This window comes from Meriones unguiculatus, chromosome 1 (genome assembly GCF_030254825.1).
Source record: "Meriones unguiculatus strain TT.TT164.6M chromosome 1, Bangor_MerUng_6.1, whole genome shotgun sequence".
Lineage (NCBI taxonomy): Eukaryota > Metazoa > Chordata > Mammalia > Rodentia > Muridae > Meriones > Meriones unguiculatus.
This window is the reverse complement of record NC_083349.1, coordinates 184,603,759-184,675,847: the sequence shown is the minus strand read 5'-3', so window position 1 is coordinate 184,675,847 and position 72,089 is coordinate 184,603,759. Positions and strand designations below refer to the sequence as shown.

At 45.3% G+C, this 72,089-nt stretch overlaps 1 protein-coding gene across 3 annotated transcripts; it reads right to left on the bottom strand.

Annotated features, from left to right (window-relative positions):
• Nucleotides 1–48,821: 48,821 nt before the first annotated feature.
• Nucleotides 48,822–63,444, bottom strand: Tmprss5 (transmembrane serine protease 5). 3 transcript variants are annotated; one of them, XM_060373393.1, is made up of 14 exons: nt 63,291–63,444; nt 60,427–60,529; nt 60,021–60,119; nt 59,448–59,570; nt 58,675–58,722; nt 57,428–57,563; nt 57,116–57,229; nt 54,801–54,844; nt 53,967–54,129; nt 53,075–53,253; nt 51,807–51,909; nt 51,240–51,382; nt 50,799–50,951; nt 48,834–49,412 (listed from the first exon to the last, which is right to left on the bottom strand). In XM_060373393.1, the coding sequence occupies exons 1-13, from the start codon at nt 63,291–63,293 to the stop codon at nt 50,809–50,811; spliced, it is 1,401 nt and encodes a 466-aa protein (XP_060229376.1). In that variant the 5' UTR covers nt 63,294–63,444; the 3' UTR covers nt 48,834–49,412; nt 50,799–50,808. The 3 variants fall into 3 exon arrangements, with proteins under 3 accessions (XP_021489004.2, XP_060229376.1, XP_060229373.1); XM_060373390.1 differs by having other exon boundaries at nt 51,811–51,909; nt 63,291–63,443; XM_021633329.2 differs by lacking the exon at nt 58,675–58,722 and having other exon boundaries at nt 48,822–49,412; nt 51,811–51,909; nt 63,291–63,443.
• Nucleotides 63,445–72,089: the final 8,645 nt, after the last annotated feature.

Sequence of the window (72,089 nt, the reverse complement as noted above, 5' to 3'; positions counted from 1 at the left end):
TGACCAGTCCAGAGCCTAAAGAGGAGACATCAACTGAACACTTGCCTTTTGCACACCGGAAGCTCTCTTGGCTCTTGCCACAAAGGAAAAGGCCAGCAGGAAGGCAGAAGCAGTCTGTTTTTCTTTCTGCTAGCCCAGAAGTGGGGGCAGACTTAAAAACAACAGGTGGGGGTGAACAGGTGTCTCAGAAGGTAAGAGCACCTGCTGCTCTGGCAGAAGACTTGGGTTTGGTTCCTAGCACCTACATGATGGCTCACAACCATCCATAACTCCATTTTCAGTGGAAATGATGCCTTCTGCTGACCTCCTCTGGCATCAAGCTACATGTGGTACACACACATACATGCAAGAAAAACACTCATATACATACATTTCTTTTAAAATATATATATTTTATTGCTCTTAGTCCTAGGCTGGGAAATCCATGATAAAAGTGCTGGCAGATTCACTGTCTAGTGAGATATTGGAGGACCTTGCTGTTTAAGGTCACAGTCCACCATGTCCAGATCACCATCTAAGCTCAGCTCAAAATGGAGGACCCCTTCACCAAGCAGGGCCTCCTACTTTCTGCCTGACCTTGTCTGGAGAGCGTCTCTAGGCACAGATGCCCAACCACATGTGGAGTGTAACCTTGACACAGTTCTCTGCAAACACTCTTCCCCTCTCACCCATAGGATAATCAGGTATTGTGTTCCCATTCATATGATAGGACCATGCTGCCAAAATGCAAATAAAGCACACTGTGGACACCTCTTGGGTGATGCCCCAACTCCTGCCCCTGTCCTGTATACTCGCCTCTTTTCCCTTGAATAAAGTTGATCTGCCTCACTAAAGCTGTTCCAAGAAGTCATTCATCATACTCATGGGCTGTCCGAACCCTGCTTGCCTCTTCTGCCCCCTTTGTCCTCACACCCAGTTGCCAGTGACCCCCAGGGAAGGGAAGGCCACAATGAGGTTCCATTACCTGGATCATAGAGGATCTTCTCCTAGTCATAACTTATAGAAGGTGCTACAGGGCTGGAGAGATGGCTAGGTGGGTAGGAGCACTTGCTATGTAAGAGAATCTGAGTTCAGATCCCTGAATCTATGTGAAAATCAGATCATGGTAGTATATGAGCGTGCTCCTGACATTCTCTTCTAGTTCCGCATGCACACTTACACACAAAACACACACACACATGCACACATGCATGCACATACACACTACATGCATGCACATGCACACACACATACACACACCAGGCACACACTCACATGTACACACAGACACACCACACACACATATACACACACCCATACACACCACTATTAATTAAATTTGATTTTTAAAGAAGGCGTTAGAGGTTCCACAGAAAGGAGCTGACCTTTTGAGTCAGCTTTTGCAAGAGCTTTATTATGAGAGCTACATTACCCTGGCTACCTCCAGCAATGATAGGCCTTGAATGGGAAAAACAAGCCTTAAGTCTGAAAAAGAGCCTCATTAGAAAAGACAGCTATCACAGATAAAAGGAAGACAGGGGTCTTTTAGGGAGAGAGAAAGACCCTTCATTTCCCATAACAGAAGAGTCAGCACCACATCATACCACGGGAAGTATGATGGGCCCCTGAAGAGGGAAAACAAGCCTTCAGGTCCAAAAGACAAAATAATAATAATAATAATAATAATAATAATAATAATAATAATGTTCTGATATTTTGTGTTTCAAAGGAAGGTGAGAAATTCCACAGCATGTGACACAGCCCACATTTTAGGAGTCACAAGGCAGGAGGATGTTAAGTTCTTTTTTTGCCGTGGGTAATAGTTAATACAGAGACTCAAGCTGGTCAAAGAGCTAGTGGGGTGCTCAGCTCTAGACGGACACTGCTATCACCACAGCTATCCCAACAATGTTCAGGGAACATCACAAAAAGAGGTGACAAAGAGCCAGAGGTTCCCTTCCAGGCTAGTCTCACAGTTGCATCTGTCCTGTCCAGCCAGGGGTCCTCCGTTACTGCTGTGACGCCTCTACCCAGTCTTCACGCCCCTGCTTGGGCAACATTCCTCCTTTTCCTTCTCTCAGCACTTGTGAGTGGCTCCGTTCTTATGCCTCCAAAATGCCCATCTACGACTGATCTCATGCATCCTTTAACCCAGGTCTTCCTCTCCCCTTGACATTCTGTGTCTCCAGGCAACACTGCTCAGGTCCTATTCCCAGGCTCAGAGCTCATTGTCCCATCCTGAGACAACACAATCCATACCTTACTCAATTCTGATTCTTCACCACTAATTGACCTTAATATCATTAGTGAAAAAAGCATAGAGGATATGCTTATCAAAGTACAATAAACACTTGGCCACAAATAGCATTTGGCATCCATCTCATCCTATTACCAGCCAAAAAAGTAATATGAGTAGAAAATAACTTGCTGTAGGGTGCCTCTGCTTTCCTTCCTCGTTAGAGGTAACAAATAGCTCCCAACCATAACACAAAAATAAACAGGAACACCTGGTAGAAAATGCGCACAGCAAACAGGATGACAGCTTGTGGCAAGACCTCCTAGTTCTGCAGCAGACACTACCTAACCATCTCTGCTCAGCCTTTCAGCTACAATCAAGTGAAGATATTAGATGCGTATGCATTTATATAAAACCCTTTACTTAGAAAGAAAAACCACACATTTTTATATGTCCAGTTTCCCCCACTGGACACTGAGCTCAAAGACCAATCAGTTCAAAGCCAAGCACTCAGTGATGCTGTCACCTGCCAGTGCCTGGCATCAAGTTTGGCCATTTGACATCCAGAGGAGCAAGAGCAGTAGTGTGACTAGTGCTGTGAGATGGTCTGTGGTCTCTAACTACTTCCCCTCCCTGCTTCATAGACCAGCTTTGAAGATGCAATAGCCTCTGGGGATGGAGAAAGAAAGTACTGGGAGAGATGGCAGGAATCGCGGGGGAAGGCATTTAGGGTGTGAGGCAGAAACCTAGTGTAATGGGGACTCCCTGGAATCTATGAGGGCGACCCTAGAGAAGACAGCAACCAATGAGTGAGCTAGCCTGAGCTAAGCTGGCCATCGCCCCTAACCAGTGGCTTCCAGTGGAGGGACTGGGACACCAAATCAGCCATAAAGCCTTCAACCTCCAATTTGTCCTGCCTACAAGATGTGCTGGGGTAAGGGTGGTGCAGAACTTGTGGGAATGACCAACCAATGAGTGGTCCAACTTAAGACCCACACAAGAAGAGAGAGCCCATATGTGACAATGCCTGGAGGGCCAGGAACCAGAGGCTGGATAGCCCAGAGGTCTAGAATAGAACCAAACATAAATGGCAAAAAAAACAGTCAATGAAATAATTCCTAATGATATTCTACTATACTCATCCTGTAGACTGGAGCTTAGCATAATCATCATCAGAGAAGCTTCATCCAGCAACTGATAGGAGCAGATGTACATCGGGCGGAGAGAAGAGAGGGGAAACTGTAGCTGGGATGTAATGCCTGAGAGAAGAATAAATTTAAAAAAAGAAAAAAAAAAAAGAAAATGCAATAGGTTTCTGCTAGGATATCATCAGTGTTTATTTCTGGAATTTTCTCATAAAGGCAGCTGCTTCTCCCCCAGGCTGCTACCATGCCCAACATACGCAGAGCAGAGCTGTGATGTGGAGCCATCCCTGAGCGATATCCCAGCCCTCCTCCTCCCATCTCAGAAGCTAGACTTGTGAGAAGCCTCAGGGAGTAGCAGGGCCAGGCCATTCCCCACTAAGCTTTTGCATCTGCTAGGACCTAGGAAAATGCCAAGCCAGAAAAAAATTAAGTGAGTTGTTTTGCTTCAAGCCTACCCAAGGGACTCTAAGCAAACCATTATTCTGAAGCCCAGAAGCAAGGCCCTCCCCAGGGCATCTTACTTTTATAAATACTCAGAAACTAAATAAAACACTCAATTCCCAAGCTTCCAAGAACCCCTAAGGGTGCTGAAATTTCTTCAGGAAGCATAATGGTCTGTGAGCAAAACAAGAAGTCAAATGTCAGAGGGAAGAGGGTGATGTCTGAGAATTACCTGACTGTAGAGCAGAGATGTTAGTGCTTACCACATATGATTTCCCCAAATTCCCAACAGCTCCAAAGTAGAAAGCTGGCATTCATTTGTTCCTGCAGCATTTAATATGCCAATATGTGAGTGTTAGCTGCAATATAGAACTGTATTTGTGGAGAAATAAACAAATTTGTGATCTTGAAACATCTAGTAAGAATTTTTCAGAAGCACACCAGACAGTTGAGGTATTAAAACTACAAGAAGGGGGGGGGGGTAATCAAAGGAAACAGTGTTGGCTGAGGAAGACCACAGGTCAAGAGAAGAAGAAAGAATGGATGCACTAGAAATCTTGCCTTACAGCCTGTAATGAGAACCATGGTCTCTAAATCATTGGAAATTTGGTTGTGTTAGAGCAGATAATGGGAACAAGGCTGACTGAGTGAAGAATGGAAGGGCAGGAGTGGTTAAATGGCAGATTGCAGATGCCATAGGGAGTTTGAGCATGTCTGAAAAGTATAGAATGGGGAGCAAGTGAGAAGACTCCACCTGTAATTTCAGATGATACACCTTAGAATAAATACCTTAGCTTTGGACATATGTCATGACAATTATTTCTTTAAAGATGTATTTATTTATACAGCATTATGCCTGCATGTGTGCCTGCAGGCCAGAAGAGGGCACCAGATCTTACTATAGATGGTTGTGAGCCACCATGTGGTTGCTGGGAATTGAACTCAGGACCTCTGGAAGAAGCAGCCAGTGCTCTTAACCTCTGAGCCATCTCTCCAGCCTGGCAATTATTAAAAAATGAAATATATAAAAATTGAAAGTAGGAGGTGGAAGATGGGGAGACTCCTTTAAAAATCTTTGAGTGTAGGGCGGGGTGGAAAGATGGATATGCGGTTAACATTTGTTGCTCTTATGGAGGACCCATTCCAAACACCCATATGGTGGTTCACAGCCATCTGTAACTCCAGTTCTAGGGGATACGATGTTCTCTCCTGACAGCCACAGGTACCAAGCATGCACGGGGGAGGGGGGGTGCATACACACACACACACACACACACACACACACAAACACATGTATGTGTGTGCAGGCAAAACAGTCATATACTCTGACAAGTAGAATAGTAAAGGCTCCGCCTCTGAGCCTCATTGGTTTTCTAGCTTGGAGCCTAGAGTGAGAATAACAATTAGGAAGCAGGTACCGAGGTTAGACTCTAATACGGGCCTTCTCGTCAACTTCCAGTAGTCTCAACCCCCATAGAGCTTCCCATTTTCACAAAATGGGAATTCAGGACCATCTTACCTAAAAGATGGATAAGAGCATTCTCGTATGTTCAGTGGTAAGAGAATGATAGAGAGACCAATGTTCTTGAACTAGAGGCAGCTTCAAATGTTCCACTTGATTATAAATGGCCCATGGCTTGTGTGCCGTTGTGTGGCTCTTCCTGGGAAGACTTGAATGCATGCGTATTCATTCGCCCCATATACAATACCAGTTGTAGACGAAAAGAAACAATTCTACATATGTCCAGCTTTGGTGAAACAATTTTTATTTTTTTTTTAATTACTCACAGAAGCATGGGTGTGGGATTACTCACACAGGAGTAAGGAGATGACTCAAAGGCATGTGCATCACTAGAAAGATCACACAGCATGGGTGACAGCTCGCGAAAGCTGGATCACTGAAAACCCCTTCCCAATTAGCAGACATCTCCACTGAAGACGACTGCGCACCTCTGCACGTGTAGGAGAATGTTCAGTCCCCTCATAGTACCTGTAATCAGCCACCTGGAGGCTGACTCCTTTACACTCCTCTCAGAACTCACGTTCCTATCCTCTGCTCTAGCTCAACCAAGCTTCTGACAACTTAGGATCGCATGGAGTTCATGCCCAGGCCTTAGAGAAAACTATCTGGAACCTTCAGAAAGGGATTTGGGAATTGAGTAACTTTCTGAATTTTCTGACTCATGAAAGTTTGTCTAACTTCCTGGGGCTCATGAGTCTCACCCTTACTCTAAAAGGAGACATTTCACCTCAAATGCAGTACAGTTACATTACAGGTGCTAAGATAAGTCTACAAGAACCGAAGGCTCTTGACTTCATGTGGGCAGCACTTAGACAGTGAGTGGCTTTAAGAGATATTTATTTCAGGCAAAATCGATGTTAAACATGACTCCTAAGACATGTGAACAGAGGAAGCAACAATTCACATCTGCAACACCAACAAGACTTTTATAAAGGAAGCTGTTCCTATCATTGCTACTTGACAGATGAGAAAGCTGAGACAGGTGTGGACTAGAATAAAGGACACATGATTTGGAGGTTAAAGGTGTGGATTCAAGCTCTGCTGTCTCTCATCAACTAGACTTGCAACGATCATTGTGTTTATTAGTGTTTAATCTCGATATATGTGTCTGTATTTTTTTCTATTTCCAAGTTCTTGGGAAGGAAATTGGCCCGTTTGTGACCAAATATAGATCATGTCTCTTCCCTGGCTCCCCTAGGTGTTGCCTTCTAAATTAATGCATGCAAAGAGCTTTGAGCAGTGTCTGCTGTGTAGCAAGGAGTATATGAGTGTTAATTAGTGCTCTTATCTCTCTGCTCCAGCACCCACACTCTGTCTGGCACATTCTGAATATTCAATAAATAAATACTGATGGAATTGCTGTAAGTTATTTGTCATCCTGCCCTGAAAGAGATTTATAAACAAATAATGGAAGTTCAATAAGGTATTCAATAAGGTAATAAGCATGCTTGGTGAATAATGCAAGCAAAGCTGCTTGTAGTGAGGTGAAGAATGCAGGAGGTTTCCGTGATATAAACCATGCAGGAGAACTTAAAGGAAAAGGAGCATAAAATTAGCTAATGAGAATGGATCAGAGACATCATGGACAGGGAGTTACATGTACAGAAAAGCCCCTAATTATGATGGGACAATATGGGCCCAGAGCTGAACAAATAACAGTGTGGCTAGAGTTAGAGTAGAGAGGAGGAAAATGTGGTGGAATAGGCTAGTGTAAGTGTCCAGGACCAGATATAAAGAGCTTTGAATGTCAGGCTAAAGACATCAGATCTTATTTCAAGATGGTAACGTGGAGCCAATGAAGAGATATCAAGCCAAAGGGTGAGTGTCTGGGTTGAATGAAGGCTAATCTATGGCTCCAAGCAGGACGGATTTCAGACCTTGAGATTGGAAGCAGAGAGACTAGGTAAAGTGTAAAAACTTCAGATGAGGGAGTGACCACTGAGAGAGTGCTGAGAAGCTGAACTACAAATCCATTCACAAACTGTCATTCAAGAACGTGGTACCCCACTGGGTATGCTGGAGAAGGAAAGGAAAGACGCAAAGATGGTATTCGCATTTCAAGCTTGGGTGACTAGGTAAATACTGGCACTGCTGACCCAGTTAGATGGCACTGACTCTGTGTTTTGAAGTCTTGTTTGGTGTGCTCAGATTGCTGTCCAGCGGGCCAGTGAAACCAAGTCTGAAAAGAAAATCTGCACTGGGGTTGTATTGAGGGACCACCCGGGAATGAGAAAAACAACTGTGATTATTTGAATTGAAGCCAGGTGCAGTAGGGCAGGGTGAACTGTTCTGAGAAACAACCAGTTGCAAACTATCTACAACCAGCTGTAAACTATAGAGCAAAAGTGACCTGATTTTCAGGTCTAAAAACCCTGTGCTTTGCATGTTCGGGTCGTCTCCTGTCTTTGGAGGGGGACCCTATCGTGATAGCAATAACCTCCTGCTTTTGTATTGAGTTGTGGTCTGTGAGAATTCCTGGGAAGGGCGCAGTCCTGAGCTCCTGAGCAGTGAGACTCCAGGTCTTACAGTGTGTTTGTCCATGGACATGGAACCACTGGACAACTGATGTTTCCAACTGTGGAAGAGAATAAAATCAGTCGGGGTGAGAATCTAGCATGTGCTAGTAATACATGAGAGAAAGTGAGAAGCCATTCTGCCTAAGACCTTGGAAATAGGGAAAGGCAACCATTCGCCTAAGAATTAAATAGTATTATAAAGAGTTAACTGTGGGTGGAAACTAAAATGCTGAAGGCCTGTCCCACAATTTGAGAATCCCTAAGGTATCAACCAGAGTGGTCTGTGTTAGTTACTCTTCTCATTGCTGTGAAAAAAACACAAAAGCAACTCAAAGGAGGCAGGATTCATTTGTCTCACAGTTTGAGGGATTGCAACCCATCATGGAGGGAAGGCATGACAGCAGGCAGCCACACAGTGTCAGGAGTGTGCCACTAGAACTCCTCACATGTTAGAGGACAAGTGAACGCGGCTGTAAAACCTTGAAGCCCCATCCAATAACAACCCACTTCCTCCAGTGAGGCCCCACCTTCTAAAGGTTCAAAAAAAAGCACTGCCAGTTGGGGAATCACATGACCCTGGGAAGGATGGTGCAATTCACATTCAGACCATAGTACTCTGCCTCTGTCCCTCATAGGCTGATGGCCATTTATAACATCAACAACAACAACAACAAAATGCACTCAGTCTAACATCAGAAGTATCCATCTTTCAAATTCCCATTATTCAAAAGTCTGAAGCCTCTTCTGAGATGCAAGGTAATTTCTTAACTGTGAGCATCTATAAATAAAAATATAGATTTGAAGACATAGTTCCGACATGAAATGTCACAAAACAAACATTCCAGTTCCCAAATGGAGGGAAAGGAGCACAGTAAGGAAATACTCAACAAGAACCAAGACCCCAACTCCGTGTCTGACACATAGGGCTCATGATGAAACAATCTGAGCTCCAACAGCTCCACCCTTCCAGTTTGTCTCCTGCAGAACACGTAACTTGTCTTTGGTGGATTCTCCTCTTAGCATGGCACCTTCCTTGGGGATTGGTTCTTGGTTCTGGCTTCTCTAATACCCTGAAATTTCTATTGCAATTTAGATGTAACTTCCACAGCTTTATGCAATGGCCTCTCAGAACCACTTGATAGATCCAACCCTGATACACAGAAGCTATTTCAGAGGCCAGGCTTAATTCTGATTCCTTTTTTTTTCCATACCCAGCTTATGGATTAAGAAACAAAGCTGTCAACAAGCACATTAAATCTGCAAAAACTGACCCAAAGATTTTTCTTTCTTTCTTCTTTCTTTCTTTCTTTCTTTCTTTCTTTCTTTCTTTCTCTTTTTCTTAAGACAAGGTATCTCTGTGTGACAGTCCTAGCTGTCCTGGAACTTACTAAGTAGACCAGGCTGGCCTCAGATTTACAGAGATCCAACTACCTCTGACTCCCAAGTACTGGGATTAAAGGTATGCACCACCACACTTGGTTCCCCATGCAGAATTTTTAAAGCCCAGATGGTAATAAGCTCTCAAAAAAATCAGAACAGCTTGCATCTCCATGAAGTAATGTCCTATGCCCTCCTGGACAAACCCCCTTGATCACTCTCTCTGTCTTTGACCATGCTGGACCAAACTGGGCTGTACTTGTACTTAAAGTAGAAAAAGAAAAGAGAGTGAATACTAGAAACATTTTATGCAAGGGGTGGGGGGTAGGAGAAAAGGAGAAGTGTTTCAAAGGCTTTTCTAAATTTAATTATATGTCATTTTGTAATTGTATTTCATAATTGTGTAATTATCCCTGACTATTTTTCTTTAAGTAATAGAACTAGTAATTACATACTAATTGAAATGTGTAATCTCGTCATTAGGATATGTAAATATGTAATAGTGTGAAGATAAGGCAATTACAATTCTAAGGATGAATCGGCTAGCAAAGCCTGTGACACATCCTGCCTCTGTCCCTGGGTTCTTTGCTCAACCTGGTCAGGGAAGAGAAACCTCAAAGTCTGGGAAAATGTGACAAGCACCTTTGCCAGCAAACCTGAGCAGCTGACAGCAAAATGCCCTGCCTCCTTGTTCACAGTCCTACCCACAATGCCTCTTGGGATATCTTACACACTCTCTCCTTCCACACAGAAGGAGCCCTAGAGCTACAGTGGAGTTGGATAGGGGCTTTCTGATAACTCTTTCTATGCCATATGAATTAAAGGGACAGACTGGCTATGACTCTTGTCCCTACCGATTCACAAAGGGAAAAATTAATATGACCCCCTAACCTTAAAGTAGCTGCCATACCCTTGATCAACCATAGATCCTTGCCCATGCTTCCTTAGCATATTGAATTTACTACATAAAAACATTTGTCTCCCTAGAGATGAGGCCAATTGTGCTCATGGGTCATGTTGTGCTTTGAATTTTTGTTGCCTCCAAACTTTTGTGTCGAAATTCAGATATAATTCTAACAATATCAACAAAGGTGATCTTTTCAAACGTAGTAGGTATGGTGTTTATTTTAAATATCAACTTGCCATGCCCAGAAATACCTAGAAAGTGAGTTTCAATTGAGAAATTATTTGCATCAAGATGGCCTGTGGGCATATCCATGGGGGGTTGTCTTGTTTGCCCGTTGTGGGCAATACCATTCCCCAGGCAGGAAAAAGCCAGATGGAAACAGCAAGCAAGTAGGTATCATAAGAACATTTGTTTCTCTGCAGATGTGAAATAGGTAATTGGGAGAATGTATGAAAAGGCTGTAAGGCGAAAGTGATGTGTCAACTCAAGCCACCAAAGATAGGTAGAAGACAAGCATGGTGGAGAAGTCAAGATACAAGACAGTGGAGATGACAGACTATAGGAAGGGGCCCACTGCCACCACCAACCCCAGGGGGTGAGAACATACTCCATACACTATGGCACTACGGTACAGACCATAAGCAGAAGGTTAATAAAGACTGGAAAGGAGACAGCCTGGGCTGAGGTAATTAGCAACCTTTAAAAATGCTCAGACTTAGAGCTGGGAATGTAGATCATTTAGTACAGTGTTTGCCTAGAATCCATAAAGCCCCAGGTGATCCCCAACAGCACGTAACCCAAGTGTGGTGGTACATAATTGTAAACCCAGCACTAATGAGATAGAAGCAGAGAGATCCAGACTTTAAAAACAAGAGAATCCAAGACCAGCCTGAACCCACATGAAATCCAGCTTCTAAAAAGAAAGAGACTGTGGAAATGGCTCAGTAGGTAAGAGTGCTTGTTGTGAAAATTTGAGGAACTGGGTTCAAATCCCCATGACCCAAATAAAATGTTGGGAGTGACAATGTGTGTTTTTAACACCAGTGCTGACTAGAGGGTAGTTAAGATGGAAAGATCATTGGGGATTGTTAACCACCAGCCTAGGTTCAGGTTCAAAGAGGAACCCTGTCCCAAAGCTGTAAGATAAAAAGTGATACAGCAGAAAACCCAACATTCGCATATGGCCTCCACGACACAATTGCAGATGAGCTGCCATATACACATATATACGACACGTGCATACACAGAAAGAGGGAGATGGGGAGAGGGGGGGCTCGGACTCTCCTGAGAATGATGTGTTTCATAGTCACTAATACATCATTGAAAAGGTTTAAGTCCAAATGGATAGAAGCAAAGGTAGACTGATAAGATCTTTCAGGAAGATCTTAAACATCTTAGCCAGACATAAGCCAAAACTATAGCTTGGGGTCCAACAGGTTCTTTCATCTCAGAATAACAAAGTGAGCAACTCAGAGATAGGTCCCAAGGCCTAGCCTGGAGTCAGAGAGGTTTCTCTTATCCATCCAACCTTTTGATTTGCTCGAGTTACCTCTCACTGATACACACTCACACCACACATCAGCATGAAAGGCCTTGATCCCTACATCCCAGAGAAAAGCCCTCTCAAAGACAAATTCCAAGAGGGAACTTCTTAACGGTAGAGATACTGTGGCACACACTAATTGTATCAAAAGGAAAAGTTTTCAAGTGAGCTTGGAGACTGCTTGTGGTCCTCCTAAATCTCAGAGGTTCCTGCAGCTACAGCCCAGATGCGACAGCAGAGCTGGGTCGCATACGTCTCTCTGGAACAGGAACGTTGAAGTGTGGATTGAGTGACAGAAAGGGGGAGGGAGGCTGGCTTCCCTGAAGCCAGTGGAACCCCTCAGTGACAGCTTCAGTGTGGGAGTGAGAAGAAGAGATTACTGTCGGAAATTGGGAGGGGGTAGGTGAAGGCCCGACCAGCCCGCACATATTTTAAGCACCTTTTCTCTGAGTTCCATTGAGATGAGACTCAAGCTGTGACGTGACCCTAGTGCCACCCATCAGCTGTAAGACCAGCTCTGATTCTAAAAGCTGAAGAATGGGTGTTACAAATCTTTGTTTCTATTTCTTTCTTCTGAATAGCATGTGGCCTTTAAAAAAATCATTAAGATTAAAAAACGCAGCCAATACCCATGGAGATTCCTAGGCAGATACTTGCAATTTTGTTTCACCTTAATGGAGGGCACAGGGAAACAGAAGGGTTTTTAGCACAAAAGATCTTACTTGGCACTCCCAAGGGTCAACAGATGTTTTTCTTGGAAGCCTGGAGTCTCAGCCACAGTCATAGATGCCATGAATGCCAGTCCAATTGGTTAAAACCTGGTGGAATTTATTCAGAAAAGTAACTGTTGCCTTGGTTCAGACATTCCTTTTTGAGAGTGTCTGTTCTCAGCTGGCTCAGGACACACACAACAAGCCCTACATTGGTGACAGCACAGTAGTGCACTAAGTCACGGCACTTCTGAAAGCCGTTATCTAAACTCAGAAATCTCTCCCCCTACGTCTGAAAGGTAGCACTGGGCAGCTCCCAGCTCTCACTTTGGAAAAACCAGCAGTCAGGAGGGAGGAGAGGAGAAAGGATCGCTGGGAGTCCACCACGTGCAGCCCAGGACACATACAGGGTGGGTTCTGAGACCTGCTCTCCTGCTTCAGGCCTTCTGCTCAGACTTTTCCGTCTTAGCACTTCATGGGAAGGGGATGGGTAGAAAGAGCAGAGATACTAATTCAAGTCCTATAAAAATCAGGAACTCGGGGACCAGAGATATTTCCTTCCTTTCTTTGAACTTTATAAATTTCTTTCTTCCATTCTTTGTTTTTTCAGCTTTTTGTTTGAGCATGCATGTGTGTGTGTGTGTGTGTGTGTGTGTGTGTGTGTGTGTGTGTGTACATGAGCCACTATGCACTTGGAGAGGTCAGAAGGCAATCTCAGGTGTTAATCTTCTCATCTGTCTTGGTTGAGCGAGGCCTTTTACTGTTCTCTGCTGGATGCCCCAAGCTGGCTACCACAAGCTTCTAGGGGATTCTCCTGTCTCTGCCTCCCATCTCACCACAGGAGTGTTAGGATTACAGACAAATACCAGCTACCACACCCAGCTTTCCATGGGTTCCGGAGATTCAAATTCAAGTTCTCATGCATGTTGCCCATGGAGCCCTTTTCCCAGCCCTGACGTCACAATGTCTTTCAGTCATAAAGATAAAAATGTAGCTCCATAGTGTTTCGGATTCAATTAGAGAGCATCATTTAGCTCCTGGCACATGCTGAATATGAAGCAATGATCTTGCCAGGTTTCCCTTTGACAATGAAGATAATAAACCTTTGTCTGCAGGATTCTCTCCTCCTTCCTCGGAGTTATCTGCAACTCCTTGGCTGGCCTACCTTCCTCCTGCCCAAACTACTAAGAAAGAGAGCTAGTAGTTACTGAGCAATTAGTAGCATTCTCTGCATTGTCTCATTTAATTCTCCCAACAACTCTGTGAAGTAAGTACTGTTATTATCTCATTTCCAGATGTGGAAATCGCAGCTTGATGAGGTTGTAGCACGTGCTTGAGGTTACATAACTAGTCACCAGGGAATACATTTACATCTATGTGACTGCAGGATCTGTTCATCTGCCTGCCTCATAATATACCTTCCATAGCAAACCTCCAAAATCAAGCAGACCTTTACAGACACCTTACTCTGCACTGGGCACTGTACATGGTACATACATTCAAGGGTCCAAAAGTAAGTATGAGCCACACTTAATAAAGTACAGTTAAAGGCAAAGGACGTCATGGAGAGGCTGTCTTGGGAACTGGAGCTTCATCAGCTATGCTGTGGAGCTGAATACTTATAAGGCAAGCCTGTGGTGGGCCATTGGGGGTCAGAGGGAGAAAAGGATATCATAAAGAACCATGCTCAAAGGAAAAAGTTCAGGGTATTCTAAGAACTTCCTGGGACAAAGTTTGCATAAGGATCATGAGGTGCATGCTGAGAGATGTGTGAATTAGCTGTCAAATGGTAGGAATTGCTGATGGGGTCTAAGTTGAGAGATGACATTCCACTTCCTGACAGACTGGCCCCACTGCTAATACAGAATGGACAAAACAGGAGGGAAGCTAGAGCCAGGGGGAGTCTCTGTTGGACAATAATGAAGTAAACCAAGAAAGAGATGATGAGAACCTAACCTAGAGCATCTGCAGGGGATGAAGGCAAGAGAAAGGAGCCACCCCGTGTTATGAAAGATGCAAGGTCTGGCTGCCTGGGCTACCAGGATGGCATGGATGATATGAGAAATGCTAGGTGCCATGACCATTTCCAAAGAGTAGAGAATCAAGAGGAAGGGGATAAGGGTGGAGAGGCACCTGTGGAACAGCAAGACAAAGACACATGTTAGGAAGTTGAATAGATAACTAATAATCAGGAGCAGGATCTAGGTCAAAGGTAAAAATATGTCAGCCATGAAGAAGGACAGTAATCATTGCAGTGGACACTGGTACAATCCACCAAATGGAAAACATGGAGAAAAGCCAAAAACAGGAACCTAGGGAGGCCCAGAACTTTAGTATAAGATGCTGTAAACATTTTTACAAAGGAGACTGAAAAGGGAATGAGCAGAAAAGCAAAGGAACAAAGGAAAGCTGCTGGAACCTGAGAAAGAAAAAGCAGGCAAGAAATCAGCCGGAGAATAAGATAAACAATCATTTTTTTTCAAGCATTTAAAGAGTGTTTGTGCTCCTGTGTGTATGTGTGTGTTCATGTGCACATGGTGTATGAGTATGTGTCAGTGTGTGTGTGTGTGTGTGTGTGTGTGTGTGTGTGTGGACTTTGTATGGGTATTTAGATTGTATGTGTGTGTTTGTGTGTGTGTGTGTGTGCATGTGTGCATGTGTGAGTGTGCGTGCATGACTGTGTGTGTGAGTGCATATGTGTGTGTGTGGAGTTTGTGTTTATATGAGAGTGTGTGTGTGTGTGTGTGTTGAATCCCCTGGAGCTGGGATTACAAGCAGTTGTGAGCTGTCCAACATGAGTGCTGGGAACTGAACACAGTCCTCTGGAAGAGGCAGTAAGTGGTCTTAACCACTGAGCTACCTCTCTAGCCTGAGAAACAGTCTTATTGAGGAGCTAGAGTGTGGGTGAAGGAAGACAGCTGAGGTATTAGCAAAGTCTTGGCTCTCAGGGAGACAGGAGGGCATAGCACTAAAGATAGAGATGGGATGGTATTTCTTGAGAAGGAGTGTTTTCCTCTGAGAGCCTGGTAGCTGTGGAATGAGTACCTTGGGTCTTAGAGTAGAAAGCTTGGAAAGCAAAGCAGACTATTTTACTGAGTTTATAACCATGTATTGTAGTAACTTAAAAATTGGGTGTTGGGCTATATAGTGTTAATGATTAGCCTTATGATTATCACAGAGTATTATCTAACCCACTATCACAGATAATAAGACACAGACACCTGTTAGATTTTATAATTGCCTTATTTACCTTGGGATGGGCAGATAGTCCCACCTACCCTGTCTAAGCCACCTCACCATCCATCTCCCAACTCCCATCCAATGCCATCCTTCTTAACCATCCTGTCTTCCATCCATAATCTTTTAAATACTTGCTTTTATTCTCCATCTGGGCCTTTTCATGCCATTATTGGAGTCCTTTCTTCTGGCCCCATAAGGTTTCTTGTCCAGGCTAACCCATTGTGGCATCCTCCTTCTTCCTCTCTTTCCATCTGTCTGTCTCTTATGATTCTTCTATCCTCAAAAGCCCGGGAACCTAGCCATGCCTACCCAATTCTGGCCTGCCCAGGTATAGGCCATTTAATGAACCAATCAGGTATAATGTTTTAGGCAGGTTTACAGAAACAAGGATGGATGTATCTGGCGGGCAGTAACCAGATCTTGAGGGCCAGTAATTAGCAATAGACCAACCTTCAACTTCACGGGCTAACCTCAGCCTCCTATCTCTACTCGACTGAGGACCGACCATCCAGTCGGACCATCCAGGATCTCTGACTTGCATGGCTCTGCACTTATTTCCATCTAGATGAGGAATTATGAAGTCACTGGTCTGTGGAACAATGGGTCCAAGAAACCATTCAAGATGTTGGCAAGAGAAAGGCATAGAAAGAACGTATTGGCTAACAATTGTCCCAGCTACAGAGAACGCCCTACAGGGAATGCAGAGAAGACATGGAGGGGTTGACAGGTTGTGACTAAAGAAACAGGAGAATGGGAGATGAAAAAGAAGAGGGAATCTGAAAATAGTGAATGATAACCTGGAATAGGAAGAACCAGAGGTTACTGTCCTAGAACATCACAGGAGAGCTATTCCAGCGGATCACAAAGTGTATGGTTTGACTGAAGACATGACTGAGGTTACTGAATCAGGAGGTCACATATTTCAGCAACCATACACTAAACGCTGTCCACACCACCTTTTTGAAAATGTTCAGAGACATTTAGAAAAGAAGGCATGAATAACCCAACGCAGATAAAGCCTGGTGTTATGATTATCTGGGGAACCATGAAGGACTATGTGGGGCAGATGCTAATTAAAATATGCACAACTTTTGGCAATGCAAAGATTAGAGGAAGCAAACTCAAGAAAATAGCACAATGACCCAATCACTATAAAGTACTCTAATTAGTGTCCTTGACACCTGCCTTCCCCAAGGATTCAACATCAAATCAGAAATGTGGATTTTTATCGCATCTATTCTGCTTCAAAATTAGAGGCATGGGTCACATCACAACGCTTTTGAGCTTTGGTTTTTCTATGGATAAGAATGTTGTTCTCAATTACAGGATGGAATGAGAAAGTGATTTGTAAACAGTATACATCTATGATTCCCAGATATATATAGATATAGATGATATAGATGTAGTTATAGATATGAACAGTAGAATCTTCTGGAATAAAGGCTTTTAAGTATAGGCTAGAAGGATACAGTCAAAAACATAAGGCAGAAGTAAGGAAGATGGCTCCTGAACTCACTCTTCCTCTCAGGTTCCAAGCTACTCCCACTGTTCTCCCTGGCAAACCTCCAGGAGCTATCCAGTGAGGACATCAGGCGAGGCTCTTTGTGGTCCTTCTCCTAACCCTTTTATGCAAAGACACAGAGTACCCAGCACTCTCCTCACTAGTGACCCTCTGCTGCCTTAGTGACAAAGCACAATCTCCTCAGGAAAATGCTGAAGTCCCTCCATAACCCAGCCATCCTCCTGAACTCTTCTGGCACTAACTACTCACAGGCCTGAGACTAAAACAGGATCACTCAGAACCATGTGTTTTCTAGACCATGGCTTTTTCTTCTTGTGCCTTTCTCCAAGTCTGTCTTAATTTGTGTCGCCTCTGTGAATACATTACTAATAACTTTCAAATGGGAAGAGCCTTCCTCACTCTCTGCTACGCTCTACAGATTGCACCTATAGTTCATGGATGCTTCCCCTCAGACTATCTCCCATCAGCCTAGACCTGGGCATATATATTAAAGTGCAGAATTGGTGTTGGCTTCTAAAATTTTTATTTGTCTCTAGGTTTCTTGAAGGCAGGTCTAGAGTCCTGACTTTTTGTTTGTTTGTTTGTTTGTTTGTTTCCCTTATGCCTACACAATGTCTGTTTCATAGTATCTGCTCTATGTAGCTGATATTATGAATGAATATACATGTAGTATTCAGCACATATTTGAGTGGGTGGGTAGGTGGGTGGGCCAGTGTGTAGATCGATAGATGGATAGGTACTCCATAAAGCGCTAACTAGCTGTGTGAGTAAGTGAATCAGTAGTCAATATATATCGTCTGATTAGTTCATTACTTAAAGCAAATTAGTGAACAAGAAAATGAATGACTAATAGGCATTTAATAAGGAGGTTGAATGGTTGCATGGCTGAATTAACAAACAGATTTTCCACAAATAGCAGATGTTCTATAAATGTTGGCTGGTTGCATGAATGAGCAAATACCCCTAAGATGTACCAGTAGCCTGGTTTTCATGCTAAATGGCTATGTAGCTTGAGCATGAAACAGAGGGAAGGGTTAATAACAGCTGCTCCACCCCTCCCCTCATAACTGCCCCTAAAACTGTTCCCTTGTCCTTGGCACTCTGAAGCCCACCCCCAACATGTGCACTAGACATCTGCTTCTGGGTGCCCGTCTGGAACTTCACAGTGAGACAGCAACATGGGGATGGGGAAAGAGCTGGGCACGGGCTAACCTCAGCCTCCGATCTCCACTCGACTGAGGACCGACCATCCAGGATCTCTGTGATCCCAAGACCGGGACCTGTGCCCTTTCTTTGGTGGGAGAAGACGTTCACCTTAAAGCGCATTGATAGCAAATTCTTCACTGTTGCAGCCTGCAGGGCAGGAGTGCCCACTGATGCTCTAGCAGATCCTTCGCCCCTTTCCCTGGCCCTGTCTCTCCCTTGACACAGCCCCAGAAACTCCCATCTTTAATTAATGATTTATTTCATAACATGTCTGGATATGCATGAACTAGAAACCTCACACATGTTGGAGGATTTGCCATTTCCATTAAACATGCCACTCATTTGATGGGTAATTAAATGTGCAATAATGGGCTCTAATTTCCATCTTAAATGACTTCCCAGGAGCAGCAGAAAAGGAGATTCAGAGTGTAATTTTTCTGAGAGAGCATTTTTCTCCCCCTGAAAGCTTTTTAGCGTATGGAATAAGAGGGATTGAGTAAAACAAGTTGGTTTTGATCCTGCGGCACTTGAGGGCCTTCTGCAGCTGTCCCTCTATGAAGAAAGACATAGCAGCCTCACCACCACCACCCCTGAGAGGCCTCTGAAAGGGCATCCTAAGAGCCTGAAGTCAGGAAAGAAAGGAACATGGACAAGAACAGGAAATGGTCACACTGTGGAAAGGAGGCATCTCTGCCGACCCTACCACCAACCTGAGGGCCATAAGCCTTCTTCCTCTGCTCCATACTCGTGATGTTAACATATGCTACGTGTGAAAGCATACACATACATGTATATATGGCCATGAATAGGGAGCAAAATAGGGAACGAATCCACATTCCCACTGACACACAAAGAGCCAGGTGTGAAATATTCATTCTTGTGAAAACAGCACAACTTCCAATTCGAGTTTCATCGGTAGCCATGAGAATAAGTTTAAGTTACTCTTGGCCTCAGTTTCCTCACTGGTAAGATGGACACCATCAGACCCAACTCAGAAGACAGCTGTCACAATGAAAGGATAAACCATGTGTAATTGGCCAGTCACAGGTACAGCCCTGTCACACAATAGCAGGCCCTCAATAAATCGGCCTCCCTTTTCCCCTTCTCTCCCTCAGCAGTTACAGAGGGTCAGCTCGGTTAAGTCAGTAAGCCATGTGATGGCCTCACATTTCTACTGTGGCCTGCTCTTTCTTGAGCTGGGCTGGGAACTGCGTGGAGGCTGAAGAGATCCGGAGGTGACCTGAGTGCGCAATGCGAGCACAAAGGTAGCACCATGGAGAGAGAGTGTGGTGGAAGAAAAGCTGGACACCTCACTGCTGCTGCCTGGCCTGAGACATCCCACAGCCTCCCAGTCCACACTCAGAAGCATCTGCCCCTTTGTAGTCTCTTCAGAGACTGACACCAAGGGGCATCCAGCTGGGCTCCCCTCCTGTGGTCGTGCATTCAGAGGACTCAATAGAAGCATATCACTTTGGGCGCCTCCCAGGCCTGGGTCTCTTCTGAGGGTTTCTCTGGATCAGCTCGGCTTGGCACACCTCTGCAGATGGATGAGGATGCCAAGAGCAGGCTCACCAGCAATAAATAAATTGAGCTGCCTCCCTGCTCCTCTGGCTAGTCCCCACACTGGGCCATCTGGAAGGGAGATAACTAAGTAATCCTGAGGGTACATCTCAGGGTATCTGAAGCCAGGAAATGGACTGTGTAATAGCTAAGCTGAAAGCAGGCCAGGGGTGGAGGTGGGTGTGAAGGCAAAAGGAAATGAAATTATCCAGTTGACTCAGAGCTGAGGTTCAGCTCAGACAAAGGCTGTATCTGTAGATGAAGGTGTAATACAAGTAAGTGGTGGTCTAAGGTATTTTTAATGAAGTGAAGTAACACCAAAACTGAAAAGACATAGCTCTAGGTCCTGTGCAATGGGTGTGCGAGAGAAGTCTGTGGCTCCCAGGATTCACTAGGAGCCTCTCCAAAGTTTTTCCATCTGCTTATTCTTTTCTGGTTTGTTTTTTGTTTGCCTTTATATTGTTTCTTTGTGAATTTCCCATCATCATGCACTCGAATCCCACTCATCTCCCCATCCTTCCATATCTGCGCTCCACTCTTGTAACCTCCCCCTCAAAAATAAAAAATAAAATTTGAATTTAATTTGATTTTAAAAAATTTCATTGTGGAAGCTGTAGTGTGTCACAGTGTATCACACATATACCCTTTTGTCCATACTTCTTTACTTGTAAATGTTCGTTGCAATGATCTGGTTTGAGGTCTCTGGCTTCTGCTACTCTGTCAATACAGAATCCTCACTGGGACTCCTCTCAGATATCTCACTGTTGCGCTGTGCCATGGAGATCCTGCAGCTTTGGATCTGCAGGACTGACCACATCACATTCTCCAATCCAAGCAGTTCATGCATGAGGTAGGTGTTAGGGTGGGCCAACTCAAAGTCCTGGATCTGGGCTTAGGGTGGTAGGTGAGTTGGTCAGCCCACCAGCTCTCCTGCACCCATGCCACCATGGTGAGCTCTCCAGCACTGCCAGGGCCAGCTTATCCAATGCTGCAACCAGCAAGGGGCAGGGCCAGCCCTCCTGCTCTCTTATCCTCAGAACAGGCTCACAGATGTCTCCTGCCACCAGGGCTAGCTCCACTGTGCTGCCCAGGCAAGGTGCAGGGCCATCTCTCTGGAGTACCACAGCTAGTGATGGGAAGGGCAAGTTCTGCACAGCTCTTAGACATCAACATGGTCTCAGGCAGCAACCCAGACCAGAGATGTCTCCATTGCCTTTGGTGGTAATATGAGCCATGGACATCTACATAAGCCCTTGCTGCCATATGGTCACAAACCTAGACATGGCCATTAGTGGCAGCATGGTCTAGGTCATCACCATGACTTCAGGTGGCATGGCATCACATAGCCTGACTCCCATCAGGCGATACCCTCCACCCTCACATCTCCAGTTCTACCTCTCTTTATAGTCCTTGAACTATTCTGCTTCTCTTTCTCTCCCATCTCTCCACCACATACTTTTACATTGTAGTGCCTCCCACTGCAGGCAGCCACACATGGTGGTGGGTGGGGCTCTGGGTCCCTTGTTCTTTCTTTAAGATTTGTTTTAATTGTGTTTAATTCTGTGTATGGGTATGGGTGTGAGTATGTGTGCATGAGTGCACATACCTATGGAGGCCAGAGGTAGAGGCCTCCAAGAGGTAGAGATAGGGTGCTGAGAACTGAACTCAAGTCTTAAGCAAGAGCAATAAACACTCTTAGCCACTGATCCATATCTCCAGCCCCTATTTGTTTATTCTTTCAAGCACATTTTCTTCACTGACTGAATTTATGAGTTGTCAGCTTTACATGAAACAGACAACTTGTAACATGGATTTGGAAGGCAATTAGACTTATCTTGTGTCTCTGTTGTGTCATTTTTCCCTTGCCATGTTCTTGGGGTTTCTGAGCCTCAGTTTCTACATCTCTAAAATGGCATTGTTATGGAGACTGAAGGAGAAAACATTGAGAAAGTGCTGAGAACAATAGCTAGAGCTTTTTGTTGTTGTTGTTGTTGTTAACTAAAAAGTTCATCCTCACTCTTCTCATGATGGAAGTGTGCTTAACCCCACTGGGCAATAATTACCTAAAACCCATTTTATATAAAACTATGCCCCCTAGGATAGGGCTCATAAGGTCCCACCTCTTGGCAGAGCATTAATGGCTGTTGGGGAAGGAAGAGTCATTTTCTTCAGTGGTATAGCCACTGTCAAGTCTCATATGCTCCAGTAAGCAGCTCTACACCCATGTTCATGTTGGCAACCCTTATAACACTAGTGGGTATGGTGGTTTGAATAGGAGACTTGTGTGCTTGAATGCTTGGCCCATAGGGAGCGGCACTATTAGGAAGTGCGGCTTTGTTAAAGTAGGTGTGGCCTTGTTGGAGGAAGTGTGTCACTCACTGTCGGGGAGGTCTTTGAGATCTCATATGCTCAAGCCAGGCCAAGTATGGCTCACAGTCTCCTTCTGCTGCATGGGGATACAGATGTAGAACTCTCAGCTTCTTCTCCAGAACTGTGTCTGCCTGAATGCTGCCATACGTCCTTCCATGATGATAGCAGAGTAAACCTCTGAACTGTCAGCCAGCCCTATTAGACCCTTTCTTTTCCAAGAGTTGCCATGGTCATGGTGTCTCTTACAGCAATAGAACAGTGACTCAGACAGTGGGTCACAAGCAAGACATGAAGTAGGAGTTTTGTTGGGAGTCTAGTAGGAGTGAAAAGTGATGAGAGGGTAATGGGGAATGAGAAGAATAAATAATTTTTAAAGATATACAAATGACCAGCAAATACATGGAAAAGTAGTGCCCTCCAGGGTGAGAGCACTTTGTCCTTTTCATTGCCTCAGCTTTCTGCCACTAGGTTTTGCATACAGTAGGAGCTACAGCTATTTGATAAATTAGATTAAAATCCTCATTGAACAAGAATAAACCATGCCAGCAAAAACTAATATTGGTAATGATCACTTTGTACAGGGACACTGGGCTGAAGAGATGGATTTAAAAAAGAAGAAGAAGAAGAAGAAGAAGAAGAAGCCTGTGTTTAGATGGGCTCTGGAGGTTACCTTCTAAATGCTTTGTTTTTACAAAAGCCTTAGAATCCAAACAATTGCATATAGAACGCTAGACATTCCTATTATATTGTTGGTCTATTTTCTTTTGTGCAATCAATACCGAATCCCATCTGTCTGGAAGAATGTTGGTATACAAAGGAATTCCAGCCTGTGATGAGGAAAGAGAGCGGCACTGGAGAGTAGCTGTGCAGAATCCGATCCCAGGTAGGCAAGGAGTTAGACACAGGGGAGTCAAGGAAATCTACAGCTGCTTCTCAGTAGCAGTGTCTCCTGGTAAACAGAAAGCTCCTTTATGGAAGGTATGCTTTGCTTTAGTAAATAAACTTCTGGAAAAAAAAACAAACAAACAAGTGGCTCCTAACTAAATTCTTTCTTTCAAGAAGACAACTGGGAGGTCCCTGCCACCTAACAAACCCACAGAGCTTCGGGGCATAGAACAAATGTGAAGGCTCCTTCTATAGTCCCACACCATAATGGAGGGAGAAAGCTGAGGAATCATTTGCACTATCCATCTGACAAGCGAAGACACAACATACAGAAGTCTCTGAGGCTTAGCCAAAGCCATCAGCATTGTTAGTGACAGGCCTGGGACAAATACGATCTCCTAACTCCACTTCACTGATCTTCGCACCACAGCAGCTGTCTCCTTTTCCAAACATGAATCCATCTGAGGCAGGCAGATGACTGAATGTCTTTCTCCACGAGCAGACTCCAGCATCACTTAGCAAATGTGGTTGGGTACAACCCTTGCTGGAAGGCAGCCATGAGGGATAGCTGCCCTCAAACAGATCCTACCAAGAAGCTCACCTTTGCAGCCCCATCCACCACTCTCTGACTAAGGTTTGATAGCTCTAACAAAGTGAGGTGGTTATGTGTGTTTACATATCCAACCAAGACATTGGTACAGGGAAATTATCTCTGGAGCTAATGAGAGATATTGAGAGCTGACACCTACTTTTGATGATGAAAATAATCAAAAAAAGGAGGAGAAAAAAAGAGGAAGGTAGGAAAAGAAAGGACTTATAGAAAGTTGCTAGGGTAAGGCTCTCCAAATTCAAGAAACTCTCCATAGAGTCCTAGCTCCCTGTCTCATCCTGCCTCAATCCCTTTTCTGGGAAGACCCAAGTCAGCAATGTGACCCTGGCCCTTGGTAGAGTGAGGAAATAAAGTTGAGGGTTTAGGGTCCTACGCCACTGGTGAACATCATTTTGATGCAGGCCCGCCCTTCACCTCTCCCTGCTTCCATATACTATCTCCACCCCCTTCTTCAAAGGCACTCTGTATAGGTCCACCTGTTTTTTCTGATAACCATTTCAAAGTTGTAAGTAGTAGAGTTAGGGACCACCTCCAGCCTTTTCTATCCAAGGCCTGATTCTGGTCTAACGTAATTGCTTGCCCCTTTTGCATTAGTATTGTCTCCAGGGTCATTTTATTGGTGGATTTTATCCTACACTTTCATGTTCATTTGTTGGGTGGGGGTTTGGCCTCACTATTAGCTCAGGCGGGGCTTTACTTTCTCATGATCCTCCTTCTCAGCCTCCCCAAGTGCTGAGATTAGAAGTGTGAGCCACCACACTCAGCTCTATCACAGCCATTCTTTACATCGAGGATATGACCCTTCCATTGTGACAGCACTCTGCACCAGCTTACAAATGAGAAGACTGGAATTTGAGTCAGTTAAAAAGGATTGTGCAACTGGATATGATCCACGTCTTATGACCTGACATTTCACTGTCTTTTAACCATGAGGTGCCTGCCCTGAGCTGTGTTCTGCAGGGATCAGAATGTACACCAGTACTCTGTCCTACTAGTTCAAAATATGTTTTGGAGCCATATACAACTGTCATAAGCTAAAACAAACCAATGTGAAGGAATTTAACACTGGAGATTGCTTTCTCCCAGCTACTGGGTGGTGATTTAAATATATAGGTGGAGATGGGGCACAAACAGTGATAAGAAAATGGGAAGAGACAAGAAAACATCATCAGAGATCAAACTGATTACCAAGGCAATTTCACATTGTGTTGTAAGCTGCAAAGATCATCCTAAGCAAAAGAATCAGGAGGAAAAAACAAAAGGCAAAAATGCATCCGTGAAATGGAGAGTTTGGATTAGTCTACAGACTGTCAGTGTCCAGAGCATTAGGGAAGGGAGACATCAAGACAGATGAAGGATCTAAGATGCCTCTGGGAACAGAGGCCCTGAGTCAGGCAGGCCCTGTAGAAAGGTTCTAATTTGTTTAGAAAAAGGAAACAAAGGATTATTGTCTGAGCAACTACCCTGTGTCAGTCCCATGTTGAACACTGCACACCCATTAGCAGCTTACTCTGCAGCAGGAGTGAGCACAATGGGAGCTGACAGTAACATGAAAGAGGGCAGGCTACAACAGAGTGCCTGCCCAAGAGAGGAATGAAAAAGAGGGAGCCAGAGAAATGTTCATTACCTTCTCCCCACATGGTGAAACAGCATGGTTCCATGATGCTTGGTCATTTATGACAGGCCAGGAGTAATTTGAAGGTGGGACTGTTTCATGCATCACTACATTGATTCTCAAACTGTGGAATCCGTTGGAAGTGCCTGCAGGGTTTATGCTGCTACCATTGTAAAGCATCTCCCTCAGGGTTTCTTCTCCTTCCCTAGATCTTGAGTCAGGCCTGAGAAACTACATGTGAAACATGTTTTTCAGACTCACTATTGGGCTGGTAATTCTTTTTCTTGCTTCCTGGTATTCAAAGCCTTGCAGGGTGTGCATAACTTTTCCTCCACACTGAATACAGTTGACAGGTATGGCTACTCTTTGTGTGGAATTGATGACTATCTAAGATTGGGTTATAAAAGAAACTGAAGCTTGTTCTCTGAGATCATTCCTTTTGCAGGAGAGGAGACATGTTTCGACGATACTCAAACAGCCTTGTGGGGAGGCCCTGGGGAGGAAACTGAATCCTCCTACCAGCAACCAGCAACCCATACCAACTAGCTAGCCATAGGAAGGAGTTACATCAGAGGCAGAGCCACAGGCCCAGCCAACCTTTCAAATGGCTGAAGCCCCTGCCAATGTTGCCACTGCCTTTTCATGGTAGGTCCTAAATCAGATTCTGCAGAAGCCTTGAATTATGGTAACAGCCATTGTGGTATTTGTAGATGACGTTCATTAAGACCGCAAGATGGCCAGCAGACCAATGATGTCGATGCAGTTGGTCCAAGAACCACACTTCAGCAGTGAATGTGTCTCTGCTGAGTGATCATGTTGGCAAAGTTGCCAGCTCAAGGCACAATCTCTCCTGTAATTACCGATGTGCCCAAGCAAGGGTATAGCAGGTAGAGGAGTCGAGAACTACCCCCTGTATTTCTCTTTAGGACCTGCAGAATGCCTGTCAGGACAGCCATCTGATCCCTATGGGATCTTCCATCCACCTCTATGCTATTCTTTGACATCCCCTGGTCCTCATATTCTGTTCAAGATCCTTCCTCTCTTCTCCTTTCCTTCCTCTAAAGCCCCCATGGAGACTTCTAAGCCTCCTTATACACCTTTTCTCCTCCTAGGTAGGGCATTGTATCCCCTCTACATTTTTCTCACTAATCAGTTTGCAGTAAAGTGCCACAAATATTTACCAATCACTAGCTGCCTACACCAGCCAACTTTAGGCAGAGTCTATAGATACAAATAAGATCCATTCACATGCAAAAGCCTTCCACTGAAAATACCACAGGACCCTGAACCAGTATCCATGGCCCTTCTGTATACACAGGCAGCACTAACTGGATTCAGTAGGACCTGAAGTTGGGAGGGAGTGAGAGGTGAGCAGTGGACCCAGGAGGAATTGGAAAGAGGAGTCGAGGGTGATTATGATCCAAATATACTGTATGCAGGTATGAAATGCCCAAAGCATTAATACAAATATTATCTAGGAAAAAAAATGATCACAATAATCATGTTTTTTTTTTTTTTTATTCTAAACATTCTCACAAGTAAAATGACATTTATGGGGAAAGTGTCATCTTGCAGCTCAGCTGCACGAGTGCCCTTCCTGGAGCCTGGCACTTGACTCCAGAGTGCAGCAGAAGTGCCCTGAATGCACTTTGTAAGGACGTGCTCAGGTGTCAGAGTTTAATAAGATAAATCATCTTTACCACTCCATCAAGGACTTCATTTTTTGACTGCAGGTGCCTGGTAATTATATATAAAATTATATATATATGACAACTACTAATTGTTGCTTCCACCTTAACCTGTGCCAACTCACCAACGGTTTCATGCAATGTTCTTTTTGTCAGCACAGCAGGAAAAAAAGGTAAATGATGCTTTAGAATAATTTTGAACATAGTTTAAATAATACAGACTCCAAAAATGTGTTGAGGGAGTCTAGGAGTCCACAGACAAAGCTAATTAAACCAATAAATTCTGTAACAATAAGGTAGCGCTGTCCTCTGTGTCAAATGATGCCCACCACTACTGTGTTTGCACACCTGGTCTCTGGCTGACGGCACTGTCTGAAGAGGTCGAGGAACCTTTGAGAAGTGGAGCTCAGCTAGAGGAAGTAGGAGGTGGGATTCTAGATGTGCAGCAGAGCCTGCTTCCTGTTTCCTGGGCTGTGGAGATGTGATGTGAACAAGCAGCCTTCTCCTTCCAACCTCAACCTTGAGCTGCCCCTGACACCTATCTCCCCTACTGTGATGGACTGTAACAAAAGAAATCCTTCCTTACTTAATTTGCTTCTCTTCAGATATTTGGTCAAGGTGATGAAAAAGCTAATACAGGTAGTGGTGAGAAGTGAGCAAACATAGTACTTCCCTTACATCAGGGCAAAAGGGCCCCTGGGTCAGGTTCCACGCATCCCTAGGGAAACCCATACATCTTCTCGGGTGTCTGAGGCCAGCTAGCACTAACAGGATCATCCAAGCAGGGCCCCAGAAGCCTGGCAATGATCCTTGTTTATCCTACAAGATATTCCTCTGTCTCCCACTGACCAGGTGCCCCAGTGATTTATACAAAGGAGGATGTCCCAGGTCTCATAGGTGGACCCTGGTTCTAGGGAGTCAACCTGTCAGGTAGATTGCTTCTTCTAATAGGTACAGTATCTTTCAAGAGATTGCACATGATTGGACTGCTAGCATGGTGTTTCATGATTACTTAGTGACACGTATGTGAGACCAAAAAAAATGAGTTTAGAACTCTAGCCTACCAAAATCCCACTACCACTCTTTTGGTTTAAATGTTATGTGTGGACCTATGCATCAGCTACTCTCTGTGCTCAACCTTCACTCTAGAGTACCCAAGAGTGGTGTGGATACTCAAGCACTCCCACCCAGACATTCCCTCCCCTCTGCAGTGAGGAGCAGATGGATCATACCCTCTGTGCCAACAGCTCTGATGAATGTCTTCTCTTGATTCTATGGAAATTATAGTATCCTGCTCTTCCTGGTTAGCATTCATTTACTGCTGCAGTTCTAGGGATCAAACTCACCGCCTAGGGCATGGCAGGCAAAAATTCTACCTCTGAATGGTACCTCCAGCCTCCTCTTCATTAATCTTAAGCCATCTCCAACAAAAACTGCCCTTTTCTCCATCTGTGTGCCTTTCATCTACCTCCCCTGTGGTGGCAACGTATGGCAAGATGTTGTTGAAAAATGCCTTGTTCAATGTTCATGCTATAAAATTCAAAAGCATCAATATATTGTGGACATGATATAAGGGAGTGTTCATATTTTTGTATACTGTAGTTAGGACCTGCATCTATGGGAGAGTCATTAAGAGTCAGTGCTCCTGGTTGGTGTGATGACTCACAGTGTAAGGATACATCAGTCCTCCCTGCATATCACAGAACTACAGAAGTGAGATTATATTGTTTCTAAATGAATGCATTCCTAAGACTCACGGCATTATATGTAACAGGACCATTGTGGACTTTTTCTCAGTGAGATGAGCTAGCAACTGTACCACTACCAATAAAGAATATTAAGGGTTCCTAGAGCTGAACAGGAACCTTGTCAACATACTGTGAAGAGACTGGACGTAGTGGTGTATGCCTTTAATTCCAGTCCTCGAGGCAGAGACAGATGAATTTTCACAAGTTTGAGGCCAGCCTATACTACATAGCAAATTCCAGACCAGCCAGGGCTACATAGTGAAACCTTATCAAACAAACAAAAAATAATATGAAGAATTGTGCCTGCCAAGTTTAGACAACAAATATTCTGCTCATTTTTATAAATCTTCATCGATAAATTACTGCATCTCACATGAACCCATAAATTTTATAATGCTATAAATTTTGGAAACAAGCTCTTTCTTGTAGCCTTGAGTGACTTCAAAATCATAAGCCTCCTGCCTCTGCCTCTTAAATGCTGGACCTACGGGTATTGCTAACATGTTGACTAATGATGCATGTTTATAATAGCTTTATTGGAAGTAATTCATACGACACAGCATTCACCTATAAAACGTGCATTTCAGTGGTTCTTAAAGTATATTGAAGATATATGTAACCGTTATCACTACCTATAGAATTTTCACTATATTAAAAAATAAAAAAAAATTAAAAAGAGGAAAAAATCTTAGGTAATAAATATATCTTATTTATATTAAAATATGTATATATGCAAATATAATGTAAACAAATATATATTACATAATAAAAAAATAAAACTGTGTATCTACCAGAAGTCACTCCCATGCCCTTTCCTTATCCACTAACAAATACTGACCTACTGTCTCCTTCCATGATTCACCTCTTCTTCACATTTCTTATAAAAAGTGTACAGGAAATGCTTTTTCTGGTTGCTTTCACTTAATGTCTGTCAAGGTCCATCCATCTTATAGCGTATACCAGGACTTCCTGTTTCTGCCAGATCATGCTCCAATGCGTAGCTGCTCATCGTGGTTCATTGGCTACTAAACACAAGGGTTTCTCCTACTTTGAGGCCAGCAATGAGGGACGCTGAAGTGGTGATCATGTGAAGAGGCTCCTGTGGACACCTAACTTTCACTCTCCTGAGTACATGCCGGAAAGTGGCATTTCTGCATCATTTGGTAAATCTGTTTAGCTTTTTGAGGGCGTTCAAACTATTTTCCAAAATCGTTGTACATCCTTACAAATAGTGTATAAGAATTCCAGTTTCCCCATATTCTTACCAATTTTTTTTTATTGTCTGAGCTTTTTACATGGATGTGATCTATCCTGGAAAATATTCTACTTGTTCTTAAAGTACAACTAGGAGCCAGTGAGATGGCTTAGAAGGTAAAGGATGCTTGTTACCAAGTCTGATGACCTGAATTCAGTCCCTGGGCCCCCAATAAGGAGAAAACTGACTCCCAGGAGTTGATATCTGACTTATATACACACACACACAGTGAGAAAGAGAGAGAATATATAAAAATGTAAAATGTAAAAAGAAAAAAGTACAACTTGTTGCATTCTTTCTTTTCCTGTTTTGTTTTGGTTGGTTGGTTTTGGTTTGGGTTTGGGGTTTTGCTGTTGTTGTTGGGAGAGACAGGGTCTCACTGTGTGGCCTTGGCCTTGGCTGTCCTGGAACTTGCTCTGTAGTCCAAGCTGGCCTAGAATTCACAGAGACTCACCTGTCTCTGGCTCCCAAGTGCTAAGATTAAACACATGAGCCGCCACCACCCAGAATCGGGCTAGACTTCCTGCCCTCAAGAGGAGGAGGAGTTAGAAAAAGTAGGGAATTTAGCCGTGGGCCTGGAAACATCAGGAGACAGCAGCTGAGCAGGAAAGCCTCAAGGTGCACTCATCTCTGAGATTTACACTGGGAAACCAGACTAGTTTAGACAGTTGAGAATAGATTAAAACTGCTCAGGATTGTGTTGTAAAGCTTGATAAACAATTTTTTTAAAGAATTACAAATGTGTCATGTGACTTGGGGTTTATTTTTCTTCTCTATATTTTCAAAATTTTTGCAATGAATGTTTGATTTCTTTAAGTGAGAAAACATATTTTTAGGTTTGTGCACAGAAAAGACATTGTCTTCAGGTTTGGGCTGGAATTCTTAAACTGTAAAAATAATACCTATACCTGAGAAACCATGGTACCTGAGAACAGAGACCTGGACAGAAAACTGTGGAAGAACTGTTCAAATTAAATACTGAAGAGGGGAAATTTAAAAAAAAAAGTGCAACTTGTTTTTATTGATTATTAAAACCATCAAACAGAGTCCTATACTTACTATTTTATGATGTTTCCTTTAAAATGGACAATCAGAAAAACAGAGACATGATATGTATTTTACTGCCTTTTTACATATTAATGTAGCTGCCTTTCCCAGTGCTGTTTAGTTGTTTTGTGGGTTAGTGTACGCTGTTCTTTGAGCCTGAAAGACCCCTTCCAGTATTTCTTAAAGGATTCATCTGCTAGCAAGAAATTATCCCACTGTATTGCTTTGGGGATTTCTTTGCTTTTGTTTTTAAAGGATGGTTGGGGGGATATAGAATTCTTGGTTGATAGTCTCATGCTTTGAGGACTTTGGTGGCATCATCTCTTGCCTTCTGGCCTGTGAGTTCTGACAAGATGTTGATTCTCCCCTGTGGGAGCATTGGGAGATGATGAACTACCTCTCTTGCTACTTTCCAGATTTTCTCATTCTCTTGTCATCTGACAGTTTCCCTGTACTTTAACTAGGACAAATTTATTTTAGTGTGTCCTGCTTGGGGTTTTCTGAGCTTTTTGTATGTATAAATTAATGGTTTTCTTCCTCAAAATTAAAGGAGTTTTAGTTATTATTTCTTCAAATATTGTTTCTGCCACTTCCTCCTGCTGCTGCTCCTCCTCCTGCTGCTCCTCCTCCTGCTGCTCCTCCTCCTGCTGCTCCTCTTTCTCCTTCTCCTTTTCTGGGACTGCCATTGTGCATAGACTGGTAACTTGATGGTAACCCAAAGATTGGAGCACTAAGTGGATAAAATAATGACAAGTTTGGAAAAATGAATCTTCCCAAGAAAAGATCATTTGGGTCAAACAGTGGAGCCACTCCAGGGAAAGAACTTTGAGAAGAGTACTAAACTCAGCCTGCCCTCTTCTGTGAACTCTGTAGCATAGTTACAAGGCTGCTGTTTTCCAAACTTACTATTTAATTAGGAGGAAAGATTGAGCTAAAATGCAAGAAAAACATGCTGTTTTCACCGATCTTTAACTATTTCTTGAATAAATGACTCTCAAATTATTGCGAGCCTAGGGTTAATTCTAAGAACTGAAACAGTTGGTTTTGATGGTTTTCTTAAGAAGATTTTTTTCCAAGCTCCTTAGGCTGTAATTCCAGAAGTTCTTTGAACTGCCTTATAAATAGGGGACCTTAAATACTCCAATGAAAGTTCTGTCTCAAAGAATGCTGATGATGTATTATAGACATCACACCATGGCAAGCCGAGGTGATAAAAAAAGAGACACTTGAGTCAGAGGACAAAAAGCAATCAGAAACTCTCTCATGAAAAACAACTGGAGAAATGCCGGGCTGCAGCATCCCATTGGGTAAGGGTGAGGTGGAATAAAGAGTGGATCCAGAGTTTATGAATCTCTTAGTGGCCAGACAAACACTGCTCATGGTATCCATTTTGTCACCCTGAAACCATAGCCATGTGCTTTTTCTGATTGTTGCTGCAGTCTCCTGGGCTTCTTTTGGGAACATTAAAAGGCAGTTAAGTTAAGCGATTATCTGCCTCTTCTGACTGAAGAGAGCAAATAAAAAGGCCAGACAGAAAAACAAGAAGGGCCTTCAAGACTCAGAATTTATATTGTCATATCCAAGTAAAAAACTAGTCTAGAGTGCTTGAAATTATTAATAACAAGAGCCAGACAAGGACCTCAGAAATGGGAGAGAGAGAGAGAAAAGGCCATGGAACAGGTATTTTAAAATCTTTTTACTTATTCTTTGAGAAATTCATATTTATACAATGTATTTTGAATATATCTAACCCTTCACTGTCTCCCTCCAACAACCCCTTGGACCTCTCCCTCAATATTTTCCCTTCCAAACCTCATCTCCCCCACCTCCCTCCTCTTCCTCATCTCTAAATAGCCCACTGAAGCCATAGGACTGTCGGTCCATACCTTAGTGCCTGGAAAGATATATGAGATCTAATTTTCCCCAAGCTTTTCCAAGGTAAAAGTGTCTTTGGTCTATTTCTTGTTACTATAACAAAATATTAGAGATAGGCTACTCTATAACCAAAAGAAGATGATTTTGTATGACAGTTCTGGAATGCAAGAATGAGGAACCACATTTACAGGTGGCCGTCTTACCGCCATAGGCCTAAGGTGGTACAGGCTATCAAATTGACAAGAGACAAGAAAGAGGAGGGAGGGGAAGAGAGATGGGGTTGGAAGGGATGAATGTTCTTTAAAAGCCACCAGAATTCAATCATGAGGCTTCACTTTAATGACCTTATCTGGCCCCAAGAATCACCTCCCCAAACTCTGCCCTCTAAAGTCAGATTACAATAATTCACTGTGGGGATCAAAGTTCAATACATGGAGCCTTGGGGAGATATTCAGGCTATTACCAATCCATAGTAGACGATAATTTAACAGTATTTTTTCAAATCAATCATTCAGTAAATAGTTGTGGCATGTTCCTTAGCCTTTAGGTTTTAAATTGCTCTACTGAGAACAGTGTCTGCAGGGGCCTTGAGTGTCAAAACACCAGAAAATACAGTTGTCCCTCAGTCTCCATGGGGCATTAGTTGCAGTACCTGCATAGAGCCTAAATGCACAGATGCTTAATTCTCTTACGTAAAATGGCCTTGTATTACCATAGAAGCTGGGCACATTCTCCTGAATATTTTCTATCATTTGCACATTAATTAGAATGTCCAATGCAATGTAAATGATGTATGAATGTTAGTTTTATAACATCATTTAGGGAATAATAACAAGAAAAGATATCCTATACAAGTTCAATACAGAGAGAATTTTTTTCTCCCAGTATTTCCAATGTCTGTTTTATTTACTTCATGCTCATGGATATGACAGGTAAGGGTCAAGTGTATCAAAAACTGAAGGAATGGTTTAATTCAAATGGCAGTTCTTTGGTCTCTTCCTTCCTGGATTCAGAGCAGATGTCCAACGGCTGCTTATAGAAAAAAATCCAGGAGGGGCCATGGAATGATGGCTCAGAAGGTGATGGTGCCTGCTCTCAAGCCTGATGACCTGAGCTCAACTCCTAGACCCATATGGTGGAAGGCAAGAGTTGACCCCACAAGTTGTCCTCTGAACTCCACATGTATGCCATAGCATGTGCGCACACTCACAATAAATTAAATGTAATTTAAGAAATTCCATGCATGGCTCACATACATAGACACACACAAGCACACATGTGTCCAAACACATGATAAATAAACATAATTTTTTTATTCTGGCTATTATGAATAAAGCTGCTCTGAGCATAGTTGAGAAAGTGTCCTTGTTGTATGGTGGAGCATCTTTTGGGTACATGCCCAGGAGTAGTAAACCTGAGTCTTGAGGTAGAGCTATTCCCAGTTTTCTGAGAAAACACCAGATTGATTTCCAAATTGATTTTACAAATTTGCACTCCCACCAGCAATGGAGGAGGGTTCCCCTTTCTCCACATCCTCTCCAGCATGTGTTGTCACTTGAGGTTTTTTTTTTTTATCTTAGCCATTCTGATGGGTATAAGATGGAATCTCAGAGTCATTTTGATTTGCATTTCCCTGATGACTAAGGATGTTGAACATTTCTTTAAGTGTTTCTCTACCATTTGATATTCCTCTTTTGAGAATTCTCTGTTTAGCTCTGTAACCCATTTTTAATTGGATTAGATCATCCTGAGTGAGGTAAAAAAAAAGTTAAAAAAAAAAAAAACAAGCATGCTATATGTACACTCACTTATAAGTGGATATTAGGCATATAATATAAGATAATCATACTAAAATCTACAGATCTAAAGAAGCTAAACAACAAGGAGGACCCTAGCAAGGATGCTTAAATCTCATTCAGAACGGCAAACAGGATAGACACCAGAATCAGTGGAAGAGAGGGAACAGAATAGGAGCCTACCACAGATGTCCTCTGAAAGACTCCACCCAGCAGGGCATCGAAGCAGATGCAGAGACACACAGCCAAACTTTGGGAAGAGTGTAAGGAGTCTTATGAAAGAAGGGAGAAATAGAAGGACCTGGAGGGGACAGGAGCACCACAAGGAGACCAACAGAGCCAAAAAAATCTGGGCCCCAGGAGGCCTGCAGAAACTGATGCATCAACCAAGGACCATACATGGAGGGAATCTAGGCCCCCTGCTCAGATGTAGCCCATTGGCAGCTCAGTCTCCAAGTGGGGAGCAGAGCTGTCTCTGAAATGGGCTCTCTTGCCTGCTCTTTAATCACTTCCCCCTAACAGGATGGCCTTACCAGGCCTCAGAGGAAGAGGATCCAGGCAGTCCTGATGAGACTTGATAGGCTAGGGCTAGATACTAGGGAAGGAGGACTCCCCCTTTTCAGTGGACTAGTGGTATGGAGAGGAAGAAGGAGAGAAGGTGGGACTGGGAGGAGATGAGGGAGGGGGCTACAACAGGGATACAAAGTGAATAAATTTTAAAGAATAATAAAACTTTAAAAATAAAAACATTTGCCATTATAAAAATGATAATAAATACAATTTTTAAATATTTTTAAAAGAAAAAAAGACAATGAGGAGCAACAGAGACAAAAGGCAATTTTGTCTCCAGCGAGACCCAAAGGTGGGAGTGGGAGACATTAGTCAGCTGCTCTCCATTCCTGAAGGCAGTGGACAACAGGCCTGAGGGACAGACAGAAGGAAAACAGCGTTCTGATGACAGGTCGCAGATCTTCAGAAGGCGAGGAGGTGCTTCAGGAGCAGAAGTTTCAGTGGGAGCACAGCACAAGGAGGAAGGTGATACAGTTAGGCAAGAGGAGGGCTCAAGAGCCATGCAGCTTTTTTTTTTTTTTTTCTTGCAGGTTTGAACTGAAGCCGCAGATGATCCACAAAGATCCAGTCACCAGCACTTCTCTAGCCTCTCCCCACTTCACCTCTCAGAAGCCTTGAAATGCCTGGAGTTCTGGCTGCCAGGCTCACCCCCGTAAGTGACTCAGCCCTGCCTTCCCCTCCATCCCTAGCAGCTTCCATTATTCCTGGAGCTTGGCTGGAAGCCCAGGCCCTGAATCTAAAATATGACTTCCTTTCTTGAGTCGGCACTGAAGAAAGTTGTGCATTCTCTATCAATGACCAGACTCAAAGGAATTGCCAGGGACAAACTTTTAGCTATGCAGTAAGATCTCCATCAGTCCAGGCCCAGTGTGCTTAGACCCACAGTCACCCAGGAAGACCGAGTAGCCCACAATGGAGAAAGAATGGAGTGATCCCATGATGCAGCTTAACACTGATTGTTCTGCCATCAAGAATATCCCTGACCATGGTAAGGGCTTGTGTGTTGTCCTGTCTTACAGTTGTGACCCTGATAGAAGAGTTGGCATTCTTCCCATTTTGTCCACTTTGAAAACCAAGACTTAGACCAAATAATTCCCCCCAGGTCAGGGTGAGAACTCAGGGCCCCTGAAAGTCATGGGTGGAATGCTTGGCTCCTGTTGTGTGACACTCTCCCTGGGGAGGTGAGGACAAATATGTACTCACACCAAATAGGAGCCAGCAACAGGCCAATGTAAGACACTTGTGGACCAATGAATTTTGGGGGGTCACTTATGGGAATATGAGGGAGGGGTGACTTCCAGGAGCAGAAATGACTCACCAAATGCCAGCCCCAGCATGGGCGACAGCTCACAAAAGCTGAAAGCCTGGAGCACACTAGACAGCCTGTAGGCAGCTCAGAAGGCTAGAGAGGGTCTCTTGCAGTCAGCTCAGCTGGCTGATCTCTGTCTCTTCTGGGCATTTCATCTGCTCTCTGCTTCCTCTGGGTGGCCTGTCTTATCTGTCTTATCTGAGAGGGTCTCATAGCAGTCCTTACCGAGTATACATGCTTGCTGAATCTAGTCAGTTTCAGTAACTCCCTGAAGCTATTGAGTTGTTGATTTCTGAGTTTTACCAAGCTTCCCTGCAGCATGGAATGTTAGAATATATCACATCCTACAGAGCTTCCCTCCAAGACAGAAGGCTAATCTCTTAAGAGACGGCTACACAGCAGCCTCTCCCTTGCTAAGAAACAATGTCCCAGAGTGTGCGTTAGAAGAGGGAAACTTTGTATGTTCTTTTAGGAAAGAGAAAGAATGGAAGAATACAGATTAAGCAGTCAGAAAATGCCGCCCTCCCCACTTACTATCTATGAGCATATCACTAAACTCAGCTGAGCCTCACCCTCCTGAACTGCCCAATGCAAAACAGTGCTGGTTCCCTCTCTGCTCTTCTGTGTGTTGTTGAGTTTGACCACACTGAATGCAAGCCAAATACGCATCCCCAGAGCCACACTGCAGCTAGACCCATGCAACCAGACTATTAGTTACAGAGAGGCTGAGCTGGGCAGGATCACACAAAACAGGGACCATGAGATTCATGGGCTGTGAATGAAGCGTGCAATATTTGGGGATATGGCACTCAAACGAAACCCCAAATGTGAGAATGGGAAGGGCCACAGTATGTTGGTGCCAAAAGGAAGTTCCTGAAGGTCACTTGGAAACCATGGCTTATGAACACGGGAATGCAGTAGCAACTGGGGTTGGGGAGACTACTGGACTTCATGCAGTCTCACAATGTGGGGAAATGTCCCCGCGCCTCTCTGACTTCTTCTAATAACGCTGTCTGCCTTAATTCTCCAAGAACTCATTAAATTCGTTCTTGGTACACTGTTCTCATTCCATGGCTTCAACACAGAGAAACAAGCTTCATAAATTGCTCCCGGCAGGAGGTTCCTTCTCTTAATTTTGAAAATAAACTCTTTCCAACTTCAAAGGCTTGGTAGCCATTCTGAGACCAGGAAAGCATGTAACCCTCCACCCCAGCCATGACCTAATTCTAGAATGGGTTGCTCCTGCCAATCAGAACATTCCTGGTGGGCACGTCTCCATTTGCTCCATCTGATCTCCTTAAGGATATCTGCCTGGCCTCTTAGAACTTTATGCTAACTGTGCAGGGGCTACCTGACTGGACTGTCAGTTGTCAGCTTCAGCTGTTGAGTGTCACACAACAGAAACCTGACTTTCAGGAGCCCTAAGTTCTCACTCTGACCAAATACTCACTTACTCACTTTCTCTCTCTCTCTCTCTCTCTCTCTCTCTCTCTCTCTCTCCAACTATTTATTGTTTGTTTGTTTGTTTGTTTGTTTATTACAAAATTCTGCCTGCATGTGTGCCTGTGCATTGGAAGAGGGCACCAGCTCTCACTATAGATGGTTATGAGCCACCATGTGGTTGCAGGACCTTTGGAAGAACAGCCAGTGTTCTTAACCTCTGAGCCATCTCTCCAGCCCCCAAGTACTCACTTTCATCCCTGTTCCCTATGCTTTCCTGCCTCCTGCAGTGGATGCTTCAGTGAGGTGTGTCTCTAGCTTAGAAAAGCCAATGGCAGATAAGATTAAACCTAAGGAGGATCTGGGAGCCAAGGCCACGCCCTCACCCAGAGCATCCCATTACTCCCTGTGCCAGACTTTTCTCATAGTACCTTGGATCCTATAGCTAGAAGAGAAAACTGAGACTGCCTGGCTCATAACCCCCTACATGTTATTGACTTCAGGATACCAGGGAACATCACCCAGGCTTCAGGTTGCTCAAGTCCAGCTCCAAGGAGGTCATTTTTCCATGTATATGTATGTATACCTTTTTAAATGTATATGTATGTATGTATCATTTGCATTTGAGTGCATATAGGCTGTACCATTTTTTTATGTATGTATACAGACTACTATTTCTAGTGAGTCCCCTTCTGGATATTATCATAAAAATTCACAAATTGATAACTAGCCCTGGGGGAATTGTAGGACAAAATTTTGGAAAGATACTCCGGTGGGAGTTTAATGTGAGCCGTGACAGGTAATAATTGGGCATAGAAATTAAGGATGCAGTTAGGTTGCTGGAATCAAACTTCAGCCTGGCCATTCCTCAGCTATGTGACTTCAGCGACTGCTCAACCTGTCTTTGTGACTCGATTTTCTCACTCTAAGATAAAAATAAGACTGTCAATCACCCCCAGGACCGTGCCTTAGTGGTTAAGAGCCCTCGAAAACCTTCATGCATCTGCCACCATGGACAGAGCTGCGCCACCTTTCTTTCCCAATCACGATGAATTAATGTCCCTCTGAAACCTGAAGCTGAAATAAATCTTCCTCTCTTAGACCTGTGTTAGCCATTCTGTCACAAATATAGCAAAGAGATACAGGTCTTGCTTATCTTCAGCTTCCATATATGGCTTGGGGCTTCTCAAAGGTTTGACATAAATTGTGTCACGTGTTTTAATCATCTAAACCATGATACACAGAAATCACCAATTCAGTAGCCTAAGATGAGAAATTAACCATTCTTATGCATAGTTTTTTGAGCACATATTTTCCTTTTAATTACAGGGTACCCTGAGACAAAAAAGTCACACTGAAAAACCCATTGCTTTTACTGAAGCTACCTAGATTGTAAATCAGAAGTTCTTAGTACTTGACAACCAAAGCCAAACTGTGGAAACAGACCAAGGCTTCTGCAACTGTAAAATTCATTTCATAGCCCTGTCACCCTAATTTCAACTTCCTGTGTTCTCCATATAACCCTCATTGTTCACACTGGTACAAAGGAATCATCAATAATTAAGTTTTTTTTTTCTTTTTCTTGCTTGTTTGGTTGATCGGCTGGTTGTTTTCAATTGGAGTCTCCCTGTATCGCCTAGGTTGGCCCCAGACTCACATCTTCCCACCTCTACTTCCCAAATTCTGGTATTGCAAGCATGCAACAGCATACCAGTCCCTCTGCTAGGAATTACAAAATAAAAGCACAGGGATAGATATTATATTTACCTCTCACATATTAAAAAAACCAAACAAACATTTTGTTTTTGAGAGGTGTTTAAAACCCTCTGTAGCTATGATCATGGCAAGTTTGTGTCCCTCTCTGGATCCTTCACACCTCTCCTCAAGCAAACTCTCCATTTTATGCCCATGACTGTAGCTCTCTTCTTCCTGAAGGCTTCCAGTGCCACGTCCCACTCCCCATGAAAGAAAGAGACAGAGCTTCGGCATAGCAGATGAGGGCAAAGCAGTTTTGCCTCCACACACTGTTGTCCCTGGCCTTCGGTCCCATGCCATCCATACCTGTTATTTCCTAGGAAATGTCAGGAGTTTTCAAGCTGTTCCCAAATGCCTTTGTTCTCTCTTTCCCTCCCTACCATATGTCCCAACTCAGCTCAGATCTGACCTTTATCTGTCAAAGCCCACACCAAATGGAGTGTCCAAAAACAGCCTCGCAGCTTATTTAAGCCACTGTGGTATCTTTCACTTGCTCCTGCACTGAAATTATTGGTGTGTGTCTCTGTGTTCCTCAGCGGGTTCCAGTGCCTGTTGAGGTGGCGAGATGTTTATCTGTACATTCTGACACAGGCTGGAGAAATGGCAGGGGAAGATTGAAGAAGGGTGAGAGGAAGGGGGGAGGGGAGGGAGGGAGGAGAAGGGAGGGTATGAGGGAGGATGACTGAGTGGTCCTACCACCCACCTCCCAGATACACAGAGGCTGCCCTTCCATATGAAATTGTGTTTCTAAATTGTCTGTTTCTTGAGCTTTTAAAGTAACACCTTTGGTATCTTTTTAATTTTGCAGCAATAACACTTACTGTTCAATATTACCTAGATTGTACAAATGAGGATCCAAAGACCCAGAGGCATGCAGGGAAGAACCAGGACCAGCAGTAGAATCTAGGGAGCAACTGAAGGTCTGCGGTTCTGAAAGCCAAACTTACCTACCTCTGCCCCTCCTCTTTCTCTCTCTCTTCCTCCCTCTCCCTCCTTTTCTCCCTCTCCTCCCCCTGCTTGTGTGTGTACAGAAACACCTTCAGGGGGATACCGGAGGGAACTCTTAGTCTACTCTATTAAAAATAGTCCCACCAAGACCAGCCACCATGGGATAGACATGCCAGTCTGCCTTAGTCTTCTTATTCTGTGCAGATATGCCAGGTGTGGAAACACTCCTCTGAGGTTACAATCGAAACACTATTTACCTCTATTGGCTTTCTGAAAGTGTTGCATGCTGATAATAAGTGGGCAATTTCCACATTTACTGTGTCGGGCCTTTCTTGTCAACAAGCATTTCTCTGTAAATGACTGCGAAGTAGTTTTGGTGATGCAGTGAGTAAGCAATGCGCAGTTGTGTCTGCTCCAGCTAGACAGCCAGTCCTCTGAGGCCAGGCTGGTTTTCTATCCTCCTCCCAACCCCTATGTAACCCTCCTCAAGACGCCGTCCAACTTTGTATCTTTTTTCCATAACCCGCCAATTCCAGTCAGTGCTGCCCATATGTACATGACGCCATCCACTGGGGCATGGAGAGCCCGCTAGTGCCATATCCTCAGAGGAGAGTGCTTCTCCCCACACCACCACCCACTGCTAATAGCTCCTAGCAAGAGCTGGACCCTGAAGGTCATTCACCCCGTCTATGCTGAACTTTTGGCTTGCTTCAGCCTAGGCTAGTCATCACAGCTGTTGTGAGTGACGGCGACAGCCACATCTAGGCTGTCCAGAAGACAGCACTGTACAGCACTTCTCCCCGTTCTACGGCTTTTCCACGCTCTCCACCTCCTCTTCTACCATGCTCCTTGAGCCTGGAGAGGGAGTTGGTATGGATGTTCTGTGTAGGGCGGGCACTCAGTCTCTTATTCCCAGCATTTGATGGTTGTGTGTCTCTCTGTTGAGTGATGACTAGGCTCTTTTCTTTTTTTTATTATTATTTTTTAAGTTAACATACAAAGTAATAGGTTTTATTATGGCGCTTTTTTAAACATAAATGTTGTCATACTTTATTCATTTCATCTCTACTCAACCCCCACTGCCCTCCCTAAGTCAGAGCTACTTTACTATTTCTGGTGCTCAAGGCTTAAGTTTGGTATGGCACTCAGGATATACGCATTCAATAAATGGAGTTTTCCAGGATAAAGATGACACTGACAGTATTTCTGATAGAGACTGGACACAGCCACATTTTACATTTGCCCAGCTTTACTCTACTTCCAGACCTTTCTTCTTTCTTTGGTTTCACTCTTCATGTGGTTCGAATGCCCACCCACCCCCAAAAAAAAGTATTTGTTCCAAACTTAATCTTCTGTGAACAATGTTAAGGAGGTGTTTAACCCAGAAGGTTCCTTCCTCACAAATGGATTAATGCCATCCAGAAAAGGATTTGTGTGTGTATGTTCCCTCTCAGACTCTCACGTTCTCTTGCCTTCCCAAGATTCTGCCACAGGTTCACACAGCAAGAACAGTCTCTCCACAATATCCCCCTCGAAATGTCTCCTGGCATACAGGAGGCCTCAGGATTGAACCTCAGTATCACATAAGCCAGGCATGGTAGAGTATGCTTGTAACCCCAGCATTCAAAAGGTGAAGAGACAGGAGGCACTTGAGTTCAAGGTCACCCTTGACTGCATAGATAACAAATTTGAGACCCGCCTAGGCTACATGAGACCCTCTCGTTAGGGGAAAGGAGAGGAAAAAAAAAAAAAAAAAGAATTAGCCCCTTGGTTTTGGACTTCCCAATGACATGACCATAGTCAAAGAAATTATACGATTCAGCCATGCTATTACAATAGCCCTAAATGGGCCTGTTCTCCTGCCTGCTCTGTAAGCGAGGCAGGGTGTGTGCTTTTAGTCCCATCACATAAGGAAGAACTAAGAAGCACAGCAAAGTCTCAGGACTTCGCTGGGCTGGCTAACAAGCTGTGGAGTTCATGTCAGAACACACACTTTTAGGCTTCTGCACCAGCATCCCTGTCTCCCTCTCACCCAGCATCCCCTACCCTCTATACCCATGGAGCAACTCCACATCCCATCTGACCCTGGCTGGCTCTCATATTTTCTCTGCTTTTATGAGCACCCCTTTGGAGACTTGGCTTAACCCAGACTTCTTCTAAATGCATGTGGCTTCACATCAGAACCCCCTTCCTTGACCCTAACACATCCGTCTTTCCTAATTAGCTTTCACTCACTCTAGCGTTTATTGAAGTCTGTGCTGTGAGAGTTATAAAGTGCAATCTATTTGTACGCTAGAATTTTCCTCCGTGTTTATCTCATTTAAATTCTAGGCGGCCATGTGAGTGGGGATCATAATGAATCACTCTGGGTATTTTTCCACAGGAAATGAATCCAGGGACTGCTAAGAGGCTTGGGCTTGTGTGGAAATGCAGCTCCCTGTAATCAGGGATGCACTGTGGTATGTCAGGGGGCTGAGAGCCACAGGCAGCCATTCTGTCTTGTTCTTTGTGCAAGAACAACTATCAGGCCCTCCACAGAGCAGAGATGGGTAAGCTGTACAATGGCAGTTCATTGCACAGGGCTCTCTATCCTGCCGGGCCAAGATGCTGGATGAGGTGTGAATTGGCCTGCCCTTGTGTGACCCTGAAAACAACGCCTTCTTAAAGCTGGAACCAGAAGAGCCTCACCGGCCCCACTTTCTTCCTGGAGCTGTGCTCCCAGTCCTTCATTCACTATATACCCTCTCAAAGGAATCAGGCCACAGGGTTGCCATCATGTGGCTACACAGAAGCTAGCTACCTGACCTAGACTAAAGAAATAGGGAAGGGCTTGGATTCAAATGGTCCTGAGTCTGTTGACCAAGGCTGCACAGGGCTCCTCCCCAAGGATAGACATCAGCAGCAGATGCTGACCTACGCAAGATGGAGTATCACACACTTATAGAGAGGCCCTCTGTGGGAAAGAGTGGAGCAGAGACAGCATCCAGCCAACATTCCCCATGCACCATCTCCAGGGCAGAAAGCCAAGGATTCAAGAACTTGACACTTGAAATCCTTATAGGGGTGTATTTGCTCTGGTAAGAGGATGAAATACTTTAAAGTCCCAAACATGCTAACTTGGCATTACCTTCTGTTGTTTAGTCATGTGGTCGGTGTGCCTCTATCTACCCTCTTGACCAGGTCTAAAAATGTTGTTCATATTGAGACACTGAGCTTGATGCCACAGTCCTGTGGTCCCAGCTAAAGGCAGTGGGGGGACAGAGGGTCCAATACATGCATGCCTTTATCACAGGGGAGGAATCCTATATGATCTTATCGCAACTGCTTCCCCCCTCAAACTTCTCTTCTTGCTTTCTTTTCCTTTTATTTTATTTTATATTTTGGCTACATGTATGTATGTACACCGTGTGTGTATGTACAGCACCCAAGGAGGCCAGGTCCTCTGGAACTGAAGTGATAGACGATTGTTAAGTTAGCTGCTGTGTAGGTGCTGGGAATTGAACCCAGGTCCTCTGGAAGAGCTCTTAACCACTGAGATGTCTTCCAAGCCCTTCCCCTGTTTCTTTAGTCCCATCAAGTTCTTCACAACATGTGCATACACATACACACACACCACACCACACCACACACCATGGATGAAATCATCTCACAAAGCCAATTTTTACCTGTTAGGATTGCATTTGTACAAAAAAAAAGTCAAAAGCCAATTTTCTGGTAGCCTAAGAAGAGTGAGCTATCACCAGAACATGGATTCATAATAGACTTGATCATACATGAGCTGACATTGAACAATATGAAACAGCACAGTCAGCTGAAAGATTACAATTCCCATTCTTAGCCCAGGCCCACCCAGGCCCAGGCCAGCCCCAGATAAAATCATGCCTGGCTTCAAATGGTAACTCACAACTATAATCCTAGCACTTGGGAGACTGAGACAGGATGATCTTGAATTTGAGGGTAACCTGGGCTACTTAGCAAGACTGTCTCAAAAAGAAAGTCATTCCTGAACATGCCTGTTATGACAGACAGGCCAACCCAGTGCCCTTTCTTTTGGGATCTTCATGGTAACACACTACCAGCCCAGCTCACTGTCTTCCACTGGATTAGTTATAAAGACCCAGACCTCACCTGCCCCAAATCCTCGTCGCTTCCAGATCTCACTTATAGGCAGACTGGGTGATGAGCCAGAAATGTGGCCCACACACACCTCTTCCAACCCACCCTCAGCACCACCTTCCACTCTCCACAGAGAGACTACACGGGGTCCAGCACCCTTCTCACCTCCTCCCACCCCTCCTCTCTGGATCCGCTGTACAAATACAAGACTCACTGCCAAGACATGAGAACAGTAAATCTTAGCTCGTTCTTTTATTCATGTCCTCACCTCTGCAGACAGTGCTGAGAAAAACAAACCCACAAAAATCCCTGTGGGCCCCAGCAGACTCAGAGCCTCTTCTTCCTTCCCTCTGATTATCTCTAGAAGACATGGGGAGGGGTCTGTCTGGTTCCTATGAAGACACAAGTCCCTTCCTCCTCCTCCTCCTTAGGGCCAGACCAAGGGAAATGGGAAGAAGGAAAGTGTTTGTAGTCTTTATGCAGAGAGAAAGTTCATTCTGCTGTCTTGGGGGAGTCCCAGAGCCTGGGGTATCATGGAGTGATCTGGGGAGTGCCTGTGTTGTCAGGTCAAAGTCTCATTTATCCTTGAACACTTTGCGTTGGGGCACAAATACTGATGAGAAGTGGCTGGGATAAGATGTCTTTACAATCATTTGCCTGGCACCTTATGTTCCCCAAACCCGAGGTCTGGGGTCTTGAGGTGCCATGAAGCTTCCCCCTCTCTGCTTCCCCAGGAGTTGCCAGATGATGAAAGGACTTAAGAGCCACTAATCACACTGGACCCTGGCCCAGGAAGAAGGAAGCAAAGCCCTGAGAGTAGAGCCCAATCAGCACTGTTTACTGTGTCTGACAGAGCAGTAGACCTGAGCTGCTGCTGAGACACTGGAGGAAGCAAAAGATGGGCAGCCATGAAGGAATAAGGAGGTCACTCATAAGCACATGACAGCAGAAGGCAGAGGGTAGGAAAACAAGAGGCCCAGGTGGCGGGCCTTTTTGGCAGCTAGGGTTTTGTTTTATTTCTACTTTTCTTCCGTTGCAGACAAGCCCGATGTTTTCAAAAAGGAAAAGCAGGGAAGGGTCTGCAGATGTCCCTGGGGAAGGGCAGAGCTCCACCATGGTTCCCAGAAACCATTCTAGAAAAGCAAGAGCCAAAGAAAGTGTGGCAGGGGCGAGACACCTGCATGTCATGGTGCCCTCGAGATGACACAAACATGAGGAAGTAGATGGAGGACTCCTTCCTATCGAGGTGGCCAGGAGCTGCTTTCTTAAGGAGACCCCAAAGCTGTGCCCAGATAGGATGCTCATCCCAGCAGTGTAGGGCACAGGTTTCCTGATCTAGTCAACAGTAAGCGCTGGTGTTCCCTTAGCAATTACCACTTCCCCATCCACCCTCGTGCCTGGCTGGTCACTAATAATTTATTGCAAATAAGCCTCAGCACTTCAAAAAGAGAGTTGGCTTTTCTACCTCTGAATTCCCTACAGACCTTAACGCAGCTGGGCTCTCAGATGGGCCTCATTACTCCCTCGCTGCACTTGAATTGTCTTTTCTTGCAGCACCTCCACCCAGCACCCTAGCAAAGATTGCTGGCACAGGCTGCTCACTTCTCTTTCTTTCCCAAAAAGATGCTAATGAAGGAGAGTCAGAGCTCCCAAATCCGCAGATAGGACCCACAGCCTGATGAAAGCCTCCAGAGTTTCTGTCGGCAAGCAGGGACTCACTGTCAGCAAACTCACTCTGTAGTGTGTTTCTCCTAGTTCTCCTATGCAAAATGGCCATTTGTAGGGTTTTAAGTCAGACCTTGAAGTCAGGGGTTACAAAGGTCTCTGGCAAGAGCCTTTCATGTGCGTGTGTATGCACACAGAGATATGTGTAATTGTTCATGTGTGCACGTAGAGACCAGAGGTTGAGATCAGATATTCTCCTCAATATTTCTTCTCCTTGTTCTTTTTAAGCAAGGCCTCTTACATACCTGGAGCTCACTGGTTAGGCTAGACTGATGTACCAACAAGCCCTAGAGACCCTCCCTCTTTCCCAGTACAGTATATGCCTCCTCACTCTGCTTTTAAAGTGGGAAATGGAGATTAAACTTGGGTCCTCATACTTATATGACAAGCCCTTTGCCAACATCAGGCAGCTCAGAAATACTGTCACTCCAACACCAAGAGATCCAGTGTCCTCTTCTGGTATCTGTAGATGTGTGCACACATACACACACACATACACAAACACACACCACCACCACCATCATCATCAACAACAACCTTTTAAAATTACAGGTACCATAGTGTGCATGTAGAGATGGATAATCTTGGGGGAGTCACTTTGCTCCTTTTACCATGTGGCTTCCAGGGATCAAACACAAACCATAAGGCTTAGTATTAAGAGCCATCTTGCTAGCCCCTGGGCTGTTGTAGGTGACTGGGTTAGATGATCTGATAAAATACTTTCCAGTTCTATACTTCTGTGCAGTGTTAGACCATTTCACTCAACCATGTGTGAGATGAGGGTGTGGGTTGGTGGCAAAAGGACCCAAACTCACATCCTAGTTCTCTAGTGCTTAGGAACTAGGCATTCTTAAAGGGGTCACTACATCTTTCTGAGCCAATCTTGTCTACAGAAGAGAGTGGATAAAATAATATCTTAACCACATGGGTGCTGTGAGATCACATGCCTCAGTAGATTTTCTAAACTGCCAAGGACTGCCCACATGTCATTGATAACTGGAAGGCCGTGGCGGCTATAATAATAATAACTATTTCCCTTTAACCAAATGTCTGCGGCTGTCATAGAATTTTGGATTTGTTTTTAACTCCTCCCTTCCCAGGGAAACCTTCTGCCCCCTCACTGCCTCCTTAGGGGAGGAGCCAGGTAGAAAATGCTGGGTGCAGGCCGGAGGCTGGAGGCATTTTGCCACCCACCAGAACTCTCTTTGCGTAGGCAATGTGAGAACTGACGCTCAACAACCTTTTTCTGCAGGTGATGAAGCCAAGAGCACACTGAGGCCTTTGTGTTCCGGTGCGCTGCGTGTAGAGAATGAAGAGAGACCCCTCCAGCACGAGGAATTGTTCAGATAAACCCTCAACAAATATGCAGATAAACTCACAAAGTCCTTCTTACTGCTCATTGCTAATTGCATTTCCTTAGGTAATCACCATTAAAGATTCATTGAGGGTTTTTGGAAACAAGATAGCCATTGCATTTTAATTGCTAGAGACCAGCAAGTGGGGAAGAGGCTTCCCCGGGAAAATGCTAACTGGGAATAAACTCAGGAAGTGATGTCCCCAAGATGAAAAGTTTAGTTCTCCCCACCCCCCAAAAAAAAGAGTTAAGGGGAAAAGCTGAACCTGTGGGGAGGCCAGCCTTCCCAGGAGCACTGATTTCAGTGGTACCCAAACTCAAAGCCTCAGAGCCCCTGGACAGTCGGACTCTTTGCTGCAGATGGTGACATATATATTTAGCTAACTTAAGCAACTGAGTAGTTAAGAACATGCCAAAATTCCAGAGTCGTGAGTCGGGGTCAGTATCTAAGTTTCAAGAAACACGTATAGGAGAGAAACTGTATTTCTGTCCAGTAACACGTGTGACAGTGAAGGCTAATGTTCACTGTCAAGCCTACTGGATTTTAAGTCGCCTAGGAGGCACACCTCTAGGCACACCTGTAAGAAAGCCTCCTGAGAGGAGTAACCGGGACCTGCCCTGAATGTACTATGCACTGGCTGAGGTCTGAGACAAAAGCACCAGCATCATCTCTCCTTGCCTCCTGACACAGTAGGACCTCACACTCCTCAGCACAGTGGACTGTATCTTTTGTCTCTGAGCCAAAATAAGTTCCTTTGGTTGTGTGTTTTGTCACATTAGCTAGTACAAACAGGAAGGAACTCAACCAAGATTATATATAATCTCCATTTAATAACAAAGCTCTTGCAACCAATTTACAGAACTGTCATTTGAAAAATGGCATCCTAGCCCAACTCCATCTTTCTTACCTTGTAGACTCCTGCCTATTTCAGGGCTATGAGAGTTAGCTCAGAACAGGAACAGTGGGGTACACAGGAAGAGAACCTTGACTTTTATTTTTTTACCTGAGCTGGTCCAGCCTTAACCTTATCTGCCCAGGAACCCTTGAGACAGGGCATCGTCTAGAGTGTGGCCCCTGGAGAAATCAGGGTTAAGGGCACCTCCAGCATTTTCCTAGCAGATGCACATAGGATGTGTGGAAGGCGGAGGGGAAGTCCCAGATGCTCCCAGAAGCCTCTTCTATGTCTTTCGTGCTCTTATCCCTTCCTCTTGCCATCATCCCCAATCCAGCCCCAGCCTCTTTCCTGTTGTGGAGGCTCTCAGATGGAAAGAGGAACTGAAAGGCAGAGCCTTAGGGGAGAGGCCCAGTGACCCGGCTGCTGGCCCTCGGTCTGGGATGATCCATGAGAGATCCACAGTTCTGCATCAGACACGGCAACTGCTTCTTCTACAGCTAGCGGACCTGCCATGGAGCCAAGAAACATGGGCTGCTGTGTAATAAGGCTGAAAAAAAACATCATCACCTACAGCAAGGAGTCACAGTGTGGCTCTACCTCATGTCAGCCAGGTGCCTTTTTTTTCCTTGAGACGAGATCTCATGTACCCCAGACTGATCTGGAACTCTAGCCAAAGATGACATTAAACTTCAGATCTTCCTGTCTCCATCTCTTGGGTGTCTAGAATATACATGTGTACCACCATGCCTCGTTTATGAAATGTTTATGGGGCTCAAACCCAGGGCCTCTTGAATGCGAGGCAAGCACTCTCTCAACTGAGCTACATCCCTAGTCCCCTCAGGGGAGTTTATATTAGCACATCACATTAAGAAGGTAGACTTCTTTCTGTCAAATGAACCCACACATATCTGCTGATCTATGTTTTTTAATATAAAATTTGAATACAGATTCACACCCCATAAGCTCTAGGGTGCACTGTGTACCAATGGCTCCTCATCCAACCTTGGGGAAAGATGCTAGCCATTACCGCAGCTTGTGAAAGACTGCTTAACACGAACGCTGTGCTTTTTCCAACTCTGTGTGGCGTGTTGGGGCATGAGGGTAATCATGAGTGCAGGTGTAGAAGTCAGAGGACGACCTCAGGTGCCAGTCTTCACCACTCACCTGTCTGAGACATACTCTCCTGATGGCTGCCGAGTACACCAGGCAACAGCCTGTCTTTGCCTCCCATCTTGCTATAGGAGTAGACATACAGATGATATCCTTCTATGACATCTCCCCCCAGCATTACATGGGTCCTGGGGGTTCAAATTCCTTACACTTACATGACAAGTCCCTTACCCACCTTGCCATGTGCCCAGCCAAATCTATGCTTTAATATGCACTGTCACACTCAGTCCTCTCTCTATACAGATTCATGCAAGGCTTTGAGTGCCCAGTGCTGATCCCTCTCTGTAAAGTATGGAATGCAGCTGCTAGTAACTGATATAGGGGCCAGGAATGAATGATGCTGGAATAGATAATAGATCCGTAACACTGTGGTTACCCACCCCAAGCCTAGCCAAGCTCTGCACAAGTTCTACCTCTTTTAAAACACCGCAAAAGAATAAAACACAGCCAGGATGGTTATGACCAGAAATCTTAGGCTTACCAAGGGTACGAACTTGCCAAAGACCACCCACAAAAGGCAGATCTAGGTCACAGACTCAGACCTTTTCCTAGCTGGTGCTTAAATTGCTAGACACCCAGTGAATTCGTGTTGTAAGTGTCGGTTCTTTCTCCTCCCTCTCTGGCAAACATTCCCAAACCCCATTTCCATCCTTTAGAAGGTCCCCCGGTGTCCTGGGGTAGGTCCTTCAGAAACTTGGGCTGCTCTCCTGCCCCACACTCACCCGCACAGTGTCATGGATCCAATCCAGGAACTCTGCTACTTTGGCATAGACACCTGGGTGATTGGGCTCCGCACAGCCACGACCCCAGCTGACCACCCCTACAAGATGCCACGTGTCGCCACTGGGACACACCAGGGGTCCCCCGCTGTCCCCCTGAGGAGTCCAGGAATGAAGACACAAAGAAACAAAAATCAGACCTGTTGATGAAGCAGCACCAGTCAACCATGGGGACTGAATTCTCCTAGGGGAGGGGAAGGCCACTGCTTCTTGACATCATCCCTACTGGAATGATGTCACCTGCTCACCTTCCATAAAACCATAGTATAAACTCCCTAGAGAGGCTGGCTTTCCAAATCCATGTGCACTAACCCAGGGACCAAGCTGCCCCCTCCTCCCACCACCAAGCAGGTCCCCTCCTCCTCCCTCCACTGCCCGTTACACCTGGCATGCATCTGCTCTTCCATCCAGGTAGCCGGCACACAACATGCGGTTTGTTAGTGCCCCACTGTACATGCATGAGCTGTTGCAGAGGTGGGTGCTGACCAGGGGTACCACTGTGTCCTGCAGCATATCTGAGCTGTGACCTGTAGGAGACACAGAGAAAAGCTGCAGGGTACCACAGGGGCAGAACATCAAGAAAGAGAAGAGTCAGGGGTACTAAGGACACAAAGACTTAAAGAAGGAGGCTCGGGCAGGGCTGTGGACCTGGGCTAAAGGACAAGAGTCTGCTGGATGTCCAGCTGGGAATGAGGAGACCAAGCGAAAGATACAGTATGCCGAATGCTTAGGTCATGATGCTCCTGGGACCAAGAGCAGGGGAGTGAAAGGGCCCAGGCTTAGGGAAATGTTTACTGGTTGTTCTGCATAGGCAGGAGAGACTAACTACCCAGGACTCACCAAGAAAGGAAAAGAAGTACCATTGTCAGGTAACCAGGGGAGGGGGTCCTGTTGCCGTTTAGAAGATGCCTCTCCCTCCCCCACTTTATGCCGAGGACCCTGGAAGCTCACTCACTGTGGCTGGGGTCGGTGTGGCCCCAGCCAGACACCCAGCACTGTGACCCTCTTGGAAAGTGCTGCTCCTTGGCCGGCAAGCACACAGCGCCCACGGTGTCTGTGGAGAGGCACATAGTTCTGCTCCTGGCTCAGGATGGGCTTCTCTCCTGCAGAGCCTGGGTGAAGAGCTCCCCCATCTCCTTCTCAACGGTGCTGGCACCTGGCCTCTACCACCAAGCTTACTAGCCAGATAGATAGGTTGAGCAATGTCCCACCTTGGGGTTGGGGGGAGTTGAAAGTATGGTATCCCCTAGAGGGGGGCAGTGTATTTGTTGCTCTGCCCCCGCCTTGGGGCTGGAAGAAGAATGGAAATTTGTCTGAATACCAAATTCTAAGGAGACCTTCTTGTCCTTTTCTACAGAGTGTCTGAGCCTTCTTGAGGCTGTATTTCCAGAATTGTGTGACATATTCTATGAGTGGACTCAAACATTATTTTAATTCATACACTGACATCCCATGACATAAACATGCTTTCTTCTAACTGCAATCAAAGAGGAAGACTCTGTTTGGGGCTGGTCCACACCTCTCATAATGTTGTCCATGTCCAACCTAACTACAAGAAGACAGGCCCCAGCCCCGCAACTTCTACAGAAGGCGCTAGCAACCTAAAATTTTTAATACTGCTTTGTTTTCAAATTACAGATCTGTGTATGTGAATTCATGAGTGTGTGCACACAGGATGTGAGTATGTGCATGTGTGCATGCTTCTGTGGATTTATGCATTTTTTGAGAAGGTGTGTCAGAGAATGCAAGAAGGTAGTTGCTGGGACAGCTGCAGTCTGGGAAGGGCCATCCTTGGGCAGGAGGAGCCCTGGTCCTGGGCTGAGGGGTCTGTCTATCTTTTTTCTGAACTTTAGTGTTCTTGTCTGTCTATACTTTCTTCAACACAATTGTTACATATATTGAGGGGGGAAGGGATTTTTAAAGGCCAGCTATTGATGAAGGAGGAAGGAGTGAAGTTCTGCTTGGGACATCAAAGCAAATGCCATCTGTGGCCTCATGAAAAAAAAGCCTGAATCTCTGTCCTCCAAAGAGCGGTATAACTGTTATTACAACCCAGTCTTTGGAGAATGCATGCACCCTACCATCCCCAAAGAACTGAGGGGCTTAAGATTTGCAGGGCTACAGGAAGCCTTAGGAATCAGCTCACCCGTCCTCCCACCAGTCTCTGCTCCTAGGTCACCACTGCACCCAGCCTGCTCATTACAAGGCCAGACCCTCACCTGAGAAGTTGAGTGGTGTCCGGAGCTGCAGGAGAGCCACGTCGTAGTCATGGTTCTGGGCGCTGTATAAAGGGTGGGGAATGATCTTCTCCACCATGGTTCCCTGGTGATGGCGGACAGCACTGTGGCTGACAAGCCCTGCATGAACCCGCCAGCTGGATAGGCGGGACAGCCTGAAACTGCACATAGAAACCCACTGAGCCAGGGAGGAAGGGGCAGGGAAGGTTGACCCACGTAAGGTGGTGGGTGGAGGGAACTTTCTATGGAAACCGTTAGTGGCCACTGTCACAGACCTGTCAGCGCCTGGGACCACAAAAGCATGTGGTCCCTTAATATTTGTCCCTTAATATTACACTCAGCAGCTGACAAGACACTGGGAATGCAGCAGTTGCCCAGATCCTGGACTAAAAACTATAGTTCAGCCAACAAGTGCTTTCTCTACGCAAGCATGAGGAGCTGAGCGCAGATCTCCAACACCCACATGAAAACCCAGGCATGGGTGTGTATGCCTAGAACACAACACTAGGGAGGCAGAGATGGGTAGATCCCGGGCGCTTGCTGGCCTGCCCACACACCCACACACAGTCACAGACACAGATGACGCATAATTTAAAATAAAATAAATCTCCAAAAGCATAAGGTGGAAAGCAATTGAAGAAATCACTTGGCCTCTACATGCACATACATACACACACACACACACACACACACACACAAACACACACAGCAGTTATTGCTACTATTCATGCAGAACTGAACTTGTCACTGAACAAGGACATCCCCCTCACCTACTTGGAGACAGCTGGACACAGACATTTTATTCAGGACATACCAAGAGACAAACAGAAAAGGTGTGACTGTGACCCACCTGCCGTCCACCCACAACATTTACCTGTACATGCAGTGGGCAGCAGTCACTACCCAGTGGGGTGACAGCACCGAGCCCCCACACGTGTGCCGGGAGCCAAGCATCACGCTCGCTTGCCATGGCCAGCGCCCGGAAGCCACAGTCTGTCCGCCAACTATTCGAGAGGCCAGAGGCCTTGCCCCACACTCTGCAAACAGAAAAGGGTGAGGTAGAAAGAAGAAGTGCAGGGGTCTGTGCAGACAGCTCTCATCTCTTATTCCTGACCAGAAATGGGGGGGGGGGGAGACCAGGAAGATAAGGGTAGTGCTTACTTCAGCCTACACACCTGACCATGTCTCTGGGTCCTATGGAGCTCCAATGCCCACCACACTGTACAAGTCAAAGTGTCCGGGCATGACAGGTGTGAGAAGGGACGGATAAATAGATGGACAGATGCGTGGGAAAGTGGGTAAAGGAGCCTGGTACAATGTTTATCGTTTGGCTCTCATTCACTACCCACCCTTAGTCTCTTGAAGCTACTGATAGAGCTTGCATATTCGCAACCAGTATTAATGCCAGCTATGGGGCTCTTCAGAAGGAAGGGAGAGAGTAGCAGTAGAGAGACCATCAGCCCAGCACAGTGGCTGGGCTGCAAAGGTAGAGACTGCAAAGGACTCTGTTTGAGCAGGTTATATCTGGCCCTTGCAAAGCAAGGAGCCCAGCAGAAAGATGGGCAGGTAGACAAGGGCGCTCCAACCCAACTCCAGGCACATACCCACAGAAACTTGAGCGAGCCCCTCCATCCAGCTCTTCCACACTCAGGAGAACTGGAAGACTCTCTCCCTCCCACCAACTTCCTGGATACAGGGTATGACTCACCAGAGCATTTGAGAGAAACAATTCGGCCAGAAGGACAGTTAGTGCTGCAAAACAGGAGTGTCCTTAAGGAGCTGAGGGGTGCCACCCAAAGGCCACAGATACCCAGGGGTTTAGAGAGTGGCCAGGGGGTTCTCCACAGTTTTGTTTTGCTTTCGTGAGACATGTGGCCCAGGCTGGCCCCAAACTCACTCTGTAGCCAAGGATGATTGCACACTCCTGATGTTTTTCCCACCACTTCCCAGGTAGCAGCTGTATAGGTATGTACCAGCACAGCCAGCCTATCTCCATAGCTCTTAAGGCCATCCTGTAGTCATGACCTTAAGACACCACCATTTTTGCCATTTTCTTCCCACCCTTCACAAACATTCAGGCCCCTCCCAGGACAGCAGCCTGCCCATTCTGCCCCAGCAGCCAGAGGGAAACAGAAGGCCTTCACAATCCTGGAAGATCCATTTGGGTAAGGCCCATATTTACAACAGAGAATTGACAAATGAGAAAGCCCAGCTGTTTCCATGTGCTCTGAGCAAACAGGTGCTCAGTGGGTAGATGAATGGCTGTGGCGTGGGTGAATGAATAGAGCCCCACACCCAGCCTCTTCCAGGCCCAATCTCTTCTCTGTCCCAGGCCCTTATTTAGGGCCTGCATAGTCATAGTCTTGTTCTCATGTTTCTTCCTGCCTCTTGCATAAGCCTCAACTCCCTTTTGACCCAACATCCTTGCCTTGCCCTTCCTCTTTCCTCCCACATTTCAATCCCTGGTCCACGTGGCTTCTAGTTCCCTAACCCTGTAGCCTTTCTGCCCTCCTGTAGGACTTGAGAATCTCACGGAGAGAAAAGGACAGCTGGATTGCTCTGCCTTCAGTGCACTCCTAAGAATGAATCTGGGGGAGGAGAGGTGGAAAAGAAGTTGTTGGAGAGATGGCTCAGAGTTTAAGAGTACTGGCTGCTCTTCCTAGAGGTCCAGAGTTCAATTCCCAGTAACCACATTGTGGCTCACAACCATCTATAACGAGATCTGGTGCCCTCTTCTGGCATGCAGGTGTACATACAGACAAAACATTGTATACAAAATAAATAAATCTTTTTTTAAAAATGATGGAGCTGGGACTTGAGTAAACAGAGGAGCAAGTAGGCTGAGATAGCTTCAGATCAGGGCATCCACCTGCCCCCATCCTGAAGTTTGAAAGAGCCCAAGATGGGCAAAGACCTCTCAGCTTATGCTGCCTAGGGTATGCTGAGAAGCTTGTTCTGTTTTGAGTTCCTTTCTTTTTTGGACACTGTCTTTCACTTTTCTCCTGAGATACCAGAATTAAAGCAAGCAAAGCATAGCCATGTGAGTCCCTCGACTTGGAGTCATGAGCATGACCCCAAGTGTGCATTGGCTGTTTATTGGTCTCACTACCATGGATAAGACTGTCTAACCCTACTGAGTCTCAGTTTCCCTGCCTGTGAATCATGGTTTGAATACAAAATGATCCACCAAAAGCTCACAAGTAGAGCACCTGGTCCCCAATTCATGGCACTACTTTCAGAAGTTCTGGAAATTTTAAGCAGTGAAGCCTAGCTAGAGGAAGCAGGTCACCAGAGGCACATCCTTGAGACATGTATCTTCTCCTCCCCTTTCTGTCCGCATGAGGTGAATAGCCTCCTCCTGTACCTATTTCTGTCACCATGATGCTCTTTCTTAGCACATGGAGCCAAGCAATCAATCGTTGGCTGTAAAGCAAAAGGGTCTTTCTTCCTGTACATTGCCTTTCACATGTATTTGGTCATAGCAACATAAAAACAACACGGGAATAAGATGACCATTCTAAATCCTGTTCCAGTAACTACTAACCTTGGGGGGAGTTGGAACTTAGTTTGGGGTTTTGGTTTTGGCTTTTTAGTTGGTTGGTTGGTTGGTTGGTTGGAGAATTGAAAGGTTGGATGACTGGTTGGTTTTTGGTTGTTTTGGGATATGTTCCTGTATCCCAGGCTTACCTCAAACTCTCTTTACAGTTGTGATAACCTTAGTAATCCTTCTGCCTCTGCCTCCTGCTTAAAACTCAAGCAATAACACTGCACAGTTCATACAGTACTAGGGATTGAACCCAGGGCTTTGTGTGTGCTAGGCAAGTACTTTATGATATCTGAGCTACATGCCCAGCTTTGCATTTCTTGTGTGGAATAAATAATATATGCCAGGGCATGTGGCCTGGGTTTGTGGCTTCTGGCTGGGAAACAGTCTTCTCTGCTCTCATTACACTGTCTATGCCCTTACCATCAGGATCCCTGAAGGGGACTGCCCACCACTCACCTAACCCACAGAAGCCCTACCTGGACTGCCATGCCTCCTCTAGTAGGCCTCCCAGGCTAGCAGAGAGCTGAGCAAATTGCTGCGATCTGTTGAGCTTAATGTCATGCAGATTCACTGCCTTGTGCTGAGCAAGCCTGGGCAGAGGAAGAGAAAACAGGAGGAAGTCAGCTTCAAAGTGCAGCATGAGAGGGCTTGGAGGTGTCAGAGCAACACTGAGCACGAGGCAGATGCAGCAGCATTGCAAATGAACAAGATGGTGACTTCTGAAGGCATCCTCCCAAACTCCAGTTCCCCCACAAGCCAACCAGGCCTCCTGCAAGTCTGGCTGTTACCTGAGGTGCCCAAGACTCTGGCAGATGCGCATCCCCAGGGCAGGGTTCAGGCCCCCATGGCAGACCAGGAGCCAGTCTGGCCGAGCCTGTACTTGCACTTCAAGCAGGAGATCCTCGCCCTTTATTCTGAAAGATACTAAAACCACCAGGTGAAAACCCTCCTCCTGCCTGGCCAGGAAGGGACAAGAGGAGCTGGACACAGGGATCACCCCAGGTCAGCTTCCCTGCTCCCCTGGGTGCCTGATCAGTTCTAAAAACACAGAACACCTTTTTGTAGGCATTTCAGTTCTGTTCTGACCATGTGCTTTAACAAGGTGCTCTAAAGCAAGTGAGGTGACTCAGCAGATAAAGGCACTTGTCTTGAGGCTTGACAACCTGGGCTGAACCCTGACAACCTACGAGACAGAGAACCAACAAATTGTCCTCTGACCCCCGCATTCATTCGGTGGCAGATGCACACGCACATGGGCGCACCCACACAAAGTAAATAAACAGGGTATTGTGTCACACTCTTTACCACAACATCCCTACAAGAAGGCAGTTACCTCCCTCAGCAAAGGGAGTATCGAGGCACAGAGGGAAGGCAACTTGCCCAAGGCCATAGAATCAACAAGGGATCAGGACACAAGCCAAGCCTCCTGAATTCAAATATTGCCACAATAACACTTAATATTTATCAACTGTTTTTTTCTTCTTCTTCTTCTTCTTCTCTCTCTCTCTCTCTCTGTCTCCGCTCTCTCTCTCTCTCTGTCTCTCTCTCTCTCTCTCTCTCTCACACACACACACACACACACACACACACACACATACACACACACTCCTCTATTGAAACTCCAATCCCTCAGTGTAACTGTGTTTGGAGATAGAGCCTTGAAGAAGATAATTAAAATTAAACAAAGAGGCTTGTTCTACAGCATGCTCTCCTAGCATGCACATAGTCCCTGGCTTTGATTCCCAGTGCTGTATAAACCGGGTGTAGCGGAATGTGCCAGTAATCCCTACACTCTGGAGATAGAAGCAGGAGGAGCCCACATTCAGGACCATCTTTGGCTTCATATTGAGTTAGAGGCTAGCTTGGAAACATTAGACCCTTTAAAGAGATGAGATGCGGTCACAGGGTGCTGGTCCAGTAGGGCCAGTGTCCTCATAGAAGATATCAGCTCATTCACTCTTTTCCTCCCCACCTCCCAGCAAACAGGAGACACTGTTAGAAGGATACCGTGTGGAGCCAGGAAGAGAGCCCTCACCAGGAACCAAGCTGCTGGCTCTTTGTAGCTGGACATGTAGCATCCAGACTGTGGGAAAATAAATGCACACCCCCTGCCCCATCTGTAGTGATATGGCTGGCCAGATGACTCTAATGACTGATACAAAGGCTCAGAACTAAGCTTCTTTTACATATTTGCATGCTTTCTTATTATAACTTATAACTGCGTGCAGTAAATATGTTTATTTCATTTCTGTTTTATACAGAAAAAAAAATAGAAGCTCAAAGAAATAATATACCCAAGGCCATATATCTAGCAAAAATGAGGAAACCCCAGGTTTAATCTAACTTCTGTAAGTCTTTCTAACCCCCAGCCTTTGGACAGCATTGTACTGTGTGAACCCCAGCCCTTACCTGGAAGAAGGGACAGTGGAGACAGCCAGGAGACAATATGGAGTAATGTTCCCAGATGTCCTGGTGGCCCTATTGTTCACACACTGCCACTTCGTGCCACTAGCTCCTCTTCCCCCACATCGTTAGCTCACACAACCCCAAACGACAGGATTCCATCTCTTCTACTGGCCTGGCCTCCTAGCCACACTCCCAGCTAAAGATCAAGACACTCCTCAGGGAAGCCTAAAAATCTTAAATCTGAGACCAATGTTGCCAGGAGGACTTTGTCACCACCCTCATCCCAGTAGAGGAAGAGGCAGATGGGTGGTAGCAAACTGCTAGTCCTTCCCTTTGGTCCTGAAGCTGTAAAGGGCCCTGAGCTGGGCGAAAGGCTCCTGTAGCTTTGAGGGTGTGGCCCACCTGTTTTGGGAAGAGATGGGAGAAGCTCTTCCTCACTGCTGACTCCTGGACAGCTCAGGGCCATCTCTTCCTCCTGCAACGTCCCTGAGATGGGTGAAGAGGCGGCCGGCCATAGATACAATACTTCAAGGAAGCACAGAGAGAGTCACAGAGAGGCTGAGGATGGGCAGGGAAATCCCCCAGAGAGACTCAAGGTGCCTAGCAAGTCCGTACTGCCTCCTAGAGATTCTCTATCAGTCATGTTGCCTAAAGACAGAACCCCATCAATCGATAAGAGGGGCACAGGACTGTCTGTCTTTCTCACTGGGAACGATTTCTAGGGGGAAAAATGACTAAAATCATGGATCATCCACATAAGTGACAGGACTATGGGGACAGGCTGTTCCCACTATGACACTTAAATCCCTCCTATTCCATTGGTAATCCCTTCCCTGTCTTACTGTCTACACAGCACAGATGAGGGAGGGGCTTGTCCATCTACATACAATGCCTGTTCAGCACCTGCTTCCATCTCCAAGCCTCCCCCACAACCTGTCCTCTTCCCTTCTCCGGACAGAAGGGCCCAGCACTGACCTAGGAGCCATGAGCCAACACCTGCTCCAGCCAGCAGCCCCAGGGCTCCCAGGATCGCACAGCCACGTTGCAGGCAGCACCAGCGCTGGAGCTGAGAGACTACAAGGGAAGCAGAGGGCTATTTTGGCTTCCTGCTTCTGCCAGCAAGCTTTACGCAACCCTGAGACATCAGTCAGTTCTAACAGGCACCTTCCCATACCCCACGGGCTCAAAAGGAATAGAGCCAGGTTCTGATCTCAGACACCTAGATCCCCCTTGTTCCTGAGGTGGGAAGCAGAGCATGTAGGGGATAAAGAATGCAGTGACCGACATCCTCACAGTGACCCAAGAAGTGTATAAGGGATGGAGGAAGATCATCTTTTGCTGACCCAGTCTTGTCCCTCCCTAATGGCCCAGTGTAACCTACTGGGTTCCTGCTGGTCTCCCAACTGTGTTCTGAAGATCCCAGGTCCAGGACCCTCTTCTGTGCACCAAGTCTCCATTGGGCCGTGGTCATCCAGTGTTGGACTCTGGAAAAATAGTTGTTGGAAATCCAGCAGCCCCATACCAGGACTGCCAAGACAAGACCAAGCTCCCACCAAATTTCTGTATATAATCTCACCCCTGCCCCAAGGCTATCTTCAAGTATTCACCTTGGAGATGCCTGTCCAGGCCCTTTCTGCTCTCCTGGAGCCCCTAACCCCATTCATTTCACTCTCACATGACTGCAGTAGTAAAGGGAAAACTGAAATCCAGACTGGGTCCATGCCAGAACCCATGTTCTTCATTAACCATGCCTCCCATGAGCCATCAAAAGGGCACCACCTGAGTCTGCCAGCATCCCACTCGAGGCACCTGTGTTCCTTCCTATCTTGGAAAAAGAGGACAGGGACGCACACACGCACGCACGCACACACGTACCAATCTTTCCCCAAAAAGTATTTGGCCCAAGTACATAAGCCACCGTAGAAGATACCATAAGGAATTCAGAATAAATCAGCGTGGACTGGAATTGCTCAAAGAATTCTCAGTCTTGTCCCAAAGATAAGTCATAGTACATGTCAAATGACCACAGAGAGTTCAACTAAAGCATTAATGGCAAAAGATTAAGAGGTGATTTTTCACCAATAAGATCAAAGCGTCCAGAGGGGGCAGTCTCTAAGGCAGGATCCTCGTGGGTGAGTAGAGCTTGCACTGACGCGTTTCTTTCAGGCATTGTGTGGCCCAGGCAAAGGATATTGGTGAAACAAAGACAGGGTGGTAAGAAAACAAAAACAAAAAACAAAAAACAAAAAAAAAAGAAAACAAAAACCAGGATAACACACACAGATGCCTGAGGCTCTTGGCCCATGATGAGCAATGAAGGATAATTGACAAGCACTGAGCAGTTTGTCACTAGGCCTACAACCTGCCCTGTGAACTTAAATAACGCAGACCATCACTCCAAAGTTCAACTTTATCATTCATAAAGTAATAGTGATAACTCATACTTCCTAATGATTAAACCCTTACCCCAGTGTCCTTTAGCTGCGGTTGGTAAAGGCCAGGCAGCTCAATCCACAGGAAGGGGTTAGGAATCTGGCCTTGCTGTTTGTTATTCTCCATGGTACAAAACCCAAGTAATCATTCTAAGATGCAGTTATGAGCATAGCAGTCCAATCTTTAAAGTACCCAATGAATCTTTGCAGTCTCAGCCTCAAGCTAAGCCTTCATGTCCTAGCTCTAGGCTTTTTCTAATCTTGTTCTTCCTCATTCTCCAGCAACCACACAGTGGCTCACAAACATCTATAATGAGATCTGATGCCCTCTTCTGTCATTCGGGCATACATGCAAATAAAGTGCTCACATACATAAATAAATAAATCTGAAAAAGAACAACAACAATAAAAAGAAGAACAAGAAGGAGAAAGAGAAGACTGAGAAGACAGCTCAATTAGTAAAGGACTTCCATGCAATCATAAGGGATTAAATTCTAACCCCAAAACCTATATAAACCCAGGGACTTGTAGCCCATAATTTTATTCCCAGGTAGATCCCTGGGACTTGATGGCCAGCTATCCTAGCCAAACCAGTAAGAGACCAATAAGAAACCTTGTCTCAAAAAATAAAAAGAGAAAAGGAAAAAAGAAAGAAAAAAAAAAAAGAAAAAATCAAGATTGGTAGCACCTGAAGAATGACACCTGGGGTTGTCCTATGACCTACACATGCATGCACATGCTTGAACATGCACACATATGCACATATGCACATGCACACACCAGACTGTCATGATTCCTATCTGAAGATCACTTTTCCCTCTTGACACATTAAATTGTCCCAAGTGATGGCAAAAGACTGAACCACTGATTCCAAAGCAATATTATCTTAGATGTGATTTTCATGTGTTCAATGGAACAGCTCTTGGGTCCTGCCTTGGTGGTCTGCTAAACTGGCTTTTCCTCACATTTTCATCTAGGCTAAGGAAAAGCTGTCATCCTCACCCAGTACAGTCCCCTAAACTCTTCAAAAGTAGTTTCACTAGCCTACTAATGAGCCCCTATGCTAGCTCAGGTAACAGAGAGAGCAGCAGCCCAACCCCTTCCTGCAGAGTGAGATGCCAGCTCACCTCCCTGACACCAGCCACAGCCAAGATAGGACTGGGCCTCCCAGCAGAGACCAGCCATACTTCTCCTGGAGGAACACAGCTCCTGGTGTGTGTCCTAACACACACATACATTCTACTTGTGCCCAGAGATGAGCACCAAGGACAGCAGACTTGGGGGAACCAAAGAACAAGTAGGAAAGTGGCCAAAGGCATGTATGGTTCTTCTCTGGGGGCATAGTTCCTCTTGAACAGATAACCCCTCCAATTAGAGAGCCAGGGCCCATTATAGAATGAATCCCATGGCACTCCCAACCTTTTCTCTTATCTCAATATAATGGCACTAGATTTCAAGCCCAGCCTCTCAACAAATCACCTGGTCTCTGGAACTGCTCTGGCTCAAAATGTACCTGCCCAAATGCATGCAGTAGCCCGAGACACAGGCCTTCAATGGAAAGATACCTCTTCGCTCTACTAAGAAAGAATCAGTTTAATGCTTTGCTCAGTGCAGCCATGTGCAAACTGTTTTATCAGATAGAGCAAGGAAAGCAAGAGAAGAAAATGAAGGGCAGTCTCTGGAGAGAACTCTAGCTCCACAGTCCCTGCTGGGATGCAATCCCTGCCCCAGAGCTGCTGGAAGAGGCCTAGATACCAGCATTCTGGGGTTGGGAGTGAGCAGGGATGGAGAGATGGCATGGGCCTAGTCTTACCATATGAGTCAGTTGCACTGATGTAAGGCTGTAAGGTCTGCTGGGCAGGGCGCGGCTCCTGTTCTCATGTCAGGATCGATTCAACAGCCCAGCCAGCGAGGTTGGAGGATGTAGTCTCCCTAGTTCACACATAGCCCCTCCCCGTCTCCGGCCCCTACACACATAGACAGGGGCCGGAGAGACAATGAACTATGCTTAGGGCCCTTGAATAGGCCCCTTGTTCAAGAGAATCGGGGCAAGGTCTGGGCAGGGCCTGGCAGCCCCAGCCCCTCCTATCTGCTAACTGAAAGCTGGAAACAGAAAAAAAGGATGGGGGTGGGGGGCAAACTAGTGTTGCCTAGCAACCAGGTCCCTTGTGCCAAAAAATGTGCCTTGTATATACTAGCACAATTCCCCCTTCTTGCTGCACTTAAGAGTGATATTAGCATGTGTGGAAAATATGTCTGAGCTCTATGGAAGCTGCCTTTCCAGCAGTCTCAGGCTGTCACCATGTTGTGGCTGACAGACAACGATGAGGAATCATTGTTACCTGATTGCTAGGAAGTGAGGCCTCCCCACCCAATTCCCCCCTGGGATCCAGTAGCCATTGGAGATATCTTGTTTCAAGTTGAAGATAACATCTCGGATCCCAGCCTAGAGTGGACACACCTGGAGCCATGTCGCTTCAAAGGGAAAGCAGAGAGCCGGGGAAGCAGGGGCTAGAGTGGTCTCCTTTCTTCCAGTCTGCCTTCCATGGATCCCTCAGCTGTACCAGTTCAGCAGCACAGGCTTTGGAGTCAACTCTGTCCCGAATACAATTCTCCCACTTGCCCAGTCATCGTCTCTGTGAAAGGAAAGCACTCCCCTCACAGGGGTGAGGTTCAAACCGAATGAGGTGTTGAATATAGAACTCTTTTTCTAATATCCACCTTAGACTAGTGCCAGAGAACTAGGGGAAGAGTTCTTGGGGTAGAGGACCCAAGGTTAGGGACACCTGCCCTAGAGCACTCTCCCCAATCAACTAAACGAAGGTGAGAAAGAAAGTTCAGGGAGTTAATGAAGCCGGAGTTGAGGGAAAAGACAGTGTGCCTTGCACTAAACTCCCAGTCTGGCTGGCAGACTTAGGAAAGAACCAGACGCTGATAACCCTGACCTTCCCTGCCACTTGTATTGACGTAGCCATGAAGACACCATTCTTCCCACAGTGACTGTGTTCCATTTCCTTGGGCTGGCCAAGGTAGTAAAAAATAGCTCTGTTTAATTACTCTTGCTTTTAACTTTACAGCAAGTTAAAGGCTGTTTTGAGCAGCTCAAAACATAGAATGAGTATCTGAGACAGAAGACAGCTACCCATACTTCTTTAAGATTTATGTGTGCATATGTGTCTGTGTAAGTGAATGCTATGTGTGTGCAGGTGCCATTAATGGCCAGAAGAGGATGTCGGACCCTCTAGAGCTGGACTTACAGGCAGCTGTGAGCCCCACAGTGTGGGTGAGGGAACTGAACTGGAGTCCTCTGCAAGAGCAGGGAGCACTCTGAACTGCCAAGCCATCTCTCCAGGCCCCTAACTGTATTCTTACCTGTGGTTTCCTTTAGACTTTGCTAACTTGAGGGGTTATAAAGGCTCCACTAATCATATTGACTGTCATCAGTTTCCCCCCTCGCTTTGTGGCTAGCTTACGGCCCCAGCTGCTCTTCTGGTTCTCTTTTTTTCCTAGCCTTCTGAGAGATATAGTTCTCAGATACAGACTTACCACTCTATGTAGACCAGGCTAGTCTTGAACTCACCGAGATCCACCTGCCTCTGCTGCCTGAGTGCTGGAATTAAAGGCATGCACCAACACATCTGGTCTGGTTCATTTTTTAGCTGAGTAGAGGCAAACAATTTGAGGATTACTCTCTGTGAGTTCCCTGTTTGACACTGCCTCCTCTCCCAACTCCCTATCTCCTCTCCTATCCCATCATTATTACTGTTGAGCTTCGCCCATGCCAAATATACTGTCACTTCTCATTTCTTTTTCTCATATACGAGGATGAAGACACAGAGATCCTCCATGATTTATAGACATAGAGGAGAGAACTTAGTGGGCAGAGATGAGGCTCCCTAGCCTAGGCACTGAGGACTCCTAGAGCAGTACTCTTTAGCCTACAAAGTTGACCACCTACTGTATGTTGTGAATGACCCTGGGCTTGGCAGTTAAATAAGTCACAAGCTTATTTATCCTACCCATAGGCTAGACTAGGAACCAATAAAAATAACTGTTATTTGTGAAAAGTGAAATTACAGTGGCATGAACATATGAGTATAGGAGAGTAGAATAGTTGATTCTTCTGCTCAGAGGACCCAGTGAAGGCTTCTCAAAAGAGGAGACATTTGAACTGTATCTGCCTCCTAAGTGTTAGGATTACAGGTATTTACCACCATGCCTAAGAACCCTTAGATTCTAATAATGATATTTCAAAGCAATTGCTATAGTCTAATCATTAACCTCAACAAGGAGAATAGATAGAAGTTATTGAAGACTCCAAAATCATGTTTAAAACAAAGTGCAGGGCTGGGGAGATGGTTCAGTGGTTAAGAGCCCTGAATGCTCTCCAGAAAAACCTGGATTTCGTTCCCAACACCCACAACTGTCTACAACTCCAGTTCCAGGGGATTTGGTGCCCTCTTCTGGCCTCTGTAGGCACTGCCCTCTTGTGGTACACATACCTGCCGGCAAGACATTCACATAAAATTAAAGAAATAAAAGAAGGTGCAACCAGCTCTTAATCCATTCAGAGATAGATTAGAGTGTGGCAGAAATGATTAGATTACAACCCCCTGTAGAGACAACACACACACACACACACACACACACACACACACACACACACCAGGAAAGGTAAGGTAGGAAAAATAGACAGTGAAGGTTGTGGGTGGCAGCCCTGAGATCAAAGATGTCATGCTGAGGTATGAGGTGTGAGGTGACTGCACTGGCACCCTGACCCTGGCAACAGTTCATAGTAAAGTTTCCTGTACTTGACTCTAAAGGTTGGCACCACTAACCAGATCCTAGCAGAATGACTCAGCAGCCAAGCTCTGACAAGACAGGCTCTGGGAAAGTTAATACTTTCAGGATGAAAGGACAACAGATGCACACAAAAAAGTAAAGCAGATCTATTTCTAAACAGAGCAAACTATTTCCACTTAGTCATTTTAGCCCCCATAAAGCAGCATCAGGAATGGAGGAAAATAAAGTCATATCATGAACAAGGTATCATTTATCAAATCCAACAAATGTCCTTCCATTGTTCAAGTCATGGGAAGTCTGTCTCTCCATGTCTCTCTCTCTGTCTCTCTGTGTGTCTCTGTGTCTCTGTCTCCCTGTCTCTCTTTTTCTGGGTGTGCATGAATGTGTGTATATGAGTGGGGGGGCGGTGTAGGCCACAGTTGTATTTCCTCATCAGCTGCTGCATGACCCAGTGGCACCTCAGAGAATACTGGAGTAAGACATGGTGTCTGCAGCATCCTGCAGAGGCAGGTAGAAAGATACTTGTGCTTTAAGGCAGGCTGTGTTGCAGTAAGAAACATCTAACCATCCTTATTGTCTTATACGATAAAGCTTTATTTCCTGCTAATGCTTCGGTTCCACAGGGAGCCAAATTACAGCATTCTTTCCACATATCCTCAGTTAAGGCTTCAAGCTGAGCTAGGGAGCAGGCTCAGTAAGAAAAGTGCTTGCCGTACAAGCATGAAAGCCTGAGTTTGGATTCCCCAGGCACCCACGTGGTTTCTTACTGCAATCCCAGTCAGCCTAGCTGAAGCAGGGAGCTTCAGGATCAGTGAGAGACCCTGCGTCAAAAAAATAAAGTGCAGAGCGATAGAGTAAAACATCTAATGTCAACCCCGCTGGCCTCCACAGGTGCACATATGCATGTCGATACGCAAGTTGATATGCCTATGTGCACAATACATGAACACTCACGAGCGCTCCTGTGTGCGCATGTGCGCAAGTTCAAGCCAAAAGAGTAGTCTCCACCCGGAATGTTCTTTGTCACGAAGATGACAGAGTAAATTCCAGAAGGCCCTGGGTTGCCAGTACTTACTCTGACTACTCGCTACTCAATGTTCCAGTATTACATGGCTCCACCAACCATAAGGAAACCATAAAAAATGCAATCCTACAGTCTAAGAAGTACAGTCTAAGAAGTACTGATAACTACCATGGTGGATATTCAATAAATGTTTATTTAAAAAAAAAAAACAGAGAGATGGCTGGAGAGATGGCTCAGTAGTTAAGAGCACTGTCTGCTCTTCCAAAGGACCTGGGTTCAATTCCCAGCACCCACGTGGCAGCTCACAACTGTCTATAACCCAAATTCCAAGCGATCTGATACCTTCACAGTAACGCACATAAAATAAAAATTAAATTATGTCAAAAAACAGATGGGTAGAAATTCCCTTGCAAGAGGGGGGTCATTAAATCCACATTTTCCCTCCAATGACAATTTCTTCTTCTTCGGATGAGAAAGTAGTAAATAAAAACAAGACCCAAGACTGACATCTTTGTCACCCAGTTGGCACATCAGTTAGGGATTCTCACTGGCTCTTGTCCCTCTCTCCAGGAGCCCCTTGTCTGGAGGAAGGCAGCCCAGTGGGCTGGAGTTCCCTTGAGTTATATTCTACTTGGAGTCAGTGGGGTGGCTGCGCATTGCTGAGGATGATAGGGAGTCATGACTGCTGAGACCAGCTCTGATCTCTTACAGAGCAGATTCCACATCAACTGAGCCTTGTCTCTCTCATTCCCATTCTCTGCCTAGCATTCAGAAACAGTCTGCTTCACCCTGCCTGTCTCCCATGCTTAACTATCACCCTCCCTGGCAGCATGCTTAACTCTAAGGTGAAGCAAGAATGAGCCTAGAATATAAAAGTGAAGGAGGCACTATCAAGCAATGTATGAGCATTGGTGATAGCTCCTTAAATCATGTGCTTTGTCTGAAACCACTTAAAGCACAACCCTCTGGATGGAGGACCAGAAGCCTATGTTTCCACTCTGATGATGCTGAAAATAGCCTCAACCAAGCTCTGGCCCTGCTCCCACTGATGACTGCCTAGTCCACCAGGCCCACTTCTGCACATTAACCTCCCCACACGGGTCTTAAAATTAATGCTTCTTTTCCGCCTTCAGTCACTACTGTTAAAAGCATCAAGGGCCTTTTCAACTCCTCCAGCTGGTCCTTGGTATCCAAAAGATAACACAGTGTCCTTCCCTCTCACCCAAATGGAAATATCAAATTCTAATTCATACAACATTCTTGGACTTATAAGGAAGGAAAACAGTAGATCCAACCTCTCTCCATTCAGAGGGATAGAGGCTACCAAAGGTGGAGCATACAAGTTCAGGCCTCCTGACTTCCTTCTCCTGAATCGTCCCTCATTCCAACCCATGCAAATGCTGCACAAGTCATAAAATGACCCCACAACCAGGCTCAGGAGGAAGAAACCCCACCTGTAGACATTGGTCAGTACGCATGACTCTCATAGTGCTCCTCTCCTTCCTATCTCCCAAAGATCAGCACTTTCAGTCCTTAACTATGGACTCAAGGTTGCCTGTCACCTGGTATCCCTGACTGCCCACCCTGGGGGGTTTCAAGCATATTTAGACAACTCCTTCTACCATATCAACTCCTCATGTAGTCAATATGTCTCTACCTCACTAGGCTCATTCTCTCTGACGAAGAGAGAAAGGTTGGTTTTCCAGGTGATGGTGATGAGATAGCATGGGCCAGGGGGAAGCAGGCTTGAGAATGTACTATCCTTTCCACATGATGGAGACAGGGATGGCTTAATCTCTGCCAGAAATGCAACCCTCATTCTTACCCTGTCTCTCCTCTAATAGGGCCCACCTGCAACCATAGCATCCTCAGGTCTCCTCATACAACCACCCGACCCTTTCTAATGTCAGTTTGGGGATCCCACTGCCATTCATACAAGTCATCAGACCCTCTACCACCACCACACAACCTGATGAAACCCAAACACATATCTCCTTCCATCCAGACCTCCTCTGGAGAGAAGTTTTCTCAACAAAGAAATAAATGATTCCTGATTCTCATTAAAAAAAAAAAAAAAAGAAAGCTTTAATTACCAAAAACTGGGGTAATGCTGAAACTAGTTAATTTATTCCACATCATTATTATGTGTGACTAGGCAATGAAGACCCCCTCAGTGACTGCTGCCACTTTCGTTGCTTTGACTATAAAGAAATGGATAAAAATGTATTTAGGAAGAAAAGCCAGGTGGTTCCATGTGATAATCAGCTGGGTTTTGTGTGTGTGTGTGTGTGTGTGTGTGTGTGTGTGTGTGTGTGTGTGTGTTAGCACACTGCATTCTGGACATTATATTCTGCTTAGTTAGTCCTACCAGAGCACAAGAAAAGAATATTCCAGGGCAAGTAGCCTCCTCAGAAGGGTTCTAAGGGGCCTGGAAGTGACTCCCACTCAGCCTTTTCTTCCTTGAGGGCTACCTCTCGTCCCAAAAGTCCAATTGGGGGAGGGAGGAAGGAAAAAAAAAAACCTTAGGGTCACTTCAGTTGGGTAGTATTTGAGATCTGCTCCAGCCCCACAGCTATCCTAGCCAGCCACCAACATCTTCCCAGGATTACCATAATAACCACCTACTGATGTTCTGCCTCTGGTTTACATTATAATCAGCCTGGACCACCTTTCCCTTAAAGAAAATCTAACTGTCAGGCCAAAGAGATGGCTCAGAGGGCAAAGGCACCTGCCACCAAACCTGGACCCACATGGTCAAAGAAGATGTCAGACTATGATGAACCAACTCTGACCTGTACAAATGCACACACATGCACACCACAGAGAGAGAGAGAGAGAGAGAGAGAGAGAGAGAGAGAGAGAGAGAGAGAGAGAGGGGTATACAACATAAATAATATAATTAAATAATTCTATAATTTAATTAAATTATATAATTTAAAAATTAAAAAGAAAATATACCAATATGAAACAATAAGTAAATTGTTCTTAAGGAAATGAATTCTTCTCTTTTACACCTTGCTGCCAAAGCAGCATTACCAAGAGCAAGCTTAAATATATTAATCTTCAATGGATTCTTATGTCTTCCATTGTCTGGTGTACATTAACCTACTATTCATTCACTGAGCAGGTGTTTTCCAGTTTCTACCGGGCACTGTTCCAGATCCATTATAAAAACATAATCTGGCTTAGTTAAACTGGCCATTCAAGTATATTCTCCAGTGGACAAAAAGAAGATGTCCTTGTGTGGCATAAAGGTTCGTTTTTTTGTCCCTACTTCTGGTTTTTGCTTTGTTTTTAATTTTTATTTTTATATTAATTAGAGTTTATTCACTTTGTATCCCAGCAGTAGCCCCCTTCCTCATTTCTTCCCAATCCTATCCACCCTCCCTCGTCTCCTCCCCTGCCCCTTCCCAAGTCCACTGAGAGGGGAGGTCCTCCCCTTTCCATCTGACACTATCCTAGCAGGTCTCTCCTCAGGACTGGCCGCATTGTCCTCCTCTGTATCCTGGCAAGGCTGCTACCCCATCAGGGGGAGGTGATCAAAGAGCCAGCCACTGCATTCATGTCAGAGACAGTCCCTGTTCCCCTTACTAGGGTACCCACTTGGATAGTGAACTGCCATGGGCTATATCTGTGCAGGGGTTCTAGGTTGTCTCCATGAATGCTCCTTGGTTGGAGTATCAGTCTAAGAAAAGATCCCTGGGCCCAGATTTCTTGATTCTGTTGCTCTCCTTGTGGAGCTCCTGTCCCCTCCAGGTCTTTCTATCTCCCCCTTCTTTCATAAAATTCCCTGCACTGCGCCCAAAGTTTGACTATGAGTCTCAACATCTGCTTTGATGCACTGCTTGGTAGAGTCTTCCAGAAGCTCTGTGTGGTAGGCTCCTGTCCTGTTTCCTGTTTTCTCCCTCTTCCGATGTCTATCCCATTTGCCTTTCTACTTTTTTTTTAAAGATTTTATTTATTATTTATACAACATTCTGCCTGCACACCAGATCTTACTATAAATGGTTATGAGCCACCATGTGGTTGCTGGGAATTGAACTCAGGACCTTTGGAAGAACAGGGAGTATTCTCAACCTCTGAGCCATCTCTCCAGCCCGCCTTTCTACTTTTAACCTTGTCCCATAAACCAGCACTTCTTTCTCTTTGAATATCTCCAGAATAAGCTGCAAGACCTTGTTGCTACCATTCTCTATTTCTGAATACCTTTCTCCCTTTAACCATTTGATTATATCATATTTATTGATGATATACAATATGCACACCAGGCATTGGTAATATTCAGTGATGAGCAAAGTCAGATACAAGAGTGTCTCTCCTGCAGTAAAAGCTGTACTCACAAGGTCAGATATCCTAACTGAAAGAGTGCTAAAAAGAGAGACTCTAGATGCTAATGAAAGCCTGGGTCACTGATGTGACCAAGTCTCAAGATTTAGGGAAGACTTCCTCGAGGAAGCCAAAAAGAGAGGGTCTGGGATGGTAGAGTATGCCCCAGGCAAATGTCATGATCAAGTTCCTATGGCTGGAGAGAGTGAGCCTTCCAAAGGACTGGGGGAAAGCTAGAGCTATAGAGAAAGAGGCTGAAGGAGCACATGAGACAGAGCAAGAAAAGCTCTGGAGCCACGCTGAACATCTGTCCCTGTCTCCTGAGCAAGGAAAAGCATTTTTAATAAGCTGCATGAATCAGCCCGCCACCATCCTTTAAGACCAAATTAAATGTTCCTCAGTGTCCCAGGAGTAGAGGCTGTCTGCTGACAGAGCACAGGCCACCTCTTGTGTCTCTGG

Bases quoted from the DNA above. Each gene is read 5' to 3' on its own strand.
- Tmprss5 (XM_060373390.1), bottom strand. The intron at 54,845-57,115 runs GTAGGGCTTCTG...CCTGTTTTGCAG, and splicing joins GAGGAGGCATGGCAGTCCAG to CACTAACTGTCCTTCTGGCC. The intron at 50,952-51,239 runs GTGTAACGGGCA...TGGACTCCTCAG, and splicing joins GAAGAGCAGATGCATGCCAG to GGGGACAGCGGGGGACCCCT.